Below are 72,089 nucleotides of genomic sequence, written 5' to 3' on the forward strand. Positions count from 1 at the left end.
ACATATATATATATATACACACACACAAAAATATATAGAGGAAGAGAGAGAGAGAGTCAGATTTTCAATGGTTTACCAAAAGGTAAGTAAATGGGAAGCAGGAGGACCAGGTGCAAAATGTACACACGCATACCTTAAGAGATTGGTAAGAATTGTTTATTGAGAGCTTGTACCTCTTTAATGGCAGTGCCTCCCAGTTTCTTCTAACTTGTTGCCATGTAAGAATTTGAGCCCGTGTTGCCAAATATTCTAATTTTTTCAGAGGTCACAAGATTCTTGTGTGTGTGTGATATATTCATACAATGTTCCTGCTTTTACATATAGATCTATGATTTATTAAAACACAGAGAAAATTGCACATTTGTGGGCTGTAGGACTTCATACTGCAACCTCTGGCTTCCACCAGGCACATAATTGTTGCTCAGTAAGTGTTAGTTTTCCATTCTATCTCTTGTACTCTGGAGAACCAAGGTCACCCACTCAGTTTAGTTCCCAGCAACTTGTTATCCCAGCATTCTTTATGGAGCTTAGGCAACTTAACACAACATTTCTGATTCTACCTGTATCACCATTGCCTCTTTTTGTGTAGAGAAATAGTTTCTTTACTGAAGCTCAGCTAGTATTTAATTGATCGTTAGATCACTCAATACGCATACCCTTTAGGTACTGCCTAAGGAAAGATTAATTTTCAGCCCCAGGAAAGATTTAAAATGGGAAATTCCAGGCCATGCTAATGTGACTAAGGCTTTACCTCAGAAGTAGCAAATCTGGAGAATTAAAAATGAACCCCGTTTTGGCAAAAGAAGCACAATGGTGCTGTTTCTAAATAGTAGAAATTTTTAAAACAAAAAGGAAGAAATCCAGTGTATTATATAAGATTGAACAATACAAATAGTAAAAGTAGAAAGTTGAGAGTGGTAGTAAAGAGGAGCATGGAAAATACAAAAAAGGGTTAGGACTCCAAAGTGCAAAAGGTAAGCATATTTATGTGAGTTTGACAGAGATTAAGGAAAGAAATGAGAAAGGGGAAGAAAACATGTGGTGAGGAAACAAGCATAGTGCGAGGTGGTTTGCTTACATTAGCCAATTATGCTAATGCTCTTAACCAATTGCAAGTAGATGTTATTATTCATTTCTGAAGGGGGTCACAAAGATTAAGCAACATGTTTGTCATGACACAACTGGCAGGTGGCATAGAAGTATTCATATTTGAGCAAAACCTGGTCCTACAATAGGCCTAGCAGGAGATTCCTAACCTGGAAACAGCCTCTTATACCCCTCTCACTAACCTGAAATTATAGGCAAAATGTTGTGTTTTTGAGGTCCATCATTATTCTAGGAAATAGTTAACAATTTCAAGTAGACTTAAAAAAAAAAAGAAAAAAATGATTGAGACCCTCTACTTTAAAAACACTGGAGTCTTAGTCCAAAAAAATTCCTCTCCATATTTTCTGTAATGATACAGAAAAACATACTACCTATTTACTTGAAAATTGAAAAAAAGAATTGTTTCCTACTTACAAGTACTTTCCAAAGCGAAAGACATGACAAATCAATAGCAAATCATTTTCTTTCCTTCGCCAAATACATGAAGTGAGAAGCCACCAAGTCTGTTGAATAGGGCTGGCTAGGAACAGAGATTTAAGCCCTTGTGTAGTTTGTGAATTCCTGAAATTGCAATCTTGAAAAATACAATTGGACTCCATTGCCTTATCTTTTAATTGCCCTTGTGAATGCTAACTACTGGTCTACCTAACTCAAGGCAAAACAGAGTGGTATAATTCCAGAGTGAGAAGTGCCTTTTCTGGGTATCTGGTCCAACCACTTCATTGAAAAGAGATGGGTTACTTCCTAGGGCACTTGAGACCAAAGCCCACTGACACCTAACTTGTGTTCAATACTGTTTCCATGACACTATGCTGTGTTCCATGTCAACACTGGAAAGATGCTTCAGAGAAACTAATTTCAGTTTCATTCATTCCTGTCATCAGCCATCGAGCCCCCATTATTGAAGGTGACCTGAGATACTTTGTCCCAGGTAAACTGAGAGAAGTTTAATAGTATGTCTACCATGTGCTGAAACTGTTCTAACTGAAATTTAGAACTCTGCTTCATGGAAGCTGGGTTATTCAAGTGGGCCACAATCTTCTACCCCACAAGAAGCTTTATTATCTTTTATTGGCTACCTACTGAATGAAGAAACACAAAGAAGTGGGAAGAAAGAGTTAAAAAAATTGAAGTCATGGTGCCTGCCCACATGGAGTATGAAATTAACAATGGAAAGAACTATATGTCAGAAGCTATATTGCCCAACTGTATATCCATGACCTAAACAAATGGGAGTTCTGCAAAACATTACATTAGGACTTCTCTACAAATGAGTTCAAGAAAGAAATTCCTTGAAACTCTGAGCTATGTTAGAGATTATCCATGAAGTCAGCTGCTAAGTTCTGAAACAGGTAAGCCCTAAGAACAGCCTTTTTGCATGTCCCACAAGGGCATTTAAAAATAATCCCTACTTCTTGCCCATTCTCTACACCCAGAACATGGTAGGTGACTTTGACCCTGTTGCCTTGCCAGCACAGGGCTTAAGAACATCTTACCCTGCATCACAATGACCCAGAAGGCTGCTTAGTTCCGATTATTGCTCACACTCAGCCTCCATCTTTGTAGACTCTTCCATGCCCTTTATTTGAGTACAGGCCAATCTCTTTCACTAGGCTATAAGCTCCCCTGAGGGTAGGGACTCTGTTTTACCTGTCTTGGTATTCTCAGCATCTTATAAAGTGCCTGGAACATTGGAAAAGCCCCCACACCTCTTTAGAAAATTGTACTGAATTTAAATGTGGAAGGAATAAGCAGAGTAAGGAAGAAAAAACATCCAGAAGAGGTAAGCTTATTTCTCAAGTAGAAAAACTGAGATGTAGAGAGATAAAATACTAGTCCAAAGTTGCTTGGTATTAAAATAGATAAAATGTGCAAGTCTACAAAACTAAGTCTATACACTTAAATTGCAGTTTCTGATTTACACAGAAGACCACCCATCTGGTTTCAGGGTAAAAAGTCTGCTTTTTGAATTTTTAAATAGAAACAAACTATAAATACACAACTCTTGATAAAAAAGAGAATGAGACATAATAATTGATGAAAACAGTATACTAGAATAATCAACTATGTGTCAATTTCAGCTCTTTCAATGACAGCCCAATCAATGAATCTGTCTTGGCAGATAATTACTTGCTGTATCCTTAGCTCAGAAAGTGATCAATAAAGTCAAATGTCCAGTTTAATATTTTACATTTAATGATTACATAATAACCAGGCAGCAGAATATATGTTGAGGAAGATTAATGGAAGGATTAGACATAGTGCCAATACTTTTTCCCCCCCTTTAATTAGTGAAGCCCTAATGCAAAATTCAAAATATGCTGAATTGAAGCCTTTCTTTCTTAGCACTCTGAGAAGCAACTGAAATTATGTTTAGAGATTTGGTTATTGAGTTTCTAATTACCTAGTAATTCAAATGCTTCTTGAAATTCATTACGAGTCTTGCCCATCCTTCTGGCTGAGGAGTTGGTTTGGTGAGCCCAAGTGACTGTACTTTTTCAGTGGGAGACAGCGTTCATCTTTTTCAGACCCTCAGAGGAAAAGGAGCCTTGTTCAAGTTCTCTGGCCTGGCTGTGCTATTGGTCAGGTAGTGATGTTCCAGGGGAATTGTGGGCTGACTGTTCTTGTGGTCAAGTTCCTCCGAGCCCTGCTTGCCCTTGCTCACTTGCCATGAACTTGGCTTCACTAAAAATTCACCACAAATCAATTTTGTCAGTTTCCATTATTTTGTTGTTCACCAAGGAGTAGCCCAGGCAGGTGTTGAATAATTCATGGTGGCGGTGGTGTTGATCCTGCTTTCTGAGTAAGAAAAATCTGAAGCCCCAGTAGGCCTCAGTCTGTGAGTCAGTCCCCAGACATTGGAGTACCTGCTTAGCACATGCTACTGGGCAGGGTAGGTTTAAATGCCTGTGTCACCTCTCTTTCTGGTTTCTTTGTGAATCACTTACACATCAGTAGGCATCAAGGAGGAGAGTTGCCAGGTTTGAACTTAATATAACATATGTAGACCTGGAAAAATAAGAATTATTGCCAAATTACTTAATTGGTCAGTGTTGAGCATTAGCAGACTCTTGTGTCTCTATGTGTTAGGACATAGGTGAAAAAGGAAAAGATATAGAAACAAGGAAATATATTTTATATGATAGATGCATGTGTCTATGTGAGACATAATGTTGGCTGCCAGGTAACCCAGAATAGAAAAGAATTATAACTATAGCCAAGAATTCACAAATCAATCGTGAATAAGCAAGACATAGGCTGTGAGTTACCATCTCAAAGGCAGATTTCTCTGATTTTAAGATAAAAGATGTAGGCTGCAGTGCTCCCTCAAAGCCAACATTCTACACTATTGTATCAGTTAAAGTAAAAAAAAAAATCCAGGACAGAAAGGCAGGGAGTAAGGGTAGCTGGCTCCACAGGGAGAATGCAGGGGCAGCAGCACTGGGCTGATGACACTGCAGTCTGAGTGGTGGCCTTCAGCTGGTAGGTCCAGACCCCGGCTCTTCGGGGCACCCAGAAGTGAGTGGACACAGTGGGGGTTCAGGCTCTACTCTCTAGAGGCTGCGGCATATGTGCAGAATGTGTCAGTATGTTCATTTACAGTGAAACTCATAACTGCCATGGGGCCTGGGCCACTTAGATCTACAGGCAGAGTGTCCTCCCTGTGGAAAGCTCATCTGTGGAGCCACTCAAATCAGAAAGCTGCGTGGTAAAAGTAAACAGGTGGGACTACAGCAATGGAAAAGCTCCTGCACAGCAAAGGAGACTATTAGCAAAATGAAAAGGCAACCTGGTGATTGGGAGAAAATATTTGCAAACCATATACCTGATAAGTATCTAAAATATATATGAACACACAACTCAAAAGCAAAAACATCTACTGTTTTCTTAAAAAACTAAAATACAACAAACTACCATATGATCCAGCAATCCCTCTTCTGAGTATACAACCAAAGGACATGAAATCAGGATGTCAAAGAGATATCTGCACCCTCATGTGCACTGCAGCATCATTCACAATACCATGGTATGGAAACAACCCAAGTGTACATTGATGGATGAATGGACAAAGAAATTGTGAGAAATATCTCTAGATATAGTAGAATATTACTCAGCTTTAGGAAACAAGAAGATCCCACCACTTGTGACAACATGGATGAACCTGGAGGACATTATGTTAAATGAAGTAAGCCAGACACACAAAAATACTGATCTCAATTATATGTGGAATCTAAAAAAGTCAAATACATAGAACAGAAAAGAGGAGTGCAATTATTAGGGGTGAGGAAATAGAGAAATGGTGAGATTTTGGTCAAAGGGTACAAAGTTGCAGTTATTTAGGATGAATAAGTCTACAAATCTAAGGTACAGCATGATAACTACAGTTAATAATGCCATATTGAATACTGAATATTTGCTATGAGAATTTCAGGTGCTCTCATCACATACAAAAAATCGTAACTATGTGAGGAGATGATATGTTAATTAGCTTTACTATAGTAATAATTTCACAATGTGTATGTATGGTAAATCATGTTGTACACTTGAAGAATATACCATTTTTATTTAAAAAGATAAAGGAGGAGCAGAGAGGAAAAAATTGTGCAGTGAGCATAGTTTGAGAGCAGAAGGGAATGGGATGGTATGGAGGGGCAGGTCATCCCACCTCTGGAAAAGCCTATTAAAGTATCCCAGTTTTAGCCAAGTGCATTCAAGTATACCTTTTCCTCCATGTCTAGAAGGCTATGAATAAACACTAAAAAGGTCTGTGATTTCCCCCTTTTATTTTTTAATTTTTGATTGTGGTAGAAACATGCAAAACTTACCATTTTAACTATTTGGGTTTTTTAAAAAAGATTTATTATTTATTCATGAGAGACACAGACTGAGAGAGAGAGGCAGAGACATAAGCAGAGGGAGAAGCAGGCTCCTTGCAGGGAGCCCAATGTGGGACTTGATCCCCAGACCCAGGATCATGACCTGAGCCAAAGGCAGGTGCCCAACCGCTGAGCCACCCAGGCGCCTCACCATTTTAACTATTTGTAAGTGAATGGTTAAGTAGTGTTATGGATAGTTTTATTGTGCAACCATCACCACATCTATCTTCAGAACTCTTTGCAAAACTAGAACACTTTTCTTATTAAATAATAACACACCATTCCCCTCCCAACTCCCAGTTCCTGGAAATCACCATTCTACCTCTGTCACTCTGAATTTGACTGTTCTAGATACTTCATATCAGTGGAGTCATTCAATATTTGTCTTTTCTTGACGGGCTTATTCCACTTAGCATAGTGTCCTCAAGTTATCCGTGTTTTGTAGCATATGTAGAATTTCCTTCCTTTTTTGAGCTAAATAATATTCCATTGTATTATAAATATTCCACGTTTTATTCATCCATTCATTTATTAATGGACACTCGGGTTGCTTCCACCTTTTGGTTGTTTTGAATAATGCTGCAATGAACATGGGTGTACAAATACCTTTTTGAGATTCCTTTCAATTCTTTTGGGTACATACCCAGAAGTGGGATTGCTAGACCATAATTTTCAATTTTTTGAGGAACTACCATACTGTTTTTCATAGTAGCTACACTATTGTACATTTCCTACCAACAATGCACCTAGGTCCTGATTACTCTGTATCTTTGTTCTTTTGTTTTGTTTTGTTTTGATAGTACTCATCCTAATGGATGTGAGGTAGTGTCTCATTATAGTTTTGATTTTTTTTTATAGTTTTGGTTTGTATTTCTCTAATGACTAGTGATATCAAACAGTTTTTCATGTGTTTGTTGGCCATCTGTATATCTTTGAAAGAATGTTCAAACTTTTTGCCCATTTTTGAATTAAGTTACTTTTTTTTGTTAAATTTTGTTCTCTATTTTTCTAGATATTAATCCTCCCCTTTCAGATATATGATTTGTACTATCTTTTCCCATTTTTTGGGTTGCCTTTTTACTCTTTTGACAGTGTCTTTTAGTGAACAACATTTAAAATTTTTCATTAAGTCTATTTTGTCTATTCTTTTGTTGCCTTTGCCTTTGGTGTCATATCCAAGCAATCACTGATAAATCCAAGGTTGTTCCCCTTTATTAACTGGACATTTTACTCTGAGATAATTGTAGGGTCACAAGTACTTGTGACCAATTTCTTATAGTACAGAGAAATCTAGTGTTTTTCCTCAATGATAACACATGGCAAAACTCTAGAACAACACAGAACCAGGATATTAACATTGCTATAATAAAAATATAGTACATTTTCATCACCACAAAGATCTCCCCAGGTGTCCTTTTATAGCTACATCCATTTCCTCCACTGTCTCCCACTTCTTCTTAACTCTTGACAACCACTAATTGGTTCTCCATTTCAGTGATTTTATCCTTTTAAGAATATTATATACATGGAATCATATAGTGTATAACTTTTGGGATTGGCTTTTTTCACTCAGCAAAATTCTCTGAACATCTATCCAGGTTATCTTATGTATAATTAGTTTGCTCCCTTTTACTGCTGAATAGTATTCCACAGTATGGATGCGCTAGGATTTGTTGAACCATTCACCTACTGACAGACATCTGAGTTATTTCCAGTTTTTGGCTATGATAACAATGGGTGATATAATTATCAATATGGCTATAGGTTTTTGTGAACGTACATTTTTATTTTTCTGGGTTAAATGCCAGGAATATGATTGTTAAGTCATATACTAGTTGCATGTTTAGCTTTTTAGAAACTGCCAAACTATTTTCCAGAGGGCTGTACCATTTTACATTCCCACTAATGATGAACTGTGATGTTGAGCATCTCTCCATGTGTCTGTTGACCATCTATATTTCATATATACTAGATATTAGTCTTCTGTTGGATATGTGGTTTGCAAATATTTTCTCCTTGTGTGTAGTTTGTCTTTTCATTCTTTTAATAGGATCTTCCACAGAGTAAATGTTTTTAATTTTGATGAAGTCAAATTTATCATTTCCTTTTATGGATCATGCTCTTGGTGTCAAATATAAGAATTCTTTGCCTAAATCTAGATCCTAAAAATTTTCTTCATTTTTTTCTAAAAGTATTGGAGTTTAAAATTTTACATTAAAGTCTATGATCCATTTTGAGTTAATTTTTGTATAACATGAGATCCAGGTTGAAGTGTTTTTGTTGTTGTTGCTGTTATTTTGTCCAGGACAATTTTCTGATGAGTGCTTCCGCAGAGTGCTCCTCCGCGGGATTACTTTTTCACCCTCACCACATATTTTTCTGGGTTGGTCTATTTTAAGTTCCCTTTTCTGCTCCCTCAATCTGTGTCTCTCTATATATATATCAAAACCATAAAGCTGATTATTATAGCTATATAAGTCTTGTAATCCAGTAGACCAATTCCTTACACTTTGTTCTTTTTCAAAACTGTTTTAGATATTCTTCTAGTTTGTCTTGCTAAATGCATTAGAATAATCTTACCTATGGTAAAAACCTTGCTGGGAGTTTGGCTGAATTGAGTTAAACTTGTCTTTCATTTGGAAAGAATTGACATCTTTACTATGTTTTCTTTTAATTCTGAAAATTATATAGCCCTCCAGTTATTTAGATACTTCATTTTTCTTCACCAGATTCTGTAGTTTTCAGCATACAAATCCTTTAAATGCTTAATTTATACCTAAGTATTGCATTTTTTGACTGATTGTAAATGGTATTGTATATTTAATTTTGTGTCCACATGTTCTTTGCTAGTACAAAGAAGCACAACTAATTTTCAAAGGCTTATTTTGTATCCTGAAACTGATGAACTGGTTAGCTCTTGTTTTTTTTGTTTTTTTGTTTTTTTAATTTTTATTTATTTTTTGTAGTTCCCTTGAGATTTCTATGAAGAAAATCATGTCATGTGCAAATATTAAATGCCAAAATTGTTCAACTACACTATGTCCCTATTTATAACATAAGTATCTTAAATATTTCCTCTATGTTCATTTAGAACTGCATTGGACAGTAGTGTAATTTTTGCTTCAGTCAATAACCTGATTTAGAAAATTCAGGAGGGGAAGGAAAGGCATTTACCCCTATTTTTGCTTATTGTGGACTTCCTTCCTTCCTGATGTCCAAAATTCCTTCTTTTATCATTTTCTTTCTGTTTAGAGAACTTTCTTTAGTCATTCTTTTAAGATAGATCTGCTAGAGAAAGATTCTCTTAATTTTCCTTTCTGTGAGAATATCTTGACTTCCCTTTAATTCCTGAAGGATATTTTACTGAGTATAGGATTCTAGTTTCTTTTCTTTAGACATTTGAAAAATGTCACACCACTTCCTTCTGGCCTCCATTGGTTCAAATGAGAATATGCTATCATATTGCTATTCTCTCACAAAGCATTCATTTCTAAACCCTTAAGAGTTTTGTCTTTCTTAAAGATTTTATTTATTTGAGAGAGAAAGAGTGCTCAAGAGAGACAGAGCATGAGGCGGGAAGGGCACTGGGAGAGGGAGAAGGAGGCTCTCTGCTGAGAGGGAGCCTGATGTGGGGCTCCATCCCAGGATCATGGGATCAGGCCCTGAGCCAAAGGCAGATGGTTAATGGTCTGAGCCATCCAGGTGCCCGGAGTTTTCCTTGTTTTTAGTTTTCAGAAAGTTGATTATGATGTGTCTTATAGATTTCTTTGGGTTTATCTTGTTTGGGAATTATTTAGCTTCTTGAATCTGTAGGTTTATGCCTTTTGACAAATTTGGGAAGTTTTCAGTCATTGTTTAATTACTTTTTCAGCCCTGCTTTCTTTTCTGCTTCTGCAATTCTAATGACACAAATGTTAGATTATCTGTTATTGTTTCACATGTCCTTGAGACTCTCTTCATTTATTTTCCATCTATTTTCTCTCTGTTGTAGAGATTGAATAATCTCTATTTTTCTATCTTCCAGTTCATGGATTCTTTTCTCTTTCTCCTCTATCTTGCTGTTAAGCCCATTATTGAGTGTTAGATTTCTTCATATATATTATATTTCTTTACTGAAACATTCTATTTTTTTGCTGAGACTTTTTCATTTGTTTCAAGTGTGTTCATAATTGTTTATTGAAGATTTTTATTATGTGTGCTTTAAAATCTTTGTCAGGTAATTCTAACATCTCTTTCAACCTGATGTTGGCATCCATTAATTGTCTTTTTCATTCAGTTTCATGTCTTTCTGGTTCTTAATATGAGATTTCTAAATGAAGCCTAGGTGTTTCTATTATCGTTATGAGATTGTGGATCTTACTTAAAACTGTTTTAGTCTCCTCCTAATACCACTCTGACAGACTAAAAGAAGTCTAAGGTGCTGAAAGTAATTCAAATTTAAAAGTTGGCTTCATGGAACCATGGGAAGCTCATTATTACTAGGTAGGGGTGGAAGTCCAGGCTTCTTATTTGGCCTCCATTAACACCTATGGCAGGGGAGGGTCTTCTTAATTCTGCCAGGTGGGGTGAGAATTCTGGCTTCTCAGTAGGCCTTCATTGATCCCTCTTTTATGGCTCCCGATTTTCTAGTCTCAACACAGACTTTCCCCCTCCTATTTCCATATTTTTGTTTCACATACGTTAAAACCACTGACTGGGCTATTACTTTCTTTCATGCTGAGTGTTGCCTTGGTTAGAGTTTTAGAACCTGCACAGCCTGCTTTGACTCAAAAATATTCTGTTCTCTGCATATAGGGATTCTTGACTATAACATTTGGATTTTTGGATTTTTCTAGATCTTAATTCTAATAAGGCTATGTTATCCCCAGAAATTCTTGAATAGCTTACTCTACCCTTCTATATGCCAAATACAGTCTTCATTCTTAGGGTACTCTGCTGGTCTCTCCCCTTGTTAACATCTTCTAAAAAGGAAACTAAGAATCAATGACCCATCTTTAAGGTGAAGGAATCATAGTCATTCCATTCTCAAAGTCTCCATGTGATGCTACCTAGGAAAAGCTAGGAGTAAACATAAAATGCTTAGGGATGTAATTCTACATCACAGAAGTAAATGGATCACTACTACAGTGTCCTCATCTGCAAGGAACACAAAACCTGGCTGTGCTGCATGTAGGGCAATATCCATGGATGCTGGTGCTAATAGTCAAGGAGAGCCTGAGTTGTCTCTGCCTCACTAGCGCTTAGCACATAGAAGCTCAGCTAATACTGTCTACGTTAACTGTTAAGGATCACAGTCTTACAGAGGATGGGCAGAGACAGCAGTGGGAGTAGAATATTGTAATGCATAACTGTTATTTGTTAATTTTCTGTGTACTTCATTCACTCATTCTTTTATCAAGTATTAATGGAATACCCACTGTGCACTAAACACTGGGCTAGGGTCTGAGTGTCTTTAAGTTTGGTTCTCTGGGAAATAGACTTTGAGATAGAGACTTGTGTGCCCGAAATTTGCGGGGAGGATTTCCAGTATTATCTATGAGGGAATAGCGAAAGCAGAGGTAGGCAGGAGAGCTGGATAGAATTTGAGCGGTGATGCAGTTGCAAATGAGGACTTGGCTGATAGCATAGAGACTGGGGGCAAGTAAAGACTTCAGAGTTATCCTAAACTGAGGTAGTGAGGCTGGGCATCCACAATGACTAGTTGTTGGATGAGGTCGAATGCTTGGGCAGGCAGCTTTGTTCAGCTGTGTACAATTCCAGAAAAGAGGCTCAGCTGTGAGCTCACAGCAGGTAGCAATCCCAGAAGCCAGGGAACCTGGAGCCTTGTCCTGAGTGGGATCTGGATGGCACACCACGGCACCCACAAGAGGTTACAAATAGATGGATAGGACAGAATTTTTGTTCTCTTAAGAATTTATGGTTGGTATAGGTGAAACAGACCTGTAAACAAATAACTGTGATCAGCCATGATAAGTTTAAGGAGAGCAGTAAGTTAAAAATGCCATAGGAACTCCCCATCAGGGAGCAACCAACTCCTCTGGGTAGGTCGGGAGAGACCTGTCTTCAGCACAGCACTTGCTTTGCTCATTCTCATTTTGAAGGGAAAACTCCATGTCATCATGTTTCATGAAGTAGGTGATGAATTACAAAAGCTTGAATTTCCTTTGAAAGATAGGCTCTGTGCTTTGCCAAGTAAAGAAAAGTAAATCATGCATTAATGGAGCCAATATTTTCAGGGAGTTAGCACCACAGGCACCCTGAGCGCAGATCCAGCAAAGAAATAGGAAAAGGTGAGCATATGGGTTATGTGTAATGTAGAAAATAACCTTTTAAACTTTTATGCCCCTCTCTAGGGCAAGAATGCTATTCTTTAAAAGGTTAGTCTACTAGTACTACTACTAAAAAAAAAAAAAAAAAAAAAAAGTACTACTTCATGTTTCATTCCAGAATCAATTTTTCTATTAAAAATAAATTGCACTTTAAGTAACCTGTGATATGTTCAGCTGGAGCTAGTGGCTAGATGAAACTTTTATGTCTGCAGTCCTGGTGATTTGGAAGGACTGTTGAACTACTCAGAACAGAATGTGCATGTCTCTGATCTTTCAAAACTTGAATTGCCCCCATCTAACCTTAATCCTAGTGGAATTTCACTGCTGTTTGATGGGTCTTAGGCCCCCAGTGGTTGCTTTGTGCCCAATGTTTTGTGATCATTAGGAAAATCCAGAGCTCTTCTCCTTTTTATCTCCATCAACAGAGGTTCACTGCCCTTTAGGAGTTAAGAGTTCAGTTGGAGAGTCACAGAAACATAAAACAACTGAAGAGTGATTCATAGGCGATATGTAAGCAAGTGTGGGCGTACTACAGAGAGCCCTTGAGAAGCTTAGAAGAATATAAGAAACCAGGAAGTTGTCTTAGAGGAGGCCAGCATGAAGCCAGATTTTGAAAGAGGTGGTAGACTAGTAGCAAGAGGATGTTGGGGCATTCAAAAGGGCAGGGGCAGCTAAACACAAGCCCAGGGGAGGAAATGACTAAGATGTCTGCAGGGTCTGGAGAAAGCAGGTCATACCTCCTTTTGGAAAACAATTTTCTTTGAGAAAGACCCAAACTTGGGGGTAATGAGAATAGTCAGACCCAGGGAAGCTTGTTACTCAAAATAACAAAGAAACCTCCATCTGTGACCTTGGATTCTTTTATCTATTTGCTCACTTCCTGAAGTAGTTATAAAGGGATCAAATGTGTGCTCTGATAAGAAGATTCTTGGCCTTAAGGGACAGCAAATTACCGGAAGGATGCTTTCTGGTTGAAAAGGATCTTAATGGCATTTAGTCCAAATATCCATCTGATACTTAAATTTCCTTAGCAATGAATGCCTCAATCATGTCTTCATTTATCTGGCACTTGAACTACTCTAGTGTAACAGAATTTATGAACTCTTTATACTTGAAATGAGGATAAAAGGCTAAGATCTATTGACTTGTGCCATATCTGGTGGACCATGGCCCTCATTCTGGGACAAGCCATGGGTCTTTACGTTGGGCAAATTTATGTCCATTCTTTTGGTAGAAATATTATAGTATGAACTAAATTTAGTTTCAAAAAAAGCCTGTTTGTTTGCTTTTCTTCCTCCATTGATCTTCATGCATCTGGGATTTGTTTGGACTCAAATGAAGGACCTCTTACTTGTCTTGATCATGTTCTATCATTTTAGATTCTATTCATTCTGAAAACCTATTGAGATTTTCTGGTTCAAATTCTTTCTTTAAATGTGCTTGCCATTTCTCCTGGCTTAGTGTAATTTGCAGATTTGATGAACAGTTCAATGAGTTAAATGATATAATTAATAATAAGGGTATAGCCAAAGAAAGGACCTTTAAGGTAGTAGGAAGAGAATGTTACCTTACGCGTTTACCTAATCCTAAAGCTGCAAGAGGGCCAAAGGCTAATCCAATAGATATACTCCAAAGAGGGAGGTGACTAAAGGGGGTAGGAGAGTCATGGAGAGGTGTGTTCTTTTGCCACAGATAAAACACTTCTCAGCAAGGATGTAAGCAGAAGAGGATGGCTTCCAGGTATTTCCTGGGCATTTATTATGTGCCAGGATAGAGCTAAGTACATTGTATACATTATGAGTTAAGTGTTCTCACCACCACTTTACATGTAAGGAAACGATGGCTTAGAGAGTTGAAATCACCTGTCACCCCCCTAGTGGAAGGAGTAGGGACAAAATTCCAACTCAAGTTTGTCTGACTTCAAAACATGCAGTTATAATTGCTGAACTATTGGAAGTTATTGTCTAGTCATGTGGCGATAGAACCAGAGAACCCCTGGGAAGTCCCAGGGAATGTGAGGACCCTTGGTCTCTTCATTGTGCATGTTCTGAGGTGTGTGAATAGAGAAGGATCTCTATTTGGCCTCTGTTTGGCTTGTGTTTTACTAATTAGCTTTTATAAGTAGAATTTCTCTGTTCCTCACTGGAAGTCCTAATTGTGTGATTAGAAATCACTCCAAATCAACTAATTGTGATGATACAAAGGATCATTTCACAGGAAGGGTCCTAATGGTGACCAAATTAGTGCTGAATATCCCAAGAACAGACAAGAAAGCATGAACCACAGAGAAGTTGAGTTCCTGCACTGGTTTCCTCCTAAGCAAAGGGTCTGAAACATGCAGAGTGCCCAGTACCTTCTTAGTACCCACGTCTCCTTGCTTAGATGGGTCATGGCTCGGTGTAGGGGCTCATCTCAGGGGCACTGGTGCTCCTGTCTCACCTTGACTTTCTTTTCTGGGTCTTATTAGAGGGTTTTCTGTTGAGACAAATGGCATCTCTTCTGTTTCTCCAGATTTTAAGCTCATATCCTTTGATTATCTAGAGGGAAAAAAAATCTTGATTGTGTGTGGGTGAAACGGCAGAGAAAAGAGTAGTCTGCCTGACAAATACATACCCTTTAGGCAGAGCCAAATCGCAGCTGCCTTTCCTCCTCCTCACTCTTTCATCTCAGCATTCCACCCTATAGTTTCTTACCAGAGACAGACAGATTGAAAAGATAAGTTAGGTTTGAGTTCTGCTTCCACTCCTTAATGGTTGTGTAGTCGTGAACAAATGATTTAATCTTAGCCTATTGCCTGATCTGTTAAAAAGGAACAATATCTATCTCGATGAAACTAAATGAGGTGAAACTAAATAGAACTTTCCATAAGAGAAAAGGAGGTGAGTTGAATTCTGAAATCAGCAGACAATTCAAAGCAGGCCAGGCTAGGTGGAGGAGGGAAAATGCTGCTGCTGCTGCTGCTGCTGCTGCTGCTGCTGCTGCTGCTACTGCTGGCACTGATGATTAAGACAGAGAGGATGGAGGAAGCCAATAGTGAACATTTCTAAATATATAACTATGTGCCAGGCATTGGCCTACCCCTACACACATACCGTCTTATTTAACCTTCACAAGAGTCATCTGAGATGAATGTTGATTTTATATCCATTTTATAGATAAGGATAAGGGAATTTTAAAGACATTCCATATCTTTGACCAGGATCAATCAGCTATTAAACTGCTAAACCAGAAACCAAAGTGATCCCTGGCTTTTGCTCATTCAAGGTTTGCTGCATTTGCTTCTCAGCTGAAATCACAGTGAACATCAGAAACTACCCCTACCCCCAAGCCAGTGCTTGTCTTCTATGTCCCCCAACCCCTCCTACTGATCTTTGCACCCTTGGACCTAGTAGAAAAGGGAGTCTATATAATTTATCACAATTTTATCCCTCCATTTGAGAACACTATTTACATTCCTAAAAATATTTAATGCACTGAAAATGTATAATTTACAGTTAGGAGACTGAAATCCTATTCCCAGCGTCTCCATTAACTAGCAGTGTGGCCTTAGGCAAGTCAATCTTTTTAAGCCCCAGTTTCTCGTTTGTGAAATGACAACCACATAGCTTCTAGAATCCCTTTGCAGGATTCTTTAATTCTTTGATGCTACTCATGTATTCAGGAACACTTAGCCTAAGCTTGCAAAAATGACATTAGAAATATTTGAACCAAAGCATACCACCCAAGGAACAAACGCTGCGATTTCCGTTTTTATGACAAATATGAAAGACTTTTGCCTTGCCACTCTGGTTTTGGACATTCTATACCCTATTTGGGTGACCATACAATTTATTATCCAAATCAGGACACTTTGGGGAGTGAAAGCAGATGCTGTTAATAACTGCACCAGGACAGCAGGCATAACCAGGATCATCACCTTTTCCAGTGCTCCCTTTGTGGGTGCCCCGCCTCTTCTTCCTCTCCTCCCGGTCTCTTCCTTGGGCTGCAACAAGAGTGAAAGGCACCACAGACAGAGGTGTGAGCTCCCTCAGCCCCCTAATGGAGTGTTAAGTTCAAAGCCAAGGTGTGAGCATTTAAATGCTAACACTTAAGCAAGTTTGTCTGCAACAGAAACACCCTGTTTGAAGCTTATTCCCACTCTCATTTTTTTTTTTAAGATTTTAATTTATTTATTCATGAGAGACACAGAGAGAGCAAGAGAGAGTCAGAGGCCCAGGCAGAGGGAGAAGCAGGCGCCATGCAGAGAGCCCAATGTGGGACTCAATCCCAGGACTCCAGGATCATGCCCTGGGCCGAAGGCAGACACTTAACCACTGAGCCACCCAGGTGTCCCCCCTACTCTCGGTTTAGAAACCATTTTGTATTGTTAATTTCCACTCCACTCAATCAGTAACTTGCTTATTATTTCTTTCTGCATTGCTTCATTTTAAATAATTCTTTGATTTTGTAATTGGCTTGGGGAACACCAAAAGGAGCCCAACCTTGGACCCCAACTAGGATGGAGCAAGGCCTTTGGTAATTTCCTGTGTCCTGTCTTGGTGTTCCCTACATGCTCTAGGAAATACGAGGGGTCAGCAAATAGGTTTTGTGGTAGTCAGTAAGCAAGTCCATTTAAAAATACAGTGATTCCATTCACAAATATAGTTCACATGAATATTTTGTTTTTGGAGGGAAATGTTGGTGAGCTCAGTGTGCTGTATCTGCGCTCTATCTACTGACAGTTAAGTTTGCCCCCTTTCTGGGGCCACATGAATCCACAGGCTTGATTTTTACTCCAAAACTATTCTTAAAAAGAGAAAATGGAGCCAGTTAAATTCTTGACTTAAAAAAATGCTATTATTATCAAATATCATATCTAAGTGCCTCACAAGTAACTATAATATACTTTTATTTGACTGAATTACCTTTTAAAAACAATTCTATATGGAATGCCTCCATTTCATTTTAGGTGAATGAAAGATCAAAATTTTAGCAAAGGAGTGAAAGACATGACTTTTTGCTATTAAAATAGTTTAGTGAATATAGTACTTGGTGACTCATGTAGAAATTTTAATCAGTTTTGCATTGCTTAACTAAAATCTTCTCGCTTAATGGTATTTTCTATCACTAAAATCCCCTCTACATGGTTTCTATTTTTTAAAAGTATGATTTATTATCAGTGTTTGAACTCTAAGACTGCCTTTGAGATAATTTTCCCGCAATTGTGAACAGAAGATTGTTTTCTCTGCAGTTTGTAAGCTGATGGGTGCTCAGAGGTTTTCTTCTGCAGTTGTGGGAAAAGTATACTTTTTAAAATGCAGTTTTGCCAATTGCCAAAGGGCCAAGTGGAACAGGAGTTGATACAGTGTAAAATTAATAGCTTTAAAAAGGCTTACCACTCAAATCTTCTTTTTCTTCTGGAGCTCTCTGGGAGAGTCTGTGGGTGTGGTGGGCCCAAGGTAGGTAGAGTCTGATGAGTACTCAGGTCCTTGTCTGGTGTCCCTATGACAGGGCCAGCTGCCTAAGCCAAGGGCTCACTCTGCGCCTTCTCTGCCACTGAAGTAGTGCCTGATGTTACACAGGTTAGTCTCAAAAGAGAGATTAAAAAATAACATTTTGAAAGCATTATTTTTTAAACCACTCATTAAACTCCCTCAGATATCTTTTTTTTTTTTTTTTTTAAACTGTGAGACTGATTGAGGTAGGAAAGATGAATGAAGCAGAGCATGAGCAGAGATTCACTGACTGCCCCAGGGAAGGAGGTGGTGTGGGCAGACTAGCAATGAAACCTGACCTGTGGTACAGGTGTGGAAATAATGTCACCTCAGGAGTCTAGGAGGCCACTAGAACCAGGCACCTGGGACTGGCTTGCGGGGTGGTCATGAGGTCTGGTCATTAGGTTTGTGTGTCCAAAAATTCTGAAGCATTATGGTCCCTAGGGGTAATTGGTTTCTTGGGGCTGCTCCCTGATGGCTGGATGCTCTAGAAGTTGCTCTCCATGGGGGAATGCAAAATAAGTAGTTTACATCAAGAATTGCAATCCTGGGATGTCTGGGTGACTCAGTGGTTGAGCATCTGCCTTCAGCTCAGGGCGTGATCCTGGGGTCCCAGGACTGAGTCCCGCATCAGTCTCCCTGCATGGAGCCTGATTCTCCCTCTGCCCGTGTCTCTGCCATTCTCTCTCTCTCTCTCATGAATGAATAAATAAAATCTTAAAAAAAAAAAAAAAAAAGAATTGCAATCCTGTTGGCAGGTCTAAACGACGTGCCAAATTACAACCAGAAGGTTGAGGCCTGCAAGGGAAATGAGCATTAAATAGCTAAGAAGTCAAGGTTCCAACTCCATCTACGCCTTGCTGTGTGGCCTTGAGAAGTGATCTGACTTCTCTGGGACAAAGTCAATCCATCTATAGAATGGGTAAACTGATAGAGTGAGAATTAAATGATATTTTGGAAAAAAAATACATAGGAAAATGGTTGCAATATGATAGGTACTTGATTCAATAGGAATCATTTTGGAGTTTTGTTCAGGACAGTGACTTTGATAATAAAAGGTTCATTCATCCCTCTCATTTTGGCCAACATTGATACAATTCATAACCACCATAAGAACACAGGGCACTCACAGTGTTAATTTATAGAAGTTGAGCTTAAGCTTTCTGGCTCTGGCTCCTTCTTTCAGTGAGGGCATTTTAACAGACGAGAGCTAATGGTGTTGAGAGCAAATGGGGAATTGCCTGATCTTGATGTTTCCTTCCAACCTATTCTAGTTTCTTAGCAGTTATCTTCACAAATTAGACCCATGTAAGAAAGTCTTGCTTTCTTTTTCATGCTTGATTTCACACATGTTCACAAATCTGCCCCGAGAGTTAGGCTTTTTATTCAGTGGCTCCAAGATCTCAGAGCTGGGCTCATTACCACGACATGCAAAGCCTGACATTATCCAGTCAGGACCAGGAGAGCTTGGGTAGAAGCAAAAATCAGTGGAGTGGATGTTCAGTATCTGGTGCCACTAATCATTCACATTCTCATTTCTTCAACAAATATTTATCGGACATTGACTATATACAGGCTTTGTTCTAGGAGCTGAAGATTCACGGGTTGACAAAGGGATCTTTCATTCTGGTGGGAGAGACAGATAAGAAAGCAAGAGAGGAAACACAGAAAGGAATAAATCAGCATATAAGAGCTACACAGAGAATTAAAATAAGGTGAGTGGTTGTGGAATAATGACTTCAGACAAGGCAGTCAAGGGAGGTCTCTCTGTGGGGGGAAATATAAGCTAAGCCCTGAATCAAAAGGAGGACAGAGACATGCATTGAGTGTGAGGGACACTGAGGCAGAGGCTACCATTAATGCAGAAGCTCCCAGGTGGGCACCAGCAGGGTACCTGTGAGGACCAGACCAAAGCCCAGGGTGGCTGGGAGAGTTCAAGAAAGGTATAGAAGAGGCAGTCAGGGTCAGGTCAGTGGGGGCTTTGTAGCCAAAGTAAGAAGGTTGGAGTATTTGCTAAATGTGATGGGAAGCCACTAGAAGGTTTTAAGCAGAGAATGACAATACTGGATTTATATTTAATAAGTAAGCCACTCTGAGTGCTATGTGCAAAAGGATTATAGATAATAAGAGGAAGCAGGGAAACGATTGCAATATCCTTGGCAGGAGATGCTGGTTGCCTAGACGGTGGAGGGACGTGGTCGGTTCTGGGATCTGTCTGGAGGCAGCATCGTGAGGACTTGCGGATGGGCTGGATGTGGAGAATATGGGAAAAGGGAGAAATCAAGGAGGACTCCTATGTACTTGGCCTGTGGAGCGGCATGGAAGGTGCCATTTCCGGAGATGAGGGAGACAGGAGGAGGAATGGCTTTACAGAAGAAATAGCAAGTAACTGCTCTGAGAGCACTCTTGTAGATTATTCATGCTTCCTGGGGGGGAACTCACTATTGCCACCTCTCCATGAGTATGTACTCACTTCCAGGCCCACTCTGCCTTGCTCTACCTTGAAGCCAAGATGAATAGAAGACACTCCCCAAATTTGAAAACCCTCACCTGTATTTAGCCTTTAGGTGAAAGGAGAAATTGAAGAAAAGATTCATACAATTAAGGATTAAAAAAAAGATTTTATTTACTTATTCATGAAATACAGAGAGAGAGAGAGAGAGGCAGAGACACAGGCAGAGGGAGAATCAGGCTCCATGCAAGGAGCCCGATGAGGGACTCGATCCTAGGACCCCAGGATCACTCCCTGAGCCAAAGGCATACACTCAACCCCTGAGCCACCCAGGCATCCCTGAGGTTTTATTTTTATTTTTTTTAATAAATTTATTTTTTATTGGTGTTCAATTTACCAACATACAGAATAACACCCAGTGCTCATCCCGTCAAGTGCCCCCCTCAGTGCCCGTCACCCAGTCACCCCCGCCCTCCTCCCCTTCCACCACCCCTAGTTCGTTTCCCAGAGTTAGGAGTCTTTATGTTCTGTCTCCCTTTCTGATATTTCCCACACATTTCTTCTCCCTTCCCTTATATTCCCTTTTACTATTATTTATATTCCCCAAATGAATGAGATCATATAATGTTTGTCCTTCTCCGATTGACTTACTTCACTCAGCATAATACCCTCCAGTTCCATCCACATTGAAGCAAATGGTGGGTACTTGTCATTTCTAATGGTTGAGTAATATTCCATTGTATACATAAACCACATCTTCTTTATCCATTCATCTTTCGATGGACACTGAGGCTCCTTCCACAGTTTGGCTATTGTGGCCATTGCTGCTAGAAACATTGGGGTGCAGGTGTCCCGGCATTTCATTGCATCTGTATCTTTGGGGTAAATCCCAACAGTGCAAATGCTGGGTCATAGGGCAGGTCTATTTTTAACTCTTTGAGGAACCTCCACAATTTTCCAGAGTGGCTGCACCAGTTCACATTCCCACCAACAGTGTAAGAGGGCTCCCTTTTCTCCACATCCTCTCCAACATTTGTGGTTTCCTGCCTTGTTAATTTTCCCCATTCTCACTGGTGTGAGGTGGTATCTCTTTGTGGTTTTGATTTGCATTTCCCTGATGGCAAGTGATGCAGAGCATTTTCTCATGTGCGTGTTGGCCATGTCTGTGTCTTCCTCTGTGAGATTTCTGTTCATGTCTTTTGCCCATTTCATGATTGGATTGTTTGTTTCTTTGGTGTTGAGTTTAAGAAGTTCTTTATAGATCTTGGAAACTAGCCCTTTATCTGATATGTCATTTGCAAATATCTTCTCCCATCCTGTAGGTTGTCTTTTAATCTTGTTGATTGTATCCTTTGCTGTGCAAAAGCTTCTTATCTTGATGAAATCCCAATAGTTCATTTTTGCTTTTGTTTCTTTTGCCTTCGTGGATGTATCTTGCAAGAAGTTACTGTGGCCGAGTTCAAAAAGGGTGTTGCCTGTGTTCTCCTCTAGGATTTTGATAGAATCTTGTCTCACATTTAGATTTTTCATCCATTTTGAGTTTATCTTTGTGTATGGTGAAAGAGAGTGGTCTAGTTTCATTGTTCTGCATGTGGATGTCCAATTTTCCCAGAACCATTTATTGAAGAGACTGTCTTTCTTCCAGTGGATAGTCTTTCCTCCTTTATCGAATATTAGTTGGCCATAACGTTCAGGGTCCACTTCTGGGTTCTCTATTCTGTTCCATCGATCTATGTGTCTGTTTTTGTGCCAGTACCACACTGTCTTGATGACCACAGCTTTGTAGTACAACCTGAACTCTGGCATTGTGATGCCCCCAGATATGGTTTTCTTTTTAAAAATTCCCCTGGCTATTTGGGGTCTTTTCTGATTCCACACAAATCTTAAAAATTTGTTCTAACTCTCTGAAGAAAGTCCATGGTATTTTGATAGGGATTGCATTAAATGTGTAAATTGCCCTGGGTCACAGTCACATTGACATTTTCACAATATTAATTCTGCCAATCCATGAGCATGGAATATTTTTCCATCTCTTTGTGTCTTCCTCAATTTCTTTCAGAAGTGTTCTGTAGTGTTTAGGGTATAGATCCTTTACCTCTTTGGTTAGGCTTATTCCTAGGTATCTTATGCTTTTGGGTATAATTATTAATGGGACTGATTCCTTAATTTCTCTTTCTTCAGTCTCATTGTTAGTGTATAGAAATGCCACTGATTTCTGGGCATTGATTTTGTATCCTGCCATGCTACCAAATTGCTGTATGAGTTCTAGCAATCTTGGGGTGGAGGCTTTTGGGTTTTCTATGTAGAGTATCATGTCATCAGCGAAGAGGGAGAGTTTGACTTCTTCTTTGCCAATTTGAATGCCTTTAATGTCTTTTTGTTGTCTGATTGCTGAGGCTAGGACTTGCAGTACTATGTTGAATAGCAGTGGTGAGAGTGGACATCCCTGTCTTGTTCCTGATCTTAGGGGAAAGGCTCCCAGTGCTTCCCCATTGAGAATGATATTTGCTGTGGGCTTTTCGTAGATGGCTTTTAAGATGTTGAGGAATGTTCCCTCTATCCCTACACTCTGAAGAGTTTTGATCAGGAATGGATGCTGTATTTTGTCAAATGCTTTCTCTGCATCTAATGAGAGGATCTTGGATCTTGGTTTTGGTTCTTGGTTTTTCTCTTGCTGATATGATGAAACACATTGATTGTTTTACGGGTGTTGAACCAGCCTTGTGTCCCGGGGATAAATCCTATTTGATCATGGTGAATACTTTTCTTAACGTACTGTTGGATCCTATTGGCTAGTATCTTGTTGAGAATTTTTGCATCCATGTTCATCAGGGATATTGGTCTGTAATTCTCCTTTTTGGTGGGGTCTTTGGTTTTGGAATTAAAGTGATGCTGGCCTCATAGAACGAATTTGGAAGTACTCCATCTCTTTCTATCTTTCCAAACAGCTTTAGTAGAATAGGTATGGTTTCTTCTTTAAACGTTTGATAGAATTCCCCTGGGAAACCATCTGCCCCTGGACTCTTGTGTCTTGGGAGGTTTTTGATGACTGCTTCAATTTCCTCCCTGGTTATTGGCCTGTTCAGGTTTTCTATTTCTTCCTGTCCCAGTTTTGGTAGTTTGTGGCTTTCCAGGAATGCGTCCATTTCTTCTAAATTGCCTAATTTATTGGCGTATAGCTGTTCATAATATGTTTTTAAAATCGTTTGTATTTCCTTGGTGTTGGTAGTGATCTCTCCTTTCTCATTCATGATTTTATTAATTTGAGTCTTCTCTCTCTTCTTTTTAATAAGGCTGGCTAATGGTTTATCTATCTTATTAATTCTTTCAAAGAACCAACTCCTGGTTCTGTGGTTCTGTTCCACAGTTCTTCTGGTCTCGATTTCGTTGAGTTCTGCTCGAATCTTTATTAACTCTCTTCTTCTGCTGGGTGTAGGGTCCATCTGCTGTTTTTTCTCTAGCTCCTTTATGTGTAAGGTTAGCTTTTATATTTGAGTTCTTTCCAGTTTTTGAATGGATGCTTGTATTGCGATGTATTTCCCCCTTAGGACTGCTTTTGCTGCATCCCAAAGATTTTGAATGGTTGTATCTTCATTCTCATTAGTTTCCATGAATCTTTTTAATTCTTTCTTAATTTCCTGGTTGACCCTTTCATCTTTTAGCAGGATGGTCCTTAACCTCCACGTGTTTGAGGTCCTTCCAAACTTCTTGTTGTGATTTAGTTCTAATTTCAAGGCATTATGGTCTGAGAATATGCAGGGGACGATCCCAATCTTTTGGTATCAGTTCAGACCCGATTTGTGACCCAGTATGTGGTCTATTCTGGAGAAAGTTCCATGTGCACTTGAGAAGAATGTGTATTCAGTTGAGTTTGGATGTAAAGTTCTGTAGATATCTGTGAAATCCATCTGGTCCAGTGTATCATTTAAAGCTCTCGTTTTGGGATCCCTGGGTGGTGCAGCGCTTTGGCGCCTGCCTTTGGCCCAGGGCGCGATCCTGGAGACCCAGGATCGAATCCCACGTCGGGCTCCCGGTGCATGGAGCCTGCTTCTCCCTCTGCCTATGTCTCTGCCTCTCTCTCTCTCTCTGTGACTATCATAAATAAATAAAAATTAAAAAAAATAAAAATAAAAAAATAAAGCTCTCGTTTCTTTGGAGATGTTGTGCTTAGAAGACCTATCGAGTATAGAAAGAGCTAGATTGAAGTCACCAAGTATAAGTGTATTATTATCTAAGTATTTCTTCACTTTGGCTATTAATTGATTGATATATTTGGCAGCTCCCAAATTCGGGGCATATATATTGAGGATTGTTAAGTCCTCTTGTTGGATAGATCCTTTAAGTATGATATAGTGTCCCTCTTCATCTCTCACTACAGTGTTCGGGGTAAATTTTAGTTTATCTGATATAAGGATGGCTACCCCTGCTTTCTTTTGAGGACCATTCGAATGGTAAATGGTTCTCCAGCCTTTTATTTTCAGGCTGTAGGTGTCCTTCTGTCTAAAATGAGTCTCTTGTAGACAGCAAATAGATGGGTCCTGCTTTTTTATCCAGTCTGAAACCCTGCGCCTTTTGATGGGGTCATTAAGCCCATTCACATTCAGAGTTACTATTGCAAGGTATGAGTTTAGTGTCATCATGATATCTATTCAGTCCTTGTTTTTGTGGATTGTTCCACTGAACTTCTTCTTAAAGGGGAATTTTAAGAGTCCCCCTTAAAACTTCTTGCAGAGCTGGTTTGGAGGTCACATATTCTTTCAGTTCCTGCCTGTCTTGGAAGCTCTTTATCTCTCCTTCCATTTTGAATGAGAGCCTTGCTGGATAAAGTATTCTTGGTTGCATGTTCTTCTCATTTAGGACCCTGAATATATCCTGCCAGCCCTTTCTGGCCTGCCAGGTCTCTGTGGAGAGGTCTGCTGTTACCCTAATACTCCTCCCCATAAAAGTCAGGGATTTCTTATCTCTTGCTGCTTTAAGGATCTTCTCTTTATCTTTGGAATTTGCAAGCTTCACTATTAAATGTTGAGGTGTTGAACGGTTTTTATTGATTTTAGGGGGGGATCTCTCTATTTCCTGGATCTGAATGCCTGTTTCCCTTCCCAGATTAGGAAAGTTTTCAGCTATGATTTGTTCAAATACATATTCTGGCCCTCTGTCCCTTTCGGCACCCTCAGGAACCCCAATTAAACGTAGGTTTTTCTTCCTCAGGCTTGACATTTATTTCTCTTAATCTATCTTCATGGTCTTTTAATTGTTTGTCTCTTTTTTCCTCAGTTTCCCTCTTTGCCATCAACTTGTCTTCTATGTCACTCACTCGTTCTTCCACCTCCTTAACCCTCATCATTAGGACTTCTAGTTTGGATTGCATCTCATTCAATTGATTTTTAATTTCTGCCTGATTGGATCTAAATTCTGCAGTCATGAAGTCTCTTGAGTCCTTTATGCTTTTTTCTAGAGCCACCAGTAGCTGTATAATAGTGCTTCTGAATTGGCTTTCTGACATTGAATTGTAATCCAGATTTTGTAACTCTGTGGGAGAGAGGACTGTTTCTGATTCTTTCTTTTGAGGTGAGGTTTTCCTTCTAGTCATTTTGCTCAGTGCAGAGTGGCCAAAAGCAAGTTGTATTGGGAAAAGGAGAGAAAGAATGAAAGAAAAGAGAAAAAGAAAAAAGAAAAAAGGAAGAAAAAGAAAGAGAAGAAAAAGAGAAAGAAAAAGGAAAAAAAAGGGGGGTGGGGGAAGCAAAGAAATCAAAAAGAAAAAAAAAAACCCCATCGGGGGAGTATCTTCTGATTCTGTATACTTTAAGTCCCTTGACTTCCCCTGGAACTTGTCCGTCTAGCTGGTCTTCTGGGGGAGGGGCCTGTCGTGCTGATTTTCAGGTGTTAGCACTTGGGGGAGCTGCTCTGCCCCCTGCCTGTTGCAGGGCTCAGTGGGGGTTGTTTACCCCGTGAGTCCCCAGGAGGAACAGCAGCAGTGGCGGCGGCCAGCTCTGGAGCCCTGGAGTCAGCTCCTGCAGTAACTGCAGAGCTCTCCGTCTGCAGGGCCTGGAGGCTCTGGGGCGGGACCGCTGATCTGCTCAGCTCTGGACACGAGCGTCCTTGCGGTCCTGGGGCCTCCCGGCCTCTGCCTGTCCCAGGGAGGAGGCCAGATCCTGGGCTGTGTCCTGGCGCCCAGTGCTCCGGGGCCTGCGCTGTTGCCGGGCAGCCCCCTCCACAGAGCCGCCGCCTGAGCCCCCCCGAGCTGCTCCAGGTCCCGCTGTGCGCGCTGCAGCCCTTAGGGAGCTCTGCACACTCTCCTGGGCGGGCAGGTGTCTGTTAGTGTCCCAGGGAGCCTGAGGGCATCCCCGCCCTCCTGGGTCCTGCTCCAACTCCCTGTGAGGCCTTTCCGCCCGGGAAGGTTGGTGCAGCTCCTGCTTCTCCGGGATGGGACGGGGCTTCCCTGTCCTGGGGACACTCGCCCCGGCCTTAGCCCGGCTCCTTGCGGGGCCCCTCCCCCTTGGATGCCTTTTGTTTCTTTATTTCTTTTTTCCCCATCATCCTATCTTGATAGAAGCACGAAATCTTATCACTGTAGCATTCCAGGTGTTCTCTCTTTAAATCTCAGGCCAAATTCGTAGATTTTCAGGATAATTGAAATTAGGTTATTAGGTTGAAAAGGTTATCTAGGTAATTTGGTGGGGACAGGTGATTTGGGGACCCTACTCTTCGGCCATCTTGCCCCTCCTCCCTCCCCTGAGGTTTTATTTTAAAAGACAGTTTCCATTCTTAATGTTGGGTAAGATGCAGTTCAAGTCAAGATTTTAATCAGTCAACTGTAAAATTATATATGTATTTTTGTGTGTGTATTTATGAAAGAAAAAATACACACAAATATGTCAACCAACACCATGTCACCTATTTCTTTTCATTATTAACTCTCATTAATATTATCAATTGCCTTTATCTTTTCATGAATTTAACCTAGCTATGAACAATGGAGGGCAGAATTGGAGGGGCTGAGTCCTTCTTCTTCTTTCTTTGATTAGTCTTTAAGTGGCGGGATTATAGATGATTTTTTGTGTTTTTCAATATTTTAAAGTACATTTTTGGTTGCTTTTCTTTTATGTGACTATAGGTAACACACAATGTTACATTAATTTCAGGTGTGCAACTTAGTGATTCAACACCTCTGTATGCTATGCTACGCTCACAAGTGTAGCTACCATCTGTCACTGGACAATGCTATTACAATAGCACTGACTATAATCCCTGTGCTGTGTCTTTTATTTCCATGACTCATTCATTCCATAACTGTAAGCATGTTTTCCCACCTTCCTTCACCCATTTTGCTCATCTCTACCCCCACCCCCACCCCACCTTCAGTTTGTTCTCTGTAGGTCTCATTTTGCTTTCTCTTTGTTGAATCATTTGCTCTGTTCCTTAGATGCCACATATAAGTGAAATCATGTGATATTTGTCTGACTTATTTCACTTAGCATTATACTCTCTAGATTCATCCATGTTGCTGCAAATGACAAGATCTCATTCTTCTTTAATGACTAATATTCCATTGTGTATATACATATACCACATTTTCCTTATCTATTCATCATAATACTTGGGTTGCTTCTATACCTTGGCTATTGTAAATAATGCTGCAATAAACATCGGGGAGCAAGTATCCTTAGAATTGGTGTTTTCATTTTCTTCAGGTAAATACTCAGGAGTGGAATTACTGGATATGGTATTTCTAATTTTCGGAAGAACCTCCATACTTTTTCCACAGTGGTCACATCTATTTACATTCCACCAATAAAGCACGAGGGTTGCATTTTCTCTACATCCTTGCCAACACTTGTTATTTCTTATTTTTATAATTTTAGCCATTCTGATAGATATAAGATGCAATGTTTTTGATTTTCATTTGCCTGATGATTAGTGATATTGGGCCTCTTTTCATGTGTCTGTTGGTCATCTGTAGGTCTTTGAAAAAAATGATTATTCAGGTCCTTTGCCCATTATTTTTTTAAAAGATTTTATTTATTCATGAGAGACAGAGAGAGGCAGAGACATAGGCAGAGGGAGAAGCAGGCTCTCCATGGTGGCCATGACACGGGACTCGAACCCAGGACCCCAGGATCACATGCTAAGCCAGAGGCAGACACTCAACCACTGAGCCACCCAGGCATCCCTGCCCATTATTTTGATCAGATTATTGTTATTTCTATTATTTTGGTGCTGAATTTTATAAGTTCTTTATGTGTTCTAGATATTAACCCCTTATCAGATATATCATTTGCAAATATCTTCTCCCATTCATAAGGTTGTCTTGTTGTTTGGCTACAGCTTCCTTCACTGTGCAAAAGTTATAATTATATTTTGGTATAGTTCCAACAGTTTCTTTTTGCTTTTGTTTCAGTTGTCTTAGGAGACATATCTAGAAAAGCGTTTGGCAGCAGCTGTAGAAAGAAATTACTGACTGTGTTTTATTCTAGGAGTTTTACAGTTTCAGGTCTCACATATAGGTCTTTGATCCATTTTGAGTTCATTTTTGTGTGTGGTGGTAAGAAAATGGTCCAGTTTCATTCTTTTGTATGTGGCTTTCCAGTTTTCCCAACACCCATGTATTGAGGAAACTGCCTTTTTCTCACTGTATATTCTTGCCTTCTTTGTGATGGATTAATTGATCAGAAAACCATATGTTTATTTCTTGCATTCTCTATTCTGTTCTATTGGTCTATGTGTCTATTTCTGTGCCAGTACCATGCTGTTTCAATTATTGTAGCTTTGTAGTATATCTTCAAATCTGGGATTGTGAGGCCTTCAGCTTTGTTCTTTTTCAAGACTGCTTTACCTATTTGGGGTCTTTTGTGGTTCCATACACATTTTTAGATTATTTGTTCAAATGCTGTGAAGAATGTTATTTTGCTAGGGATTGCACTAAATATGTAGATTGCTTTGGGAAATTTAATAATACTAGTTCTCCCAATCCACAAGCATGAAATATATATTATTAATTGGTTATAGTTTTCAGAGTACAGAAGGTCTTTTACTTCTTTGCTTAAGTTTATTCCCAGGTGTTTTGTTCTTTGATGAAATTGTTTTCTGAACTTCTCTTCCTGTTACTTTATTAGTATACTGAAACACAGCCAATTTCTGGGTATTAACTTTATATCTTGCAATGTTACTGACTTTATTACTTTTAATAGCTTTTTTGGTGGAGCATTCAGGGTTTCCTATATATAGTATTATGTCATCTGCAAATAGTAGAAGTTTTACTTCTTCCTTACCAATTTAGGTGGCTTTTATTTCTTTTTCTTGTCTGATTGCTATGGCTGGAACTTCTAGTATTATGTTGAATAGAAGGGTGACACAGGACATCCTTGTTTTGTACCTGATCTTATGGGATAAGCTCTCAGTTTTGCACCATTGAGTATGATGTTAGCATTGGGTTTTTCATATATGGCCTTCACTGTGTTGAGGTATGTTCCCTCTAAACCTGTTTTTTGAGAAGTTTTATGATGAATGGATGTTGGATTTTGTCACAAGCCTTTTCTGCATCTACTGAGATGATCATATGATTTTTATCCTTTGTTTCATTAATGCGGTGTATCATGTTGGTTGATTTGTAAATATTGAACCATCCTTGTGTCTGTGGAATGTCTCACTTGATTGTGGTAAATGGATCCATTTAAAATATTGTTTAATGCAAATTGCTAATAGTTTTCTTTTGTGTGTGATATCTTAGTTTGATTTTGGTATCAGGATAATATTGGTTTGTAGAATGTAATTGAAAGCTTTCCTTCCTCTTCAATTTTGGGATAGTTTGAGCAGAATACATATCAACTCTCTTTCATGTGTTGTTAGATTTAACCTATGAAGCCACCTGGTCCTGGACTTCTATTTACTTATTTTTTGGTAGCTTTTTTGATTACCAATTCAATTCATTACTAATAACTGCTTGGTTTAGATTTTCTATTTCTTTTTGAATCTGTTTTACAAGGTTGTATGCTTCAGTGAATTTATCCATTTCTTCTACATTGTCCAATTTGTTGGTGTGTGATTTTTCATAGAATTCTCTTCTATTCCTTTGTATTTCTCTGGTATCAGTTGTTACTTCTCCTCTGTCATTTATGATTTATTTAGGTTCTCTTTCTCTTTTCTTGATGAATTTGGCTAAAAGTTTAGCAATTTTGTTTATATTTTCAAAGAGCCAGCTTCAGATTTTATTATTTTAAGACCATATGCAATTTATATCTGCTCTGGTATTATTTCCTTCCTTCTACTTTGGGTTTTGTTCATTCACATGTAGGGTTCGATTATTTTAACTTTTTCTTGTTTCTTAAAGTAGGCCTATATTGCTATATATTTCCCTGTTATAATTGCTTTCACTATGTCCCAAGGGTTTCGGACTGTTGTGTTTTCATTTTTATTTGTCTCTATGTATTTTTTTTTTAATTTCTTCTTTGACTTCTTGGTTGAACCATTAGTTGTTTAGTAGCATGTTGTTTACGCTCCACATATTTGTGGTTTTTTCCTTGCAATTGATTTCTAATTTAATATTGTTCTGGTTTGAAAAAATAGAATTTCAATCATCTTAAATTTATTGATATTTGGTTTGTGGCCTAACATGTGACCTATCCTGGAGAATGTTCCTTGTGCATTTGAAAAGAATGTGTATTCTGGGTTTTTTTTTGTTTTTGTTTTTTGATGGAATGTTTTGTTATATATGTGTTAAGTCCATCTAGTTTAATGTGTTGTTCAAAGCCACTGTTTTCTTATTAATTTTCTGTCTGGATGATCTATTCATTGCTGTAAGTGGGGTGTGAAAGTCCCCTACTATTATCGTATTACTGTCAATTTCTCCCTTTGTGTCTGTTAATATTTGCTATATGTATTTAGGTACTCCCATGTTGGATGCATAGACATTTATAATTATTATGTTCTCTTATTAGAGTGCTTTCTTTATCTTTATATAATGCTCTTCTTTGACTCTTGCTACAGTTTTTATTTTAAAATCTACTTTGCCTGATATAAACATAACACCCCTGGCTTTTTTCCCCCTATGTCCATTAGCATGGAATATCCTTTTACAGTTCTTAACTTTTAGTCTATATGTGTCTTTAGATAAAATTGAGTCCCTTGGGGTACCTAGGTGGCTCCGTTGGTTGAGTGTCTAGTTCTTGATTCCAGCTCAGGTCATGATCTCAGAGTAGTGGGAGAGAGCCCTGCCTCAGGCTCTGTGCTCAGTGGGGAGTCTACTTGTCTCTCCTCCTGGCTTATACTCACTCTAAAATAAATTTATAAATAAAATCTTTTTAAAAAGGTGAGGCCCCTTTGGCAGAATGTAGCTGGATCATGTTTTTAAATACATTCTGCTACCTACCCTGTGTCTTTCAGTTGGAGTGTTTGGACCGTTTCCATTTAAAGTAATTATTGATAGGCATATACTTCTTACCATTTTGTTAATTGTTTTCTGGTTATTTTTGTAGTTCTTCTGTTCCATTCTTCTTCTTTTACTTTCTTTGTGATGACTTTTCTGTAGTGTTAAGTTTGGCTTTTTTTCTTTTCTGTGTATCTATTACAGGTTTTGGGTTTGTGGTTACCATAAAGTTCATATATAACATCCTAAGTATATAGAGGTCTATATTAAGTGATGATCATTTAAGATCAAATATATTCTAAAATTCTTTACTGCATCCTCCATTTTTTATGTATAGTAAGGACAGTATATCCTAGTTTAGTGGTGCTTAACTTTTATTTGCCTGGGAAGCTCTTCATTTCTCCTTAAATTCTGAACAATAAACTTGCTAGGTATTGTTTGTTATAGGTTTTTTTCCTTGCAGCACTTCAAGAACATCATGCCACTCCCTTCTGGCTTGAAAAGTTTCTGCTAAAAAATCAGCTGATAGCCTTATGGGGTTTCCCTTGTATGTAACCATTTTATTTTTTATTCCTAGCTTTTTAAATACTCTCTTTGTCTTTACCTTTGACATTTTAATTATGTGTCACGTATGGACTTCCTTCAGTTTATCTTGTTTGGAATTCTGTGCTTCCTGAACCTGGATGTCTATTTCCTTCCTGATGTTGGGAAGTTTTCTGCCTGTCTCTCTCTTCTCCTTCTGGGATCTATATAGTGAATTGTTTGTTAATTTAATGTTGTCCAAGAGATGCTTTAATTTACCCTCACTTTTTAAAATTATCTCTTTTTCTTTTTGCTGTTCAGTTTGGGTGCTATCCATTATCCTATTTTCCAGATCACAGATCTGTTGTTCTGCATCCACTAATCTACTGTTGATTCCCTCTAATGTATTTTTCATTTTGGTTATTGTATTATTCAACTCTAATTGATTCTTTTTTATATTTTCTATGTCTTTGTTGAAGGTTTCACAGAGTTTTTCCACTCTTTTCCCCAAGCTAGCAAGCACATTTAAGATCATTACTCTCAACTCTTTATCAGGTATACTGCTTATCTCCATTTCATTTAGTTCTTTTTCTGAGGTTTTGTCTTATTCTTTCTTTTGGAGTATATTCTTCAGGCTCTCCACTTTCCTTGACTTTCTGTATGTGTTTCTATGAATTAGGTAGAACAGCTATTCCTCCTAAACTTGCAGGGATGATCTTGGATGTGGCTGTCAATGTAGACTGTGTGCTTGGTGACTTTCACTGGCTAGTGGTTAGTGGTGTGGCTTGTATGGACAGAGATTCATGGGGCACTCTGTGCTGGGGCTGCCCTGGTGGTATAGCTGGAGCTGAAGTGGGCATAGTCTATGGCGGTCTGGGGCTCTCTGAGGAGGGGGTATGCTTGCAGGCTGTGGGGGTCTTAGGGCTCTACATGCAGAGGGCACTTTGGCAAGATAGCTGAAATGGATTTAAGCAGGGGTGTTCCTGGGCTGTTTGCTTAGCATGTGCCACGGCAGAGTGGCTGGAGCTGAAGTGTCCAGGACAAAAAGTGACTCTCTGCAAAAAGGGTGTCATAGCAGGACAGCTGAGTGGGGTTCAGGCTGAGATACTAAGCATAGGAGGTGCCATGATAGGATGGATTAAACCAAGATGGGCAAGGGTTAGGGGTTCCCGGGGTACTCCATGCACGGGGCACCCTAGTGGGGTGACTTAAGCTAAAGCAAGTATGAGCTGGGAGGTCCTAGAGTACTCTGTGACAGAAGTACCTGAGCAAGCTGTCTTGAGGCAAAGTGGTACAGGCCTGGAGTGTTCTGGGGGTGCTTTGTGCTTGTGTTACCTTGGTACAAGAGCTGGAGTTGTAGTTAGGGCTGACTGGGGTGGCTCAGTGTGTGCTATGTTGGAGCTTACCAACATGGTAGGTTGGCTAGGGCACCCAGAAGCTGCTCCTGTTCATGCCATCAAGGTAGAGGAGGAATGTAAACTGTAGAAGTCCCCAGCCCCTCCTATGCAAAGAGAGTTCCAGCAGTCCCTCCACCTGCTTCCTGTTTGATAGAGTTCTAGGGCTGGCTCTTTTAAACTGTGGCTTTTTTTCTGTGCCTCAGGGCCTCTGGGGATGGTGTGGGAGGGGCCTGGGGACCACTGAGGTTGCCCACCAGCTATGGCATCCAGACCCTGCTCCCATCTGTACTTGAGGTAAAGGGGGATTATAAACCATGGTGCTTGCCAGACTCTCTGACCTGGAAAGAGTTCCAGTGACTTCCCTGCCATTTCATGGAGTTCTAGGGCTGGTTCCTTTAAATTCTCGTTGCCTTTTTAAGCCATGGCTTTTTTTCCATGCCCAGGTAGGCAAATCTGCTCCTAGTCTCTCAGTACTATACCTCCCTACTGCAGTTTGCAGCATCAGGATGGAGGACCCTTCCACCATGTCTCTTAGAAGCTATTTAGTCAGCCCTCAGTTCTTTCAGAAGGTGTGCCCCTGGAGGAGGTGAGTTCAGGGTCCTCTTACATTGCCATCTTGAATGGAAACTCTCCTAAAGAACTACAGCTGTCTCTAAAATGATACTAGTACCCTCTTCATAGTATGTATAGCACCTGGTATACAGTAATAACCTTATAATTGTTAGCCACTATTGTTGTTATTAGTATTCATATAGTATTCCTGATAAATGATCATCTAGACTTTTAGTGCTGGAAAGCACTTTATAGCTCAAGGTGATTCCTTCCCAGTGTTCAACAACCCCAATACTAAATTGTCCTCTATGTCCTGGTAATGGCCACTCATAGAGCCAATTCTGTCCTCTTGATAGCAGTTTAGCATCTCTCTCATGAAATAGTTACCTTCAAATATATAAAAAAACTATCACATATCCATGATATCATCTACTAAGATGGGTTTCCAGGGAACAAACCTGTAGGTGTGCCCATCACTGCAAAGCCAGCACCTAGTCTCATATATACTGAGTATTCAAACTAAAAATGGAAAAATAAATGACATTAGGATGTTAGTAAGAATATCCTCAAAGTTAAGACTGCTTTGGCATTAAAGGAGGTATACAACAAGTCAGGAGTAGAGCTATAATTCATTTGGATTTAAACACTGAGTCAAGACCTTCATATGCCAGATGCTATACTAGGTATTGGAGATTAAAAAAAAAAAAAAAAGGTAATATGGTTCCTCCATTAGTGATCTATTCATGCAGCTCACAAATAGGCGATTCCAAGGAAAAATGCTCCAGGGATGTCTGAAGAGATGCTATATCTGGATGGAGAATATTAAGTCTGCTCATTATTGGGATGGAGCAGAAGAAAAGAGAGATGTTGTAGGGATTAGAAAAGGGAAAATCAGAGACAAAAAAGAGGTGGATATGTTGAAAGCTGGTTCAACAAAGAATTCAGATTGTATGCTCAGTTGTTGCATGTGTGGCTTGGGAATCTGATGAGACAAGGTCTGTGACATTTGAGTTACCTTAGCCTATGCAGAGCATGTACTGCAGATCTAGAATTATATAGTTTTTAACTTCACTGTTGAAAGTTCAAACACGAACACATAACTGTTGATGAACTTCACTAATTTATTAGTATCCATCCACATAATGTCAGCATTTTGACTTACCAAATATTTTTATTATCTAAGGAGAATCCCACTGCTCATGGTCTCTCTGTAGAGGCCTTTTGAAGAGGCCTCTACATGCATCTCTTCACCATGGCTGGCCCAATCCTTGGAGGGAACCGCTCTTCCCTGACCCCCTGGTGGACACAGCAGGCACTGCAGCCACATGTTGCAAGCGAAGTCAAAGTCTCTCCCCCTCTGAGTAACCCTTTATCATAAGGATGCAGAATCAACACTGTTCATATTCAAAGTCCACTTTGAGAAGGGCCTCTCTGCTTTGGTCCATGGACTCTCTATAGAGCCTGAACTGAGAGTAGACATCACAATGCTTTTTCTGAATTCAGCAAAATATACACACACTTTTCTATACCAACAACATCATTCCTCCTAACTTATGCCAAAATAACCAAAGACCTCATACTTATTTAGTAGTATGCATTGTTGTTCCAGCCTCCAGTGGGTCTTGTCCCCTAGTGTTCACTCCTTTGTGCAGTCATCTGCCACATTATGCCAGGGTTAGTCCGTGTGAGCAAGCACATACAGAGGACGTGATAATATGCTCTGCCAAGATTAGGTTATAAAGGACACTCTCCCCCCACTCTCTTTCTCTTAGATCACCTCCAGAAAAAAACCAGCTGCCATGTCCTAAGCCTTACAAAGAGGTTGTATGGTTGAGGAACTAAGGAATGGAACCACCAGCCATGAGAGGCTGGAACCACCAGCCTCCTTCTTGGAGGCAGATCTTCCAGCCCCAGTGAAACCTTCATGTGATGTAACCCTGACTGACAGAAGGAGAGATCTGTTTTAGAAATGATCCCGGTAAGCCAGTCTCAGATTCCTGACATTCAGAACTGTAATATAATAAATTCATTTTAAGCTTTTACATTTTGGGGAAATATACAGTGATAGATAATTAATAAAAAAAAACAGAAGAGAGGCAGTAGGGGGGTCAATTGTAAACCCCAAATCCTATTCTTCTAGGAGGTCATCCAGGACCGGCCTTTCAGAGTGATATAAGGCATTTTTGTTTGCTTACTTCATGGAAGATTGCTAATGTACTGGGGAGAAGGAAGAAGGTAAAATGGCTGAAATACATTGCTTTCAATAAAAATGCTCTTGCTACTTAACTATGATTATAGTGATAACAAAAATGCCCTGTCATATAACGGAGGTATTGATGTACACTTCCCACCATTTCTGAAAGTTAATACAAAAACTCATAACATGGATGGTTGCCTCCAAGGATGCTGTATAAATCCAGCGTGCTATTATTTTCCATTTTTAATGTGAATTGACAAGGGCCACTTTAGCCTGTTAGCACTTCCTTTCTGAAGAAGAACCTCGACATCTTTTAGTGCCCCCAGCAGCAAATGACTTATGCCAAAGCCTATTCTTCTTCTTTAGACGGAAACCCTACTGACACCTGTTATGTTGTCTATTAGATAAAGAAGATTTTATACAGTATGGGTGAAATGGGAGCTCCACCACCCAGAAGGAATGCGGGCTATAGCCCTTCCTCTTGGCAGCCAAAGGAAAATTGTGGTAGTCAGGAAAACAGTTTTGAGTGCCTGATTCTCACAGAGAAAGGCATCTGTGCCAACTGAAATGCCAGGTTACCTTTTCCTTATTCTCAGCTCCACAGACACAACTTCATTAGTCCTGAGTCTATTTTACGAAGCCTTTTTATATCTGCAGGTTGTCATTCTGACTTAGTTACTAATCCTGGTCACATATTAAGGGCTTTGATTAAGCAATTTGCTTTTTTCCTTCCTCTCTTCCATCTCATTGAAAGATTACAGAGTTTGAGCATGAGGTTAAAGGATTACATCTGAATCCTGAGAGTCCCGACACTGCTCCAGCTGCCTGTCATTTCCTGGAGTGGTTACTTATCTGTCAATATTTCTTCCCTTTTTTCCCAAGTCCCAGGCCTACTTGATCTTGTCCGTTTGGCTCGGCTGGTGGAGGAATAACAAGGGTCTTCCCATCATGCATCATTCTGGGATACATCATGACAGAGAAATCTCAAAGCCCAGGTCAATTATAACAGAAGATGTGCACCACCTCTGCCCCTGAACGTCTTCTGGGGCTGCAGTTGTTTAAAACTAAGTCACCTGAAAAATGCAAGGAAATGTGTGTCTGGTTCCTGGCTGGCTTTCTGCTTGTTTAGCAGGATACAAATAGCAGAAGACTAATACGCCATGTGTGTGGTTTGTGGTCAGGAAAAGGGAATAAAGTTGGCAGCTACCTCATTGTGCTGTAATTACTTTTTAATTAGAATTCATTGAATACAGATGGATTCTTCTGTTCTTTCGCCCACTGATGTTTTTAATATTCCCACATCAGATATTATGAGGCAGTAGCCAGCAGTGAATTACATAAAATAACCCTGTAGCTGGTAGTGACTTACAGAAAGTAACCAACTTAACCATTTGTCTTAGATGAAAAATGATCTTACACCTTTTTGTGGATTCTATTGCTGGTTTGTTGATGTAGTGTTTGTTTACTCTCATTCCTGCAGGAAAAAAAAATACCATAGTTCTTGTATCAAATTACTGTAACTGACTGGAACATTTTTATTTCAAATAATGTACCATCATATTTTTTTTTCATGGTGACACTGATAAATTTGCAGGATTTCTCATTTTTTTTCTCCCTCCTTCCAATGAATAATTTGAATCAAAACGTGAAGGGAATATACAATTTCATGCTGTTATAAAAAATCATTGCTCATCACATTCTAATTGTAACTAAGTTTGAACCTGAATAGCTATTTGCAGTATTTTGATAGAAATAAGAAGTAATTTCCATTTTTTTGCTCCAGGGTCTCTCTACATGAACTGACATATGATGCATTTTTGAAGTCACACTTAATAATTCTCTTTTCATTATAAACAACCGCACCCTTGTTGCATAGCAAACCTGAAATTAGGCTTACATAGGCCTATGTAATATACCTAAGAAACATGATTTATTCTAATGTAATAATGGCATAGATTTATAAAGCTTGACTACTCCATTGCTCCTCGTTATGGTTGTAAAATATTTGTGGCCGCTGTGGGATTTTCTAGATCATTATTTTAAAAAAGGAAAAACCCATTTTGACAGATGAACTGGGGCCATTCTGAGCAAATCACAGATACTTCATATAACAAGGCCTCCAAAGAGGGGAGCATACACTTATTACTATGGCAACCTGGATCAAAACACTATTTTAGTGGAGAGTTTCCAGTTTTACAATGCAATGATGATTGTTTATAGTACCACTGAAACCAGATTCAGCAAAGGTTTAAGAAATGAGCTGACAAGAGGAAAATCATTATAGATAAACTGGGGATACCTGAATGAGATAGCATGGAATCTGCCATTATTTGATCAAATACTGAAATTTATTGCCCAGGACAATAGAAACAATGGAAGAGGATCGAGAAGATGAGAAACATCCTAAAGTTTCTTCTGGTACAACGGTTTAGACTAAGATCAGTCCTATCTTGTTAAAACTTTGAAAGCAAAAAGGTTTTTTTTTTTTTAAGTACATATCTTTCACATCCCTTATTTTTCTATCTGCAAAATACCTACTTGTAACTTTAAAGTTGTGGGCTAACACTTCTTTTCCTAACATATTCCATTTGACAGAGTGTAACACGGCACAACTCAAGAACTGTGCTCGTCACACAGGGCTGTGTGCTTGCACATGTCTACACGAAGTGACAGCTGGCTGCAGCCCTGCTCAGTTATTTTTATATAAATGGAATTTTTACACGGAAAGAGAAAAAATCGTCTGGATCATGAGTTGTTCATTTTGCTGAATCTATCTCAAAATATCTAAAGATACCACTGGGTCGACAAAGTACACTGAAGTGAATGGCTGAATAATGGGTTACTTATTTAGCAACTATTTATTGAGCATCTTCTATTTGCCAATCAGTGTGTGCCAGGGTATGTGTGCAGTGTAAACTTGATGGCCTAGTGGGAGTGTGCTGGAAAGGGCTATAGAGAAATATTGAAAGATGCAGAAAGAGAAAATTACTGGATAGGAGTGGAATTAGGTTCCCTTCCAATATTTATTAACCTGGATAGTCTTTCAGTCTTAGAAGGGAGAAAGAAAAACCACATTTACTGAATTGTGCTTTATGCAAAGCTTTGTGCTAGGAGTTCTACATACAATTATTTAATATCCTGGGAAATTGCAGATACTATTATATTTGTTACTTACCTGCAAAGGTAAGTAAACTGAAATCAGAAAGGTCTTATAAAAACTCTTAAATGCTTTGAGCAAATACATATGTAGCACTTATGTACCAGGCACTGTTTTAAGCATGTTACAAACTTTAACTCATTTAATCCTTGAAATCTTACCCTACCACGTAAAGCAGTCCTACTATTATTCCCATGTTACAAATAAGGAAGAGGTTGAATAACTTGCTCTAGGCCACATAGCTAGTAAGTGGTAGGGGTAAGATGTGATCCCATGAAGCATGCATGGCTACCCCTGTGTACTGGAGGCATATGTTGGACCTAATCAACAATCTGTAAGTAATCAATAGCTTAAGTGATCAACAATGTGACTGTGATCTAAGTCAGGCCTCCTGCTTTACCATACACCATACACTTAGTTTTCAGCTTCTTTGCCTGCAGAGTCAGATATACACTATAACTGCCAAATATCTTAAGCATCAAATATGTTTTATTCATATAACTTAATTATTCCTCTTCAAGAATAAAATAATGCCCCAAAATCATTTCAAAGATTTTACTTTCCTTGAGTAACAAAGAGATCACAAAATTATGGATCTCATCAATTGCTCAGAACCAAATTATAAATAGTTTCACAATATCAAAAAGTTTTGAATACCTTTAGTAGCCTCATATTATTGTGAGGTAAATAGTCTGGCTATAGAGGCACCTGGGTGGCTCAGCAATTAAGTGGCCAACTCTTGATTTCACATCAGGTTGTGATCTCAGAGCCCTGGAATCGAGCCCCAGTCAGGCTCTGTGCTCAGCCGGAAGTCAGCTTGAGGATTCTTTCTCTCTGCCCCTCCTTGCACTTGTACACTGTCTCTCTAGAATAAACCTTAAAAAAAAAAAAACCTATCCATTCTTATTTGACTGAACTAGTATATGTTTATAAATAAAGTGTGATTTCAAAGAGAAAAGCATCTGTCTAGAGAGATGTGGTACTATTGCAAATGTGTAATGAATGGCATCACTGTTGGCCACCAGCATCTGTTTTCCCCTTGCTTTGATAGTGGTACCCTGAATTTCCTTTGGGGAAAAATCTTAATCCCCATCTCTCACTTTTCATGTTGATGTACTGAGAATAGATTCAAGGTTCTAAGGTATCTTCTGTGGAGAGAAACTTTTTCTTCATGTTTTACTATTTGGGGACCCTTGGATCATGTTTTTAAAATTATTATTTAAATTTCCTCAAAGATTTGGGAACAGGCAGGGTCATGCACTGGAAAGAGGACTTGCCCAATGGTTGGGATATCTGGCTTTTTAGTATAAAGATAGATCACCAATATTAGCTTTGTAACCTCCATTTTCAACTGTGAAATGGGAGACATGATACTTTCTTATGAGAAAGTATATAAAATATGAGTACTTACTATATGCCAGGCAATATACTTCATTAAATTTAATTTTTTTAAGATTTTATTTATTCATGAGAGACACAGAGAGGCAGAGACATAGGCAAAGAGAAGAGCAGGCTTCATGCAGGGAGCCCAATGTGGGACTTGATCCCAGGGCTCCAGGATCACGCCCTGGGCCGAAGGTAGGCACTCAACCACTGAGCCACCCACGTGTCCCTTAAATTTAATTTTTATTTCCTCTTTTCCAATTTGCCTGACACATCTAACTTCTATGGGCCTCAGTACTTATATCTGAGTCTTAACAGTTTGGGTTATTTCTGGAATTCAAATATACTAAAATTCTTTTCACAGTTTGGTAAAATAAGTCAATGCCAATCAGAAACCTATAATAGATACGCTCACAAAAAAAGAGAAAGGAATTCAAGCATATTACTAAAGAAAGCCACCAAATACCAAGGGACAAGAGAGCAAGAGTAGAAAGAACAGAGAACTACAAAAACAACTATAAGTAATTAACAAAGTGGTAATAAGCACATGCTTATCAATAATGATTTTGAATGTAAATGGACTAAATAATCAAAAGACAAAGGGTAATTGGATGAATAAAAAAGCAAGACCTGTTTATTTGCTGTCTACAAAAGACTCACTTCAGACCTAATGCCAAATGCAGATTGAAAGTGAGGGATGGAAAAACATTAACCATGCAAGTAGAAAAAAAAAAAAAAAGCTGGGGTAGCAATACTCATCAGACAAAATAGACCTTAAAACAGACAGTAGCAAGAGACAAAGAAGTGCGTTATATAAGATAAAGGGAACAATCCACCAAGAAGATAAAACAATTGTAAATATCTATGCACCCAACATGGGAGCACCTAAATACATACACCAAATATTAACAGACATCAAGGGAGGAATTGACAGTAATACAATAAGAATAGGACTTTAACACCCCACTTACATCGATGGATTGATCGTCTGGACAGAAAATCAAAAGGGGAATAGCCTCTTTGAATGACACATTAGACCATATGGACCTAACAGATATATATAGAATATTCCATCCATAAATGCCAGAATACATTTTTCAAGTGCACGTGAAATATTCTCCAGGACAGATCACAGGTTAGTCCACAAAACAAGTCTTATTCAGGAAGACTGGAATCCTAACATGCATCCTTCTCAACCACAATGGTATGAAACTGGAAATCCATTACAAGAAAAAATCTGGAAAGAACACAAATACATGGAGGCTAACCAACATGCTACTACACAATGAACAAGTGAACCAAGAGATCAAAGAAGAAATTTAAAAATACATGGAGGTGTGGGGGAGCTAAGATGGCAGAGTAGAAGGACCCTAGGCTTGCCCTGGCCCTAGAACACAGCTTGGATCTATATCAAATCATTCTGAATACCCAAGAAATCGGAGTGCTGACAGAAAAAAACACAACTAGAGGGAGAGAGGAGGTCATATTGAGGAATGTAGGATGTGCAGAGACATGGTTTGGGGGAGAAAAGGATCATGGATGCTGTGGGAGTCCTGGTCATGGAGAGAGGTGAGAGAGGAGGGCACAGGGAGTCACGTAAGAAAAACACTTCCCCAAAGCATTGTCTGAGAAAACGAGAGGGGCTGATTTTCCTGAGTTATTCCAACTAGTGGGCCCAAAAACTAGAGTTTAGAGGTCTCCAGCCTGGCTGGAATAGAGCCTTGAGGGCACTATAGTACTCCTGTAGAGAAGGCAGACAGGTAACCCAGGGGCAGACAGCACATTCTAAAGATCACCTGAGATGCACTGGGAGAGAGGTTGCCCCTTCTTGGAGTGCTGAGAGAGGTAGCATTACCTCTCTGGGGGCAAAGGAACTGCTGGGCACCATTTCCCTCTCCTGCCCCTCAGAATAGTTGCCTGAGATGCCTACTGAGGACTACCTGGACAGTGGCGCTTTAGTGTGCTTTGCACCAAGACCCATGTTCCTGTGCTCTGGTGCAACTGCCTTTCTAGGTCAAACCTGTATCAATCCCCGTGTGATGAAATCCTCCCCCAGAAGACCAACACAGGTCCCTACCACACCAGGTCTCTAAAGTTTGGAGTTTAAAAATCAGCCCACCTGGCTGGGATAGAGCTGAGTTTACTGTATTGCTCCAGGAAGACAAGCAACCCAGACACAGTGTGAAAACAGCAATCGGAAAAACACCTAGGATGCACTAGGGGAAATTATTCACTCTTTGAGAAGACTTCCCTGAAAGCAACAAGTGCAAACTCCCCTCTCCAGGGACAAAGGAAATGGCTGGCACCATTTTCCTCCCCCCACCCCTCAGCATAAACTAACTTCAGTAAATAGCAGTGTCAATACTGGCTGCCTAATCTGTTTACGCCAAGCCCTACACTCCTGCACTCTGCTGGCATTCTTTTCTCAGGCAAGTATGGCCCAGAACAAGCCCAGGGGGCCCCCCTCCCTCAGAGGACCAGCCTCAATCTGTCCACACACCACATCTACTGACCACAGTACTGCAAAACATGAGCTCTTGTGGAAATAGCATCAAGTCTCTCTTAAGAAGCACACCTAGTTAAAATTCACCATAATCTGCCCAAGGTCCAAATGTTCCCTGAGGCAGGCAAGGAGAAACTCTGCAGAGGACTGACCTGAGGGATAGAGCATCCATAACATAGGAGCACAGTGCATACAGCATCTACCAGAGACACTTCTTGCCAGGCCCTGGACATTATATGACCTCTTCTTTATAAAGTCATTACTCTCAGGAGTAGGAACCATAACAGGCTTTTCTACCACACAGAAGACAGATACCTAGACAAAATGCCAAGATAGAGGAATTTATCGCAAAAGAAAGAAAAAGAAAAGATCATGGCCAGGGATCTAATCAAAACAGATGTAAAATGCCTGATCCAGAATTTAAAGCAACAATCATAAAGATACTAGTTGGGCTTGAGAAAAGCATAGAAGACACCAGGGATACTCTTACCACAGAGATAAAAGAACTTAAAATCAGGCCAAAATGAAAAATGCAGTAGCTGAGATTTGAAACCAACTAGATGTCATGACCATGACGATGGAAGAGGCAGAGGAATGAATAAGTGATACAAAAGATAGAATTATGGAAAATAATGAACCCAATAGAAAGAAGGAAAGAAAAATCTTGGATTATAAAAGTAGACTTAGGGAACCCAGTGACTCCATGAAATATAACAACATTCATACTATAGGAATTCCAGAAGAAGAGAGAAAAAAGGGAGCAGAGGTTTCCTTGAGGAAATTATAGCTGAAAAATTCCCTAATCTGGGGAAGGAAACAGACATCCAAATTCAGGAGGCACAGAGAACTCCCATCAAAAGCAACTACACAGTGTGGTTAAATTAGCAAAGTATAAGGAAAAACCCTAAAAGCAGCAAGACAAAAGAAGTCCCTAACTTACATGGGAAGACAAATAAGGTTAGCAGTAGACAAAGAAGTGCCATGATATATGCAAAATGCTGAAAGAAAAAGACCTGCAACCAAGAATACTCTATCCAACAAGGCTATCTTTCAGAATAGAAGGAGAGAGAGTTTCCCAGACAAACAAAAACTAAAGGAGTTCATGACCACTAAACCAGCTACTCAAGAAATAGTAAAGGGAACTCTTTGGGAAAAAGATCAAAAGAGACAAAGACAAAGAAAGAATAGAGAAAATCTCCAGAAATAATGACAAAAACAAGTAATGAAACGGCACTAAATTCTATCAATAATTACATTGACTGTAAATGAACTAAATGCTCCAATCAAAAGATATAGATTATCATTGGAATGGATTTAAAAAAAAGACCCATCTACATGTGGCCAACAAGAGACTCACTTTAGACCTAAAGACACCTGCAGACTGAAAATGAGGGGAACGAAAAAAAACACTTACCATGCAAATGGTTGTCAAAGGAAAGTCAGAGTAGCAATACTTATATCAGGCAAACTCTACCATAAACCAAAGACTGAAACAAGAGATGAAGCAGGACGCTGTATCATAACAAAGGGGTCTATCCAACAAGATCTAACAATTGTAAACATACCCCCAACTGTATAAATCAATTAATAACAAACATAAAGAAACTCATTGATAATAATAAGAGGGGACTTTAACACTCCACTTACAGCGATAGATCATCTAAGCAGAAAATCAACAGAGAAACAATGTCTTTGAAGGACACACTGGACCAGATGGACTTAACAGATACATACAGAACATTTCACCATAAAACAGAACATAAATTCTTTTCAAGTGCACATGGAACATTATCCAGAATAGATCACATACTGAGTCACATTTCAGCCCTCAACAAGTACAGAAAGAATGAGATCCTACCATGCATATTTTCAGACCACAATGCTATGAAACTGAAAAAAAATTGGAAAGGAAACCACAAATACAGGGAGGTTAAAGAACATCCTACTAAAGAATGAGTGGGTCAACAAAGAAATTAAAGAAGAAATAAAAAAAAATACATGGAATATTTTAGAATGCAGCAAAACTGATCCCAAGAGGGAAGTGTACTGCAGTAGGGGTCTACCTCAAGAAATAAAGGAAGTCTCAAAGATACAACCTAAACTTACACCTAAAGGAGCTAGAAAAAGAACAACAAATGAAGCCTAAAGCCAGAAAGAGAAGGAAATAATAAAGACTAGAGCAGAAATAAATGATATAGAAAAAAAACCCAGTAGAACAGATCAATGAAAACAGGAGCTAGTTCTTTGAAAAAATTTAAAAATTTATAACCCCCTAGCTAGACTTATCAAAAAGAAAAGAGAAAGGATCCAAATAAATGAAATAGCAAATTAGAGAGAAATAACAACCAACACCACAGAAAAAACATGGAGACAAATGAAAATGAAAACACAACAGTCCAAAATTTTTGTGCCACAGGGAAAGCAGGTATAAGAGGAAAGTTATAGCAATACAGGCCTACCCTCAAGAAACATCTAAAATAAACAACTTAATTTTAAACCTAAAGGAGCTAGAAAAAGAACAAACCCCAAAGCCAGTAGAAGAGGGAAATAATATAGATTAGCTCAGAAACAAATGATAGACTAAAAAAATAGGAAAGATCAATGAAACCAGGAGCTGGTTCTTCTTCTTTTTCCTTCTTCTTTTTAAAAAAGATTTTATTTATTTGTTTGAGAGAGAGAAAGACACAGAGAGAGAGAACAAGTGAGGTGGAGGGGCAGAGGGAGAAGCAGACTCCCAGCCAAGCAGGGAGCCTGATGCAGGAATCACTCCCAGGATCCCAAGATCATGACCTGAGTCAAAGGCAGACATTTAATTGAGCCACCCAGGTGACCCCAGGAGCTGGTTCTTTGAAAGGATAAAAAACCTGATATAAACTTTAGCCAGACTCATCAAGAAAAAAAGAGAGCACTGAAATAAATAAAATCAGAAACATGGAGGAGAACTGACAATGGAACAATGTTCCCCACAGAAATACAAAGGATTATAAGAGAATATTAGGAAAATTATATGCCAACAAACCAGATAATCTAGAAGAAATAAATTCTTAGAAACATATGAATTCATAAAACTGAATCAGAAAGAAATAGAAAATTTGATCAATTGCTAGCAATAGAATTGAATCAGTATTAAAACAAAACAAAACAAAGATACAACGAAACAACCACCACCACCTTCCCAATGAATAAAAGCCCAGGACCAGATGGCTTCAAGGTGAATTCTACCAAACATTTAAAGATAAATTAATATCTGTTTTCTCAAATTATTCCAAGAAATGGAAGAGGAAGGAATGCTTCCAAATCCATTCTACGAAGCCAACATTACACTAATACCAAAACCAGACAAAGACATTACAAAAGAAAAAAAAAGAGAGAAAACTATAGGCCAATATCTCTGGTGAACATAGGTGTAAAAATCCTCAACAAAATATTTGGTAATATTTTAGTTGAATATTTAGTAATATTAAAGTAGAACCAACTTCAACTATACATTAAAAAAATCATTCACCATGAGCAGAGGATTTATTCCAGAAATGCAAATGTGGTTCAAATTCACATGTCACTCAACACGACACATACATCAATTAGAGAAAGTATAAAAACCATATAATCATCTCAATAGTTGCAGAAAAAGCACAAAATACAACAACTATTCATAAGAACTCTAAATAAATTAGGTTTAAAGGGAACATACCTCAACATAATAAAGGCCATATATGAAAAACTCATTGCTAACATCAAACTCAATGGTGAAAAACTGAGAGCTTCCCACCTAAGATCAAGAGCAAGACAAGGATGTCCACTCTCACTATTTTTATTTAACATAGTACTAGAAGTCCCAGGCACAGCAATCAAAAAATAAAAAGAAATAAAGGCATGAAAATTGGTAAGGAAGAAGTAAAACTTTCACTATTTGCAAATGACATGATACCATATTTGGAAAACCCTAAAGACTTCATCAAAAAACTACTAGAACTGATAAATGAATTCAGTAAAGTCGCAGAATACAAAATCAATGTATAGAAATGTGTTGCATTTCTGTATACTAATAATGAAGCAGCAGAAGGAGAAATTAAGAAAAAAATCCATTTACAATGGCACCGAAACCAATAAGATACCCAGGAATAAACCAAACCAAAGAGGTGAAAGATTTATACTCTGAAAACAGTAAACGTACTTGCAAGAAACTGAAGATAACACAAAGAAATGGAAAAATATTCCATGTTCATGGATTGGAAGAACAAATATTGTTAAAATGTCTATACTACCAAAAGAAGTCTACACATTTAATGCATTCCCTATCAAAATACCAACAGTATTTTTCACAGAACTAGAACAAAAACTCCTAAAATTTATATGAAACCACAAAGGATTGTGAGTAGCCAGAGAAATTTTGATCAAAACTAAAAGGCAACCTTATGGAATGGGAGAAGATATTTGCAAATTATGTGTCTGATATAAGGTTAGTATCCACAATATACAAAGAATTTATACAACTCAACACCCAAAATACAAATAATCCAGTTAAAAATGGGTGGAAGACATGAGCAGACATTTCTCCAAAGAAGATATCCAGATGGCCAACAAACACATAAAAAGATGTTCAACATCATTCATCATCAGGAAAATGGAAATCAAAACTACAGTAAGATACCACCTCACACCTGTCAGAATGGCTAAAATCCAAACCACAAGACACAATGAGTGCTGGCAAGGATGTGAAGAAAAAGGAACTCTTATGTACTATTGGTGGGAATGCAAACCACTGTAGCTACTGTGAAAAATAGTATGAGGGTTCCACAAAAAGTTAAAAATAGAACTACACTACAACCCAGTAATCACACTACTGGGTATTTACCCCCAAAATGCAAAACATTAATTAAAAGAGATACATGCACCCCTACATTATAATAACATTATGTACATTAGCCAACTAATGGAAGTAGCCCAAGTGTCCATTAACAGATGAATGGATAAAGAAGATGTGATATATATGCACAATGGAACATTTTTCAGCCACAAAAAAGAATGAAATCTTGCCATTTTCAATGACATAGATGGAGCTAGAGTATTATAACTAAGCAAAATAAGTCAGTGAGAGGAAGATAAATACCATATGATTTCACTCATAGCTGGAATCTAAGAAGCAAAAGAAACCAGCAAAGAGAAAAAAGGAGGAGAGAGACAAACCAAGAAACAGACTGTTAACTACAGAGAACACACTGATGGTTACCAGAATGGATGAAATAGGTGATGGGGATTAAGAAGTGCACCTGTCATGAAGAACACTGGGTGATATATGGATTTGAATCACTCTACTGTACACCTGAAATTATTGTTAATATAATATTACATTAAATACACTGGAACTTAAAAAGATGTGAAATATATATGTGTATATATGTATATATACACAATAGACTATTACTCATCCATAAGAAAGGATGAGATTTTGCCATTTGTTATAACATGAGGGACCTAGAAAGTATAATGCTAAGTGAAATAAAAGAAAAACAAATACCTTATGATTTCACACAGAGACAGAATCTAAGACAAAACAATTGAACAAACAAGGAAACAAGAGATCAAAAAAACCCCTGCCACTTATAAAATGAGTCACGGAGATGAAAAGTAAAGCATAGGGAATATAGTTAATGATATTGTAATAAAATTGTTTGGTGACAGACTGTGGCCTCACTTAATTGCTGAGCAAGGAGTAATGTATAGAATTGCTGAATCATTATTTTGTGTGGTCAAAACTAAAATAACACTGTTATGTTAAACTTCAGCCCAGCAAGTTGATGTCAGGGAATTGCCTTATTTTTCTCAGCTGTTTCAAGTTGAACTTTCTGTCACTTCCAACCAAAATAGATGTATTTGCCTTTGTTTCTCTCAATATGTTGGCTTGTTCCATTCAAGTAGAGTTCCCTGTGGGATGAGACCCATGGTCACAAGCAACTCCTACCTACCTATCTTACTCCAACTCTACCACCACTTAGAAAGTTGCTCTCTTTCTTTAGTTCCCATGGGAACAGTCCTGGAAAGGAGCTTTGATTGGCCTATCTTGGGTCATGTGCCCTTTTGTGACCAGGGGTATAGGGTTCTAAGTTTAGAAACCATCCTAGAACCTTAAGAGTAGGTGCAAGGAGTGTTCTTTAACATAAGAGAAACTTTCCCCCCAAAAGAGCAGACAATATAATTGATATTTACCACACCTATATTTGCCAGTCTAATTTTGAAGTTAATTGAAATGATGCATGTGAAATATTTTGAAAATACAGCAATTATTCCAACTTGTTACAAATTGGGACTATATAGATGTTAGATAACCAAATGTGTCAACATCGTATTTTCTCCTGAATCTATTTTTACAGACCAGAATATTGGCCCCCAAATAATATTTGTATTGTTACTTCCCCCACAGAGCAGCTCTCTATTATAGCAGAGAACTAGGAATTACTTTAACATTCAAATCAACTACAGAGCAATTCCCTTATGAATCACCCAGACTCTGTTAAGTATCAAACTCTTCCTTTCCCACTCATTCACTTTCTTGTGCCTTACCTAGTAGGATATACAGGTGATTTCAATGACCTCGTGTTTTACAGGGCCACTAAGAATCATCCACTGTTCCTGAGAATGACTCAAGGAGCATGGATGTCTGAGTCTGGGCTGTGCAATACAGACTTGACCCCTTACCCAGTAGTGTTTAGTGTTAGGTTGGAAGGGGAAGAACTCATTTTTCATTCAACAAATGTCTATGAAAAATATTTACTTAGATAAATATGGAAGTATATAGGGTGAAAATATATAGTCCTTGCCCCTTAATTGGCTCACAGTCCACTACAGAACAGTAATAAGCACACAATTCAAATTCAATGGAATTATTGCTACGTTGGAGAAGTACTATGTAAACTTTCAGAAGGAGCAGTGTCTTAGTTTTTTCCAGCTGTTACAACAAATACCTTAGACCAGGTGGCTTAAACAACAGAAATTAACTTTCTCAGAGTTTTGGAGGCTGGGAAGTCCAAGTCAAAGTGCTGGCTGATTTGGCTCCTGGTGAGGCCTCTTTTTCTAGCTTGCAGACAGCTACCTTCTTGCCATGTTTTCATGTAGAGAGAGAGAAAGCTCTCTGGTCTCTTCTTTTAAGGGCACTCATCCCATTATGAGGCCCCCACCCTCATGACCTCATCTAACCCCAACTAACTCCCAAAGGCCCCATCTCCAAATACCATCACATTGAGGGCTAGGGCTTTAACATACAAGCTTGGAAGAGAAAGAATTCACCCTATAGCAGGAAGCAATTCTTGTTAAACATTTCTAGAGGAGGGTCGTGCAGGATAACATAATGAAACCGTAGGGCCAACCACTGCTAAAAGTCTATTTGAGGTTGCTGCTTCTAGGTGGGTGGATTGTACACCTGTGTATTATCCAACTCTAGGGGGTGCCGCTAAGGTTGACTGCTGTTTATCATGATTTTTTTTTTCTTTATAGAAGTAAATTGTTTTAAGGAGCACATTTTTCAAAAAAAAATGAGCACATTTTTCAAATTTGCACGTATAGCTGGTGGCAGGACTGAACATATTCATATTCAAGGCTGTTAATTTTACTATTTATAATTGCCAGCATTTATTGTATGCTTATCACGTGTCAGGGACTATATGAAATGCTTTACACATTTTATTGCAGTTGTTTCACAGAATGTGGGATAGTTATATCCCCATTTTACACCTCGAGAAACTGAGGCTAATAGAACTAGGTACACAGCTTCTAGCTACTGGCTGGGCAGGAGTTTTCATGCAATGGCCCTACCTCTGACATGGAACTGTCAGACACTCGGCTCTACTCTCCCTACCTTGCTTGCTGGCTGACAAATCTTTCACTCATCCCCGAATTGGGTGCCAAGCACAGATGTGGTTCCCTTTTCTTGCTGCTACACCAGATTTTCTACGGCGAAGGACAAATCTCTCATCGTGTTAGCTCTGGTCTATTGTCTTATACCCTGATCCTGAGTGTGGTTGGAGCTGTCAGCATGCCAGGAAACATTTAGCAGGGCGAAAGGAAGGGGGATAAAAGTACAGTGCATGTGTGTTGCCAGTTATTTAAAATAGGCCAATTACCTCAAACTGTAAAAACATACTCAAGTTTAAATACCTACGAATCACTTTAACAAATTTAGTAACAGAACATTCTCACTGCTTGCTCTATTTGTGCTGTATCAAATGTAGCTTGTTTGAGAAGCTTGTGGCTGAGTAGCTGTGGGTTATATTAGCAATGCTTTCTCTCTTACCCATGTATTCATAAGTTCTGCAAAAAGGCAAAAGCAGTTAACTTTGTGCAACCCACGTGCTGCTATCTTGTGAATACTGAAAATAAACCTCATAATTTCCCAGTCCCCTTTTCTACATGTTTCTGAGTGGCATTTTTATTCATGAGTTTTGGCCCTGAGTGGCCTATGGGATGGTTGTAGGTACAGTAGGGGGATTGTCACTATATCCACAGAAGCTTTAATGTCATAGGTCAGGGAGTGGCCTGACAGCAGGCTATGATAACACCCAGGCAGCTAGGAGCCAGTGGTGAAGATACGCGAAGGACCACATAGCAAAAACCATGCAGAGGTCAAGGACAAAGTGGCCGACCCACCACAAACAGTTCCTCTCCTGTTGCAGCCCAAGGGGAATCAGTAAGAAGAATGGGGTGAGCTTCAAAACAATTATGCTGTGCTCATTCTAAAGTTATTATTCCATTTGGGGGTTAATTGCTGTAGGGTGAACCCAGACAGTGTCTAATTAGGAATAAGCTTGTACTCAGGAACAATTACCCAGCTAATTGGTCTAGTGTACATATAGCTCTGAGGACCGGGTGGTAAGGAACAGTGGTGAGAGACAGAGTCCTTCCAAGTCTGGGGTGTTTCACAGAAAGAGCACAGAATGTCAGGGTTGGAAGAGACTATAGGGATCATTTGAGTAACAGGCTCATTTTGCAAATGAGGCCCAGGCTCCCAGAAGGTTCACGGCAGAGAAGCACTAGAATGTAGTTCCTATCTCTCAGCCCACCACTGGTTGGCTGATAGCCGCACTGTCTGATTGACAGGATCCAAATAACTGGAGACGGTGACACTGACTAGAGTTTGGAAGCCAGGTCCTGACACGAGAGGTGTTTGATTTTTTTTTAAGGTTTTATTTATTTATTCATGAGAGACACACAGAGAGAGGCAGAGATACAGGCAGAGAAGAAGCAGGCTCCATGCAGGGAGCCTGATGTGGGACTCAATCCCCGGACCTGGGATCACACCCTGAGCCACAGGCCGACGCTCAACCACTAGCCACCCATGTGCCCCCTGACACGAGAGTTTTGAGGGAGAAGGATGGGTTGTATGTCAGTACACCACCCACCCTGTCCACTAGATTCCAAGTTCTCCGTAAGATGTAAATGAGAAGGGGCCTACGTCTTCCTAACACTTCCAGTTTCTCTTGTTTTCAACAAAACCATTCACGCTCCGAACAAACATTTACTGAGCCTCTGTTATACACCTCTACTATGTGCCAGGCACTAGACTAGGTGCTAGAGATGCAAACATAGATAAGATGTAGTCCTACTCTCATCTGCAAAGACAGGGGTCAGGCAGGAAGATGCTGACACAACTGGCTTCCACGGTATATGGTGAAATGGACAGATTGGACTATTTTCAGAGGAACTGAAAAGGCCATATATCTTCTACTACTTAAAATCTTTAGCAGTCCCCTGTAGGGGAAAAAGTGCTCATGAACCCACCTATAGAAGTTAGGGATAGTTTAAACTCAGAAAAATATCTTCTGCTTCAGAGATGGCCCATGCATTTTCTTATATTTTCAAAATATAATTCAGTAATCTCTTCCTGCAATATATGTATTTTATATCAGCTTGCCTGGATGAAGAGCAGACCCAAAGCTGTGACAGGTCTTTTAAGTCCCTTGTCCATTTGATGGCAAACTGTTCTTTATTGGAAAGAAGACATTTTAAGAGGGTTCTCTGTTTTTTTTTCTGTGGAAACTAAATAGTTATAAAGGGAATTTCTTCCTAGAACTTTCTTCCCAGGAACCTTACATAGCAACTGCATATGTATTTAAAGCAGTATCAAAATTATTTGTCTGCTGGGAGATGGAATAAGGGAAGAGGTGCAGAAGTAGTGTAGGAGTAGTGTATAATGGGGTAGAAAGTGAGAGTTGATTAGTTAACAACAACAACAACAAAAAAACAAAACTGCTTCCTCAGCATGATAAACAACACGCACCAAAAGGCAGCCTTCATATGCTTGTGCCTGTATTAATGCATTGCTCCCTTATTCATTTAACAGATATTTGTTGAGTCCTTAAATGTGACAAGTCCTTTGCTAAATGCTGAGTAAAGAGCATAAAATAAAACAAATGCAGTCCCTGGTTCATGAAGCGGATAGCGTAGTGGGGAGAAAATGTCTTATAAGCACATGTATCAGTCAACCTGGGTTAAGTAATGCTGCAGTAACAAATAACTTCCATATCCTAGTAACTTATTTCAGCAAAGATTTTCTTCTTGTTCACATGAGGTTCACTGTAGCTCTGCCTCCTGTCCTCTTCATTTTGGACCAAGGCTAAAGGAGCAATCCCTCTCTGAGACATGCCCCCTTGTGGTAGAGGAAAAGAAACACAAAATAGCTTTAGCCTTTTTTTTCTCAGAGCAATTTTTTTTTTTTCCCCACAAGCAAGTCACATGGCCAAACTTGAGGTCAATGGGGTAGGGAAGTTTAATCCCCCCAACAGAGGTGGGCTGGTAGAAAGCACAGCAAATATTTTTGGACAAGTAAAATAAGTATATTGAAAATTACAAGTAAAAATGTTAATTAAGGATAATAAAAACTCTGGGGACAGGAAGAGAGGGCTTGAATAACATCAGAATAACATCTCCATGGAGGTGATTTAGACTGATGGTGGTGGTGTTGGCCGCTCTGGGCCATCTTTTTCTCTGAGAAAGCAGCACCTCAGCTCAAACCCTAGGGATGAAGAGAAGCTATCCAGTAGAAAGGCTGGGAGAAGAGTAACAGAGGAATAGCATGCGCAAAAGTCCCGAGGCAGAGAAGAATTTGGCATGCTTGAAATGTTGGTGAGAGGCAGCACCATGTATTGGCCAAGAGTGAAGGCACCCTGGATTTCAATCCTAAGTCTATACTAGAGCCATGTATTACTGACTAGCCATGTATTACTGACCTCTCTGTGCCTTGGTTTTCTCATGTGTAGGGACTGAGCATGCTTGGCTCATGATAGTCATTTTTATTAATGGAAAGAAAACCTGGCTCCAATGTGGTGAGCCAAAGAGTAAAAGAAATGATGCTGAAGGCTGGCCACATCAGTAGGCTCTGAAAGTCTTGGTAAGACTTGGATTTTAGTCCTAGGATGTACTTTAAATTAGAGAGTGACTTAGTTCAATTTATACTTTATAGAAGTTTCCTATAATATTCCAGGGAAATAATCTCCATCCAAGACAACTATCCGTTGTTGGAACATAATGATATCCTAGAGAGATCCTGAGAAAGGATGGACAGAGGTGGGTAGGGATGAGGTGGAGAGAGAAATGAGCTTTAGACTAGTCAAGATAATTGGGAGAGAGGTGAGAGATGGGTGAAGAGAGCTGGCCTCCTCCCCAGTCTGCCTGATATGAGAAAGAGGCACTTGTATTAATAAGCTGGGGAGAAGACAGAAGGGTGGGGGGGCTGCTGTTCTTGTTAAGGTCTCCAGCAGTGGAGCAGCAGGCACAATGAGAGGCAGAAGACTGTGCTGAGCTACAGCCTGGCTCAAAGGGGGTTCCCTGACCTTCAGATTGGTGAGGGGAGGAGGGGGCTCACCACTGCTTTGATAACACCAATATAGAGATGGCTTTTACACTTTTGGAGAGTCTTATGGAGAGTGGTTTGGTCCTTTGGCTTCCTCTGAACTAGCACGTCCTCACACAGCCTCCCCCAGCCCCGGAGTTGCGGGAGCTGCTGGGACACCAAGGGTGAAGGGTTGGACAAGGCTCCAGGTAGTCTTGCAGTGCAATGCTTTTGGGGAGATGGCATCGCTTCATCAGCTGGATGACAAAACACTGTTAATGGCACCAATAAAGAAGTGTGAATGTAATTTTCTCCTCCTTGTGATTTCCACAGTATTTGGCATATTATTTAACAGATCAACTGGCCAGTCATGATCCCTTCTGAAGCCAAGTCTTTCTTTTTGTGCTGGAAGATTCCTAAAATGCAGCGCAACTCAGATATAAGCTCATCTGTTGGAAATAGGCCATACACATCTGGAGCACGTGAGCAATACCAAGTGAGAGAGTGATTGAGTTCACTCCAAGTTCGGAAAGCTTTCGAGGAGCGCGGTTACAGCCTTTGAAGTACCGGTGCTTCAGAGGAAAGAGCAGCTAGGGAGGAAATGTATAACCCTACTTCTTATGCCACATTAAAATATATATGTATGTTAAGTTGGAGGAAATATAAAACTGAAAATACATGTGATCAGAATAAAGGCAATACTTTGGAGCTCTGGAGAGAGGTCTGGCTATGATCATAGCTACCGTTACTGAGGAATTACTCTGATCCGGGTGCTGTTTGGACACTGCTATATTCACTCACTGAATGGTCCCAACTGAGCACATGGGGTAGGCAGCATTGTCACTCTGCTTATAGGTGACATACTAAGTTAGGTAATTTACCTGGGGTCATACAGTTTATAGGCGTGGGCCATCTGGCTTCAACGGCTACTCAGTCATGTTACCAGCACACACGTATCCTGTCTGATATACAAAATGATGAAGAGGGGCAGCTCAGACCTGAGCACTCACATTTGAATATACCCCTTAATCACAAGGGGATAGGAAGGATATACACATAGGATTTTTTACATATGTAAAAAATATATAAAATTTTACCATATTTTCAGGAAGGAAAAACAAAAAAAACTCTTAATCCTTGCAATGCAGTACTGGGTAAGGGTTGCAGGGGTACTGGGTGGGCTTTTCACCTTAATCTGTCCAGTTATAATTTTAACAAGGCCATGTTTCACTACTGTGATTAAACATGTTTTAGGGTTTTTTAGATCTAATTTTTTTCCGTATACATTTACTAAGCCATAAATAACTGGAGGGTTGTTGATTAATTTTCAACAGAAAAAAAAACAAGCTTGAGAAGATATGCTGATACATCATTTCCATGTGTGCTCATTTTTAAACAACCAAGATGGAGGCTATAATTCCCAAAGCAGGGTGTGATAGCTTTGAAGTTTCAGGGTTGTCTGTTCATTAATTTCTCAGGGAGCAGGAGAAAAAAAATATTCAAGCCTAAGTTCTCAAAGCTTGAGGATATTTTCCCCCCCTTTGCTTTTTCCCACATCCTATACCCAACTCTTTGGCTTCAGTCTTGCCTGGTACAATGTTTCCTTTTTTTTAATTTTTAAATCAAGATTATTTGAAGCTAGTTTAGGGATAAATTTAATGGAAAGAATCATGTTTGACAACTTTATGGGTAATATTAAAAAGAGTGATACATGTATAATCAAATAAAAATAAATCCAATATAACCACTTTCCAAAAATGCCAGGAAAAGTGATAGGAAAGAGGACTCGGTAAAAACATGTTGTCAGCCACATTGCCAAATATTATTTTCATTCGGGGCATTGTGGGGTCTCTTTTATGCATATCTTCCTTTTGCCTTTGAGATCAGTCCCTTCCCCTCCACCTCTGGTGGAGGAGATGGAGACTAGAGCAATTAGCCAGCTTAATTTGACAGTTATTTTAAAAATTGGCTCCTAAATTATGAGATAATTCTGCCTAGACATGTGGTTACTTCACAGGGGAATTTTCCCCAAGTGTTTACTTGTCTATGTGAATTCCTGCTGTGAAACTAGTTGCACTGTTGACTTGGGCCAGATAATAAGTCAGATTTGTTTTGTGTGAAGAAAACTGCTGCTAGATTTGGATCATCCTAAGCCAATCTTGGAGTTAAATGCACAAATTGCCACTTAATTGTCAATTTGTCTGAAAACAAATTGACAAAATCACTGCCGTGTTCCCAATCGGGAAGACAAGTCCACTGACAGTATCAAACATTGCAATGAATTTTTGAAATTAAAGAAATGTTCCATCCCTCCTCTATACATTCACTCATAGCCACCTGGATACTTGTCGAGCTCCTGTAATGCAGCAGACTTAGTTACAGAGGCTGAGTATTCAAGGACACGAAATGCCCTACAAGTCTCAGAGTCTCTTTCCATAAGCATGGGGCACGGGGCATGGAGGAGGAAGAAAGAAACATCCTTGGGCCAGGTGCTCTGGCTAGGAGCCTTCAACATCCTCTCTCATTGAATCCTCCCCATGACTCTGCCAGGTGGGGTTTACCTCACTATTTTACACACTCTCAGAGAGCATAACTTTCCCAAGAGCACACAACTGGAACAGGATTTGAACCTAGCACCGCCTGACTCCCTGCCCACTAGCTTCAGTTTCATGGTCCCTCTGGACAGAAGTTCCTTTTCCTCCTGCTAATTTCAAAACATTGCAAGCTTATAACTTCATTTGGTGTTCACAATATCCTTGTGAGGTTGGCAGGGAAGGTACCGCAATTTCCAATGTACTTCCCATGAAGCTCGGCCTTGGAGATGCTGAACAACGACCTCAAGGCCTGGGGGCAGTCCGAAAGGGAGATGAGACTAGAATGAGGACCTGATGCTTTCTCATTCAAGGCTTTCCTCAGTACACCAAACCTGGATATTATGCTGAGCTGAGCACAGATTTGAGTTCCAAGAAAGCAAAAATAAAAACACACAATCCAGAATTGAGAAATGCCCATAGGGAGTAAGAGTTATCAGCATTCTTGTTAGCTAAAAGCCACTGTTCATAAGTGATATACTGAATTGCAGTGGCATTTCTAGTGTGCATTACACATTTGTTCAGCTGAAAAGGAGGTGAGGTGGTGGATGATCGGAGGTCAGAGACAAGGACTAAGAGCCAAGAAGCACTGGGCTGAATGCTTTGTACCCCTGTGTAAATGACTTGACCTCTTTGTCCCTCTGTGCGACCTTGAACAAGTCCCTGAACTTCCTTATCCATCTCAGCTAGGAAATGTGTTTGTGGGGTCTCTGTGTGTGTGTGTGTGTGCGTGTGTGCATATGTGTATCAGTGTGTGGGGGAGATGTCACCATACATCAAATGCTGTAGCTGAAGTGAGCTCCTTGGGGAAAATGTATCACCATCTCCTTGCCCCCACCAGAAAGATTTTCTCACAGTGTGGCAAAAGGTGCCACTTTTTAATAACATCATTGGAATATCGGCTTCTTGCAAGATATAGTGGGACAAACTGCAGCGTGCCATTTTGTGACATGATAAGAGAAGCTCCGGTGTGAGTTCCCAGGCAAAGCCCCTTCTGGAAGGAGGGCCTGGCTCCTCTGGTGTCACGTGAGCCAGGGAAGGCAAACCGGTGAAGTAGTGGAGACAGGAAGTTTGTCATACTGTGGAACGTACACATAGACTTCTTTCACTTTCCATACCTTGGGCTAAGTTTCTTCTCCTTCTCTTTGAATTATTCCAGTGATCATCAGAAGGTGGGGGAGCACCTCTGTGAGCTGCTGGAACCAGCCAGCCCCTTTCCTAGCTCAGAGCGCTGCCACTGCAATTCAAACAGAGAGGCATCCCCAAATGGAGGAGGGCAAGGGCTCTGTTTACTCTCCTCCCCTTGGGGCAACAGCAGTATCTGACATCTGGGAAGATAGGTGCGCATTATTAGCTGGATGATCACGCACAGTTACAGCCTACTTGCCAGCAACTCACACAGACTCCGGGCCATGAGCTGGGCAGGGAGAAGGGAGAGGGTGGCACAGTTTCTGGGGCATCTGCACCTGATGGCCCCAAAAGAAAATTCAATATTCCTATGGTCAACAAGGTATGTGGGGACAAGAGTATGAAAGCTCATATAGAAGGCCTCTCTTCATACTGGCCCACCAGGGTTGGTTTTTGGGCAGGTAAATGCATGCCCCTTTCTTTGTCCTGCCAGTAACCACCTCCCCAAGGAGGTGGACTGTTGTAAAAGGACTTTCCTAATCAAGGAGGACCACTCTGACGTTCAGGAGCATTTGTCCTTTATAATCCTGGAACTCCTAACCCAGCTTAGTTCTTTGTAAGAATTCTGGCTCTGAAAAAAAAAAAAAAAAGAATTCTGGCTCTGCCACGAGGGGATCTGAGATGGTTCACTTAGCTTCTGAGCCTCAGTGTCCTCATCATAAGATAAAAGATAACAGCACTTGTCCTATCTGGTTTTAGTAAAAGGATCATTTGAGAGGATATGTGTGAAAATGCCTGACAAACTAAAAATCAGTGTGCAAACATAGAGGATTCTTATTATGTTTTTAATATGTGAGGAACTGGAAGGGAATGGAGGTTGTCATAAAGTAGTTACTACTTCTATTGGCTGAGCCCCCAAGATGCATTTCCTGGCTTGTGCTGTTCTTGGGGCTCTATACAGATCTCAGCACTACCAGAGCTTCCACTCCTCTGTCTGTTGGATAGTAAGTGCCTTAGAGTCACAGGAAATCCAACTTGCAAGGGACTTTAAAGGTCATCTGGAACAAGTCCCCTTTGATGCTTCACTCCTCTCTACAAGTCAAAAAGCATGTATATCCTTTACTCCCTACAGGATCTAGCAGGGAGCTCAGCGACATGCCAGCCACAGAATATATATGTCTTGAATAAATGAATGATTCAATGAATCAATGAAACAAGGTAAAGAATAATGCTGGCCAGAAATTCTTTACATATACTCATAGAGCACTGGCTATACAGGAAGATAACTGTGCCAATAAATGACAGTGCTAGCCACAGCAACAATGATAATCATTTTAAACACCGAGCGCATATCTTCCTAGAATCCATGCTAAGAACTTTACATAAAGATCCTATTTAATTCTTAGCAGATCCCACTGAGGTAAGCCCTATTATCCTCTGCAGCTGAGGAAACTGAAGCATAGGGAAATTTAAAAGTTTGTTCAAAATCACCCAGCTGGTAAGGAGAGAAGTCAAGATTAAAATCCAAGGCTGGCTCCTGTGTTCCTTCCAGGGGTCTTCTTTCACAAAAACTTACTTCCCATAATGTCCCTCTAAGATGTCAGAATTCCTTTTCTGTCGTGGTTCCTAGGTCATTTGAGTCAACTATAGCCTGTGCTTTGTTGCTTGGAGAGAACAGGAAGAGGACATAACACCACTTAATTTCCCATTTTGTTGATGAGAATTTTGGCGAAACTGATCTTTGGTCATGTAGTAAATTATGAGTTTGACATAAATGTCCAAATTGTCACAGCTTTGACTACACAGGCAAAACAAGGATGATAATTCAGAAGAAGGCTGTTATGCTTGGGAAGGAATGGGAACTGTGACCTGATGCTTGGGAATGAATGGGAACTGTGACCTGAAGGAGCTCATATTCTTCAATGTCACCTTTTTAGAAACCTTCCCTAACCCCCTTATATAAAATAGCACACTGCCTCTTGCACTCTTGATCCTCTCCCCTGCTTTATTTTTCTTCATAGCACCTATCACCACCTGAGAGGATCTTCATTCCCCCATTAAAGTAGGAGCTTTGTTTTGTGCATTGCCACATACCTAATGTCTAGAACAGGGTCTGGCACATAGGAGACACTTAGAAAATGCTTGTTGAATGAATGTACTGAACTGTTTTAAACAAATACATAAATACCTAAAATAATGATTTTGCTCTTCATGGACTGGGTTGCGAAATATATGAAACAAAGATTCTTCCAGCTCTTTGCATTTCCCTGGTGCCTGATGACTAGGGTTTCTTTTTTGCACAACCTTCAAAACCAGCGTCACTCTAAGCTTCCTGACACTCTGGTTTGTCTCAACATGTGCAGTGCCCCATGATACCCACAATTTGACATTTAGATTATTTCTTGCAAATAGTTTGAAGCAGCATCACACATCATGGGGTGACATGACTTCTTCCAGAGTAGCTGGAATAGGGGAGATACAATCAGAAATGCTCATTTGATCAGCTATATGTTCCCCATTCCCAGAAGTTTACCATCACATGGCCTGGAACTGGTCATACAAAGGTTTACTTCCCACTCACAGGCACAAGGCCAGCCAAAGACAGGACCAGTTTTCACACATGCCTCCAATGGAAGACACTGCTTTAGGTTAAGGGTTACACATACTTTGCTTGAAGAGCTGGAAAACAAGGATTTTATGGGCCATAGTGACATCTCCCTGTAAATGAATTGGTGATGTAATCTAAAGGCTCATTAATGAGATACAAATATAAAATAACTGTAGCTTCTCTACCAGTTACTGTCTCATACCACTTGTACCTAATTATAGAAAGGCTTGTTAAAACAACATAAAAACCATAGAAAGCTGAAGAGTCAGATAGTCAATTAAATGGATTGCTTTGAGGCACATGGAAAACGTAATCTGTTTCTCTCCAAAGCTGAATGAATCCCACATTCTTATGCTTTGGTCACTACTGACAACACTGCTTCTAATAACCAGTTTGTGCCTCTTCAGAACCAAAGGCATATAGAGAATAGTTTTCTCTATGAATTAGAAAATTAAAATATTAGTTTATACATTTCTTCTATCATTCTCTTCTTTTTTCTTACCCAACATCACATACACAGGGAGCTCTTATTAATTGAAACTAACAGTGAGATTGTATCATTTGCAGAAATTGACAGACCATTTTGGATTAACATTTTTTCATCACCCCCACCTAAAATCTCTTAATTCTGTTAAGCAAGTCAACCATTAGAAAAGGCAAAGGCTCATGTCTTCAGTCTGGATCAAAAACTCTATCCTAAGAAAATAGCCTATTTTGTCCTAAATGAATCATTTAGTCAGTGAGTACTTTCAGAGTGCCTTGTACCAAGCTAGATGCTGAGGATACACAGGAGATGTGACACATGGCCCCTGCTTTCAGTCTAGTTGGGTGACTACGAGTCACCCTTCCAAAGCTAAGCTGTGCAATACTAACAGGCCTATTAGTTAAAAGCTCATGGAACTGTGGAACTGTGACCCAGAAGAGACTTAAAATAATAAAGACACTTAAGAAAAAAAGAAAGAAAGAAGTCACTGCAAATTGTAGTTCATGGCTGCCTTGTGTTTACTTAAAGATACCCATAAGCAAAAATCCTTAAAGCCTCAGTGAGGTTGTGTGGTTTTCAGCTTCCCAATCAGCTTGGATATCCATGGATCCCGCAGAGGGTTGCAGGAGGAGCAGCCACAGAAATAAACAGAAGCCTTTGCTATCACATGGCAAGTAAGTGTCGTATCTCTTGAGCATCCCAGGTATCTGGGGCAGCCCCCTGACAATGGATGAAACGATATCACATCCAGGCACAAAACAACCCAGCAGAAACAGTGAGATGACACATAAACCCACAAGCTCGGCTTATAATGTGAAGCAACAATACATGAGCACACTGTACTTCTGCAGTCACTCTAGAGAAAGAAAGAAAGTAAAATGTGTGAGAAAGCTACAGTTAAATTACTCACTATTAGCCCCTACAGTGTGCTTCCAACCTATATAGAGATTATATATATATATTTTCATATATGTATATATAATATATATACACACATGTGCACACACACGAAGGGATTGAGAATGTCACTGTTAAATTTTTTACTAGTATAATGAGGAAAGAGACCAACAGAAGGAGCTCCCTGGGCTAATTTTCTAGCCAGCAGCCACTGCAATGTTCCCACTAGGAGAGTGAGAAGGAGTGAGAGCAAAGTATAATAAATAATGACTGGCTCTGCTGGTCAAGAGAAATTATCACTATGCTTGAGGGATCTAAGCATATGCTCATCCAGAAATCAAATCAGAGGTGGAGACTGAAAAGAGGGAGCAAAGAACACCCCGAATGGTTTGGACTAATCTTTAGGTATACTCATTTAAATAAAAAGAAAAATTTAAAAACCAACAGCATCCTCAAAAGTTAAATATAGCTAAACCTAAAACTGGCCAAACACCCTAGTTCCCCAAATTTAAATTGATTTTTAACTTGTGGCTTTATATGGCTTTGTAGGAGGAAACCAAGCTATTTTACATTTCTCATAGGCATCTGCTCCAATCCATTACATTTCTTTTGTGTCTGCTTCTATGTCTTAGCACAACAAAAGACTCAGAATCCTCACTCTATGCTACCTACAGAGATCTGTTCTGTGTAGCAGGAAAATAGGACCTAGAAAATTCAAGGAAATGCAGAGGCAAAACATTACCCAGCTCAGGAAAGTCAGTTTTGCCCAGGTTTCAGGGCTAAAACTTACTTTGATGTGTCAGAAGCAAATAAGTCAGCATCAAACCAGGGTGGGCTTGAATGCTCATAGGATAAAAAGAAAGGCTAGGCATTATTCATCTTATATGACTTCCCTATAAAATGATGAAAACAAGACCTATAGGTTAAAGGATTTTTTTTTTATCTAATTGATAGTCTGTGCCCAGTGTGTGACCATGTGTCTTGCATATAAAGAGACTCAGACATACCAGTAATATATTCTTCAACAGCCAGAGAAGTAATAGAGTCTGGGTTTACAATCCTGCTTGAAACAAATAAAAACAAGAAAAATAACACAATAAGATACAAGATATTACACAATGAAGCAGAGTGATACTTCAACGAGGTGAGCCCTATGATTGGCCAGATTAGAATTTGGAAGGGTTTCCTGGCTGCAGAGCAGGGAAAGAGGGGTATCCTAGCTAGAGCCTGATAATCTTTTTTGAGATGAAAATACAAAGTCAGGAGTCCAGGGAGGCCAAGGCAGCTACTGCTTGCAGGGCAGAGTAGCAGGAGAACTATGCAGAAAGCAAGCCCCAGAGATTTTTAGAGGCTCTTTCTTCAGCATTCAGCTGAGTAATAACCCATTCATGTAGTCATGAATACTACCAAGAAACTACTAAAAAAAAAAACACACACAAAAATATTAAAAGGAATAATGCCTGTAGTTCATACAGATGCAGGAATAGTGCCTGTTGCCAGCAACCAGAAAGGAAAGCCATAATTTTGAATGTGACTGAACTATCAGGAGGGGAGTGGTGTTGTACTAGTGGGAGAGAAGAAAATTAACTCTAGAATGATTCTACCTCTAGTAAGATAAGATTAAACTGTCTGCAAGTGACTTAACCATATCCTAAAAAAGTTCAAGAATGTTATAGGAATACAAAATATATAGCACCTAACAAGATAAAATTCACAATGTCTGACACCCAATCAAAAATTACCAGGCATGAAAAAAGCAAAAAAAGAAGACACAACAAAAAAAAAGTAGTGAACTGAAAATGATCCAGAAATGACACAAATAAAAATATCAGTATACAAGAGATTAAAACAATGACTGTATCTCAATTCCACATGTTCAAGAAGCTAGAGGAATGTGAACATAATAAGTTCAAATGTGGAAGCTACAGAAAAGTCTCATATCAAACTTTTAATAATGAAAAAAATAGCATGTCTGACATGAAAAGTACAGTGGATGGAATTAACAATGGATTAGATATTGCATAGGATTAAGAAACTAGAACACACAGCAATAGGAAGTATCCAAAATGAAACACAATTCATTTTGAAATGTGAAAAAAGACTAAAATAAACAGGATTATCAATGAACTGTGGTACGGTCCGCATTTTATTTGAATTTCTAAAAGGGAGGAGAGGAGGGATAGAATAAAAGACAAAATGGCCTAAAATGTTCCAAATTTGATGAAAACTTCAAACTCACAGTTCCAAGAATCGCAGTGAATCCAAGTATGAGAAGCATAAAGGCACATCATAATCAAATTGCTTAAAACAAATGATAAAGCGTAGACCTTAAAAACAACCAAATAAAAAAGACATTATGTATGGAGACACAAAGATAATGATGACAGAACATTTCTCATCAGAAATCAAAATAGAAGACAGCACAGGTACATTTTTAAAGTGATGAAAGAAAAAATCCTCAACCTTAAAGTCTTTACTCACTAAAAATATCTTTCAAATACAAATGTGAAAGTTGTTAGTGTTTCTGGGAATTTTAATTGTATGGAGATGAATAATGAATAAACAAAGTTTGGTAGAGGAAAAAAATGTGGAAAAACTTTTTAAGACATGTAAAAGCTAAAAAAACTCATCACCAGTAGACATGCACTACAAGAATTGTTAAAAGAAATCCTTTAAGCAGAACAAAAATGACACCAGATGTAAATTTCTATCTAAACAAAGGAATGATAAGCATCAGAAAAGGGACAATGTGGGTAAGCATAAAGTCTTACTATTAAATCTCCTTAAAATAAAATCAACTGTTTAAATAAAAAATAATGAAAATCTACTCTGTGGTTTATAACATATGAAAAGTAAAATGTGTAACAGCAATAGCTGTTAATGAGGAGTTCATGAAATCTTAAATGTTTATACACCTAAAAAAAAGAAGAAAAACTGGTAAAACAGAAAGAAGAAATAGATAAATCCACAATTCAAGCTGTTTCAACATCCTTCTTTCAATAATTATTAGAACAAGTAGACACAATATCAGCAATGATACAAAAGGATTAAATAATGCTATAAACTAATTTGACTTGACATTCACAGCACATTTCACTGGACAATTTAGTACATATTTATGTACTAAATACATATTTTTTTTCAAGTGCATATGTAACATTTACCAGGATAGACCAGATTCTGAGCTGTAAAATGTCTTGATAAATTCAAAGGAATTCAAGCAATAAAGAGTATGATTTCTGACTGAAATGAAGTTAATAATCAATAATTTAAAAACATCTGGAAAATCTTCCAAATATTTGAAAATGAAACAACACTGTTCTAAATTACTCATAAGTCAAGAAGAAATCAAAAGGGAACTTAGGAAGTATTCTGATTTACATGAGAATGAAAACAATATTAAAATCTGTGGGATGCAGCTAAAGTAGTATCTAAAGTGAAATTTATAGCACTAAAACATCTATAGTAGAAAATAAGGAAGGTATTAAATAAATAATCTCAGCTTCCACCTTAAGAGACTAAAAAGATTTTAGTTAATTCCTAAAGCAATCAAAAGAAAATGGTAAATATCAGAGCAGAAATCAATGATATAAGAAACAGATAACAATAAAACGAGAAGTTTGTTCTTTGAGAAGATCAGTAAAAGTAATACATTTCTATTCAGACTGATCAGGGAAAAAAAGAGAAACAATACAGATACCAGTATGCAGAATAAGAGAGATGACACCAGTACAGATTCTACAGATAAGGAAATAGTAATATTATGAACATTTTGCCAATATGTTCTACAACTTAAAAAAAAAATGGTCTAATTCCTTGAAAGACATAAACTACCAAATAGGTGCCAAGTACCAAGAAGAATATTCCTTTATCTCTTAATAGTGAAAAATGAACCCACAAGGAAAACACAGTTCAGATGCTTACTATTGAATTCTACCAACTATGAAAGAAATAATACCAATTCTATGCAAATTCTTCCAGAAAAATCAAAAGTTGTACAACCCAACTCATTCCAAGTCAGCATTACTCAGATCTCAAAATCAGACAAAGACATTACCCACATGACTATAAATGCAAGCAGTCTTAACAAAATATTGGCAAATTGAATTCAATAATACACATATGAATGGTAAAACGTGATCAAGTGGCAGTTCATCTAACATTAGGAAATTGTTCTATGGAACCCAAGAGATGAAGAAAAAAATATTTGACAAAAATCCAACATTTACTCTGACAAAAAATTTGTACACTGGGAACAGAAAGGAACCTCCTCAATCTGATAAGGAACACCTACAAAAAATCCTGTAGTTAACATCATAATTGATGGTGAAATAATTAATAAATGCCTTCCTCCTAAAGTCAGGAACAAGATGAGGTCGTCTACTTTAACATTTGTATTCAACATTATGTTGGAGGGACAGATGGCAAAAGCAGCACAAGGAAACTTCTTAAGGGTGAAAGAAATATTACATTGATTCTAGTGACAGTATGGTTTCACAGGTGTGTATAAACATGTCAAAACTTATCAGATTATACACCGTAAATAAGTGCAGCCTATTGTATGGCAATTTTATCTAAAAAACCTGGGGGTGGGGGGAGAAGCAAGTCACATAATGACCATCATTCTTGTCATATAATTCGTGTGCCATAAAGTAAAAAACCTCGCTTTTGTTAATCAATAAGACATAATAAATTTTCACATATACACATTTGTTCTGTGGAATGCTGCTGCTGTGGGATATGAAATTATTTGCTTTGGACAATTAATTTTGGAACCACTGAACTACACACAATTAAACATGTTTCTCTAATACAAGACCTCTCCCTTAATATATTTTACACAGTGAAACTCAGTAAGAGGAGACAATAGTTCACAGCATTTCTTAAATGTGTTTGACCATATAATCCCTTTTTCAAGGAGTATTTAAAATAACTAGGGATCTGTAGATCACACCTGGAGAAATATTTGGATAGAATGGTCAGTTACCATTAAGTACAAAAGACCCAATTCTGGAGAAGTCACATTTGAACTGTGGTTTCTAATGTCAAGATAATTCTATTTTAACATCCTAGCACCAAATTCAGCCTTTCTAATGAATTGCTGCCTTGGAAACAGTCTCCAAACTTTTAAAACCTTTAGAAACCATATCCAGATTATCCTAATTATTACTTACAAGAAGATTTTAGAGATAGTTGGTTAAAAATCAGTCCAGCAGTAACACTACTCCCTTTATACTTTCCGAAGTCTATGAGGAAATTAAATATCCCATTAATAAATGGTATGAAGAATCTTATCAGAGGAATGTTCTAAGCAGTTTCTTCATTTTATATTTTTAAATGAATCCTGAAGACAAGTTTTTCTAAATATTCATAAACCATTCTCCACAATACAATAGTACAAAAATTATCTGACAAGTATCATCATCACAATAATAACAATAATAATTAATAATAACTGCTGTAGCATACAATGTTTTAAAAATATCCCTTTATACACAGCGCAGGAGATAGAGTCAATAGTGTTATAATAGCATTGTATGCTGATAGATGGTAGCTATACTAGTAGTGAGAATAGCATAATATAGATGTTCAATCACCATGCTGTACATGTGAAACTAATGTAACATTGTGTGTCAAATATATCCAAATAAAAAATGTTTAATAATTTCTCATTTAAACTTGCTTAATGCTTGCCAAAATACTTTAACTATGTTCAGGTGTACAGAAAACTCCTAAACATTATTTTCTTTCATTGCATTATTTGTCTGCATAGCAAAAAAGAGCTCAAAAGACAATACCCAGAATGGAACTGGTTTACAATCTAATTAAACATTTAAGTATCAGGAGAAACACTAGTCTGAAACAAGCCTTTGAAGGGCTTTTTTTACATGGCATAAAGAGTTCTCACTAACAACTTTATCTGAATTTATCAGTTAATTTCAGACTTCTAAAGTTGACCCCTACTGGGTAGATTAAAGTTGCATGAATTTATAATGAAAATACCTCTAGCCCCCAACTCTTTATGTTCATAAATTCGTGGCCTGGGCCCTATAAATGCCAGTTTCCTGGGTCAAATGCATGGCATTCTCAGGATCAAGATCTATCTCTATTTAAAGCCACTCAGCAATCCTTCTACTTGAAATATCTTCCCTTTAACTTTGATTTGGGTACATGATTGCTCTGTGACCATGATAGCTTAATTTGTATGACATGTACTTTAGGGTTAGGAGATATCCCTACCTTCCCTTGTGCCCCAAGTACCCTGTTCTGGCTTCCGAAGAGAACTTCAATTAGGTATATACCATGGTCAGCATTTTAAATAAGGCCATTCCATGTAGGCAGTCATTTTTATTGCATGAACTTACACCTAAATGATGGTGAGTATAGACTGTTAGTTTTGACTTTTATCCCTTTTTTTCTCAATTTCCTCTGTTGGAGGGAAGGCAATGTCTATGTCTATGTTCTGAAAATCTGCCTTCTCTTTGTTTCTCTTAATGTCACAACAGGGAGAGTAGAGAGCATTTGGTTACTGAATGGCTTTGCTCTAGGGCATCACTAAGAAACATTTTTTTAAGGTTTAATCAATATACTAAGAAAGGGAAGAAAATGGAATCCTATAAAATGTTCAGTTAGAACCATAAAAGGCAGAAAAAGTATAGAATACAAAAATAGGAACAAAGAAAAAGGGCAACAAATAGAAAACAATAAAAAAATGGCAGATATTAATCCATGTATATCAATAAACATCTTTAATGTCAATGATCTAAATACACCAATTCAAATACAGAGACTGCAAGAGTAAATCAAAAACAAGACCCAAATACATGTTGCCTACAAGAAGACAACTTTAAATATAAAGACACATAGATTAAAAGTAAGAGAATGGGAAAAAATGTATTATGCTAACCTTAATCAAAAGAAAGTGGAATTAGCTATATTAATGTCAATTAGGATAGACTCTAGAGCAAAGAAAGTTATCAGGGATAAAAAGAGTGATTATATAATGATGAAAGGCTACATACTCCAAGACATAACAATCTTTAATGTGTATGAACCAAACAATAGAACATCAAAATACATGAGGCAAAAACTGATAGAATTGCAAGGAGAAATAGATGAATCAACTACTACAGTTGGAGATTTGACATCCCTCCATTATAATTGGACAGATCCAGCAAGCAGAAAATTAGTAAGGATATAGATGAATTCAACAGTAACATCAATCAACTGGATGTAATTGACATCTGTAGACTACTTCATTCAACAATAGCCAATTACACATTCCTCTCAAGCTCTCATGGAAAATTCGCCAAGACAGGTCACATGGTCTGTAAAACACACCTTAACAAATCTAAAAGAACAGAAATCATACTATGTCTGCTCTAAGACTACAATGGGATTAAACTAGAAATAAATAACAAAAAAAAAGATAGCTAGGAAATCCCCAAATATTTGGGGATTAAACAATGCACAGGTCAAAAAAGGAACTTCAAGTTTAAAAATATTTTGAACTAAATGAAAATGAGAATAGAATTTACCAAATTTTTTGTGGGATGCAGTGAAAGCAGTGCATAGAGGGAAATTTATAGCATTGAATGTCTAACACTAGAAAAGCAGGAAGATCTACAATCAATAATCTAGGCTTCCACTTTAGGAAAATAGAAAAAGAAGAGAAAATTAAATGCAAAGAAAGCAGAGGAAACAATAGAAATTAGAGCAGAGATCAATGAAATTGAAAACAGGAGGTCAGTAGAGAAAATAAACAAAATTAAAAGTTGGCTTTTTGAAAAAGATTGATTTACCAGGTTAACTAAGAAAAACAAGAGAAAAGGTACAAATCACTAATATCAGGAATGAAAGAGTGGACATCACTACAGAGCCCATGAAAATTAAAAGGATAATAAAGGAGAATTATGAACAACTCTATGCCCAAGAATTTCATAAGCTGGATGAAATGAACCAATTCTATGAAACACAACCTGTCAAAACTCACATAAGAATAAATAGACAATCTGAATAAACCTGTATCTATTAAGGAAATTTAATAAAAAATCAATAACCTTCCAAAACAGAAAGTGCCAAGTTTACATAGGTTCATTGATTAATTCTACCAAACATTTAAGGAAGATACTCTACCAATTCTCTATAATTTCTTCCAGAAGATATATCCTTTGGTTTTGAAAGGCAGAGAAATACATCCTAACTCAGTTTGTGAGGCCAGCATTATCTTAATGCTGAAACTAGACACAAACATCACACAAAAAAGAAAACATCAGATCAGTATATATAAACATAGATGCAAAAATAGTCAAGAAATGTTAGTAAATCATATAAGAAAGAATTATACATCACAAGCAAGTGGGATTTACCCCAGTTATTCAGAGCTGGTTCTACATTCCAAATAAATTAATGTAATCCATAACATTAACAGGCTAATGAATAAAAATTCCATGCTCATGGCAATGGATTTTATAAAAACCTTGACAAAATCTAGCATCCACTAATGATGCTTTCAGAAAACTAGGAATAGAGAAGAACTTTCTCAACTTGCTAAAGAACATCTACAAAACAACAACAACAACAACAAGTTACAGCTACAACTAACATCATACTAACAATGAGAAATATGAAGTTAGGATAAGGAACAAGACATACATGTTTCCTATCACCACTGCCTTTCAACATTGTAGTGGAAGCCCTAGCTAATAGAATAAGATGATAACAGGCAATAAAAGCTATAGGGACTGAGATGAAGAAATAAGTTGTCTTAACAGATGACATAAGTAGTGTATGTAGAAATTGCTGAAGAATCAACAAAAATACTCTTGAACTAGTAAGTAATTATAGCAAGGCAGAATGCAGGTTAATATAAAAAAGCCAATGACTTCTCTGTATTCAAGACATCAACAAGGGTACTTTGAAATTTAAAACACAATACCATTTACATTAGCACCTAAAAAATGAAAGCAGTGTAAGTCTAATAAAATATAAAAAAGATCTGAGGAAAACTATAAAACTCTGATGAGAGCTATCAAAGAACTAAGTAAATGGAGAGATACACCATGTTCATGGATAGGAAGACTCAATATTGTCATATGTTCATTCTTCTCAATTTGATCTGTAGATTCACTGTAGTCCCAACCAAATTCCCAGCAGCTTATTTTGTGGATATCAACAAACTGATTTTAAAGAGCAGCTAATTCAGTATTGAAAGGCAAGAAAAAAAGTCAGAGAACTGAACTTCATGA

General features: G+C 38.7%; 1 long non-coding RNA gene across 1 annotated transcript; it reads left to right on the forward strand.

The window, feature by feature from the left end:
- The first annotated feature begins 2,634 nt into the window (after window positions 1-2,634).
- On the forward strand, window positions 2,635-37,480 carry LOC140637933 (uncharacterized). Its single transcript, XR_012035038.1, has 4 exons — window positions 2,635-2,890; window positions 19,375-19,502; window positions 35,845-36,050; window positions 37,152-37,480. It is a non-coding gene; the product is annotated as an uncharacterized lncRNA (long non-coding RNA).
- The last annotated feature ends 34,609 nt before the right edge of the window (window positions 37,481-72,089 follow it).

This window comes from Canis lupus, chromosome 8 (assembly GCF_048164855.1).
Source record: "Canis lupus baileyi chromosome 8, mCanLup2.hap1, whole genome shotgun sequence".
Taxonomy (NCBI): Eukaryota; Metazoa; Chordata; class Mammalia; order Carnivora; family Canidae; genus Canis; species Canis lupus.